This window comes from Pelecanus crispus, chromosome 21 (assembly GCF_030463565.1).
Source record: "Pelecanus crispus isolate bPelCri1 chromosome 21, bPelCri1.pri, whole genome shotgun sequence".
NCBI lineage: Eukaryota > Metazoa > Chordata > Aves > Pelecaniformes > Pelecanidae > Pelecanus > Pelecanus crispus.
Genome location: NC_134663.1, coordinates 6,233,602 through 6,300,005, shown reverse-complemented (window position 1 = coordinate 6,300,005; position 66,404 = coordinate 6,233,602). Strand labels below are relative to the sequence as shown.

Sequence of the window (66,404 nt, the reverse complement as noted above, 5' to 3'; positions counted from 1 at the left end):
GGGGCTGCTGGACCCCCCAGAGTCCCGTGGGGGCTGCTGGACCCCCCAGAGTCCCATGGAGGCTGCTGGACCCCCCCAAAGTCCCGTGGGGGCTGCTGGACCCCCCAGAGTCCCGTGGGGGCTGCTGGACCCCCCAGAGTCCCATGGAGGCTGCTGGACCCCCCAGAGTCCCGTGGGGGCTGCTGGACCCCCCAGAGTCCCATGGGGGCTGCTGGAGCCCCCGGTGTCCCATGGGGGCTGCTGGACCCCCCCCGGTGTCCCGTGGGGGCTGCTGGACCCCCCCAAAGTCCCGTGGAGGCTGCTGGACCCCCCAGAGTCCCGTGGGGGCTGCTGGACCCCCCGGTGTCCCGTGGGGGCTGCTGGACCCCCCCAAAGTCCCGTGGGGGCTGCTGGACCCCCCAGAGTCCCGTGGGGGCTGCTGGACCCCCCGGTGTCCCATGGGGGCTGCTGGACCCCCCCAGAGTCCCGTGGGGGCTGCTGGACCCCCCAGAGTCCCGTGGGGGCTGCTGGAGCCCCCGGTGTCCCTTGGGGGCTGCTGGACCCCCCGGTGTCCCGTGGGGGCTGCTGGACCCCCCCAGAGTTGTGTGGGGGCTGCTGGACCCCCCAGTGTCCCGTGGGGGCTGCTGGGGGCTACAGGACTCCCTTGGGGCTCCCCTGAGCAGCATCGCCCGGCAGGATGCAGGGATGCGTCTCCAGAGGTGTCAGCCCCCAAAATCACGGGCTTTGCGGCCGGTGGGGGCGTGCTGCGGTGACGGGACCCTCTTCACCCCAAATTTCCGCGGCAGCGTGGCTTCCAGTGACTTTTTTCCATCAGCCCCGTACTGATGGAATCTTAAACATTTTACACGTGCAAAACCCTGTTAGGACAACCTTTCCCGGCTGGGCGTCGCGAGTCGCGTCCCCCCGAGACCAAGGATGCTCGGGGGGGGCTTCGGAGCCAGCGGGATTTTTTTTTGCCAGGGCGGGGATGAGCCCTTTGCACCCGCTGGGATCCCCCCGGCGTGGATGCAGCCGCCGCCTGAAAGTGGGATGAATGGAGCCATTCAGCGTGATGGACGGGAGCTGAAAGCTGCAGACAAAAGCCTCGGGGCAGCGGGGGAAACTTGTTGCCGCCAGGTTTGGGGAGCGGGGAGGGAACTGCTGGCGGCCTGGGGTCCCGGCTTGCACCGCTCGTTTCTTTTTTGGTGGCTGGCTGCGTGCGTGAGGGATGCTCGGGGCCCCCACGGGTGAGGGGTGCTTGGGGCGTCCGTGTATGGAGGGCACTCGGGGCACCCACGGGCAAGGAACGCTCGGGGTGTCCGTGGCCGAGGGATGCGCGGGGTGTCCGTGGCCGAGGGATGCTCGGGGTGTCTGTGGCCAAGGGATGCGCGGGATGTCCGTGGCCGAGGGATGCTCGGGGTGTCCGTGGCCGAGGGATGCTCGGGGTGTCCGTGGCCGAGGGATGCTCACGACATCCACATGTGGAGGACACTCGGGGCACCCACGGGCAAGGAATGCTCGGGATATCCACAGCTGAGGGGTGCTCAGGGTGTCCGTGGCCGAGGGATGCGTGGGATGTCCGTGGCCGAGGGATGCTCAGGGTGTCCACGGCCGAGGGATGCTTGCGACGTCCACGCATGGAGGACACTCGGGGCACCCACAGGCAAGGAATGCGTGGGATGTCCGTGGCAAAGGGATGCGTGGGATGTCTGTGGCCCAGGGATGCGTGGGATGTCCGTGGCCGAGGGATGCGTGGGGTGTCCGTGGCTGAGGGATGCTCAGGGTGTCCATGGCCGAGGGATGCTCGCAACGTCCATGCATGGAGGACACTTGGGGCACCCACAGGCAAGGGATGCGTGGGATGTCTGTGGCCGAGGGATGCTCAGGGTGTCCACGGCCGAGGGATGCGTGGGATGTCCGTGGCCGAGGGATGCTCAGGGTGTCCATGGCCGAGGGATGCTTGCGACGTCCACGCGTGGAGGACACTCGGGGCACCCACAGGCAAGGAATGCGTGGGATGTCCATGGCCAAGGAATGCGTGGGATGTCCATGGCCAAGGGATGCTCGCGACGTCCGTGGCCGAGGGATGCTCAGGGTGTCCGTGGCTGAGGGATGCATGGGATGTCCGTGGCCAAGGGATGCGCGGGATGTCCGTGGCCGAGGGATGCGTGGGATGTCCGTGGCCGAGGGATGCATGGGATGTCCGTGGCCAAGGGATGCGCGGGATGTCCGTGGCCGAGGGATGCTCGGGGTGTCCGTGGCCGAGGGATGCGCGGGATGTCCGTGGCCAAGGGATGCACGGGATGTCCGTGGCCAAGGGATGCGCGGGATGTCCGTGGCCGAGGGATGCGTGGGATGTCCGTGGCCGAGGGATGCATGGGATGTCCGTGGCCAAGGGATGCGCGGGATGTCCGTGGCCGAGGGATGCTCGGGGTGTCCGTGGCCGAGGGATGCGCGGGATGTCCGTGGCCAAGGGATGCACGGGATGTCCGTGGCCGAGGGATGCGCGGGATGTCCGTGGCTGAGGGATGCTCAGGGTGTCCGTGGCTGAGGGATGCATGGGATGTCCGTGGCCGAGGGATGCTCGGGGCATCCACGCATGGAGGATGCTTGGCGCGAGGTCGCTTTGGGATGAGGCTGCGCCCCGCGGGCTGCCCGGGAGCCAGCCCGGCCGGCATCCTGGCGATGCTCCAGCCCCTGCCAGCCTCATCCCACTTCCTTCCATCCTTCCCATCCCGCCTTTCCTCTGGCCGCCTTCCTCCGCAGAGCTGCGCCCGGGGCCGCGCTGTTCAGCAGATGCCACCCGGCGCGGTGACGCGGGGATCTGCGGCTCGAGATGAGGCCAGCTTTGAGCGCCGCCTCTCCGAGCTCATCCCAAACGGGGCTTTTTGGGGGCTTATTTTTCGCCTCCCAGCCTTTTTATCTGGTTTCCCATCCCGGCGCCGTTGGCATTTCCCACCCGCTTCGCGCCGGTGTCGGCGTGCCGCCAGCCGCCGGGTTTGGGCTGCGTCGCGGGAGCGCTCGATCGCCCTTTATCGAGGGGTTGCAAACTCCCGGCGCTGCACCCCGTCCCGCCCCCAAAGCGGTGTCCCCACCTGGGACAGCCGTCGCCCGGGAAATGCCGGGAGGGGACGCCGCGAGCCGCGGGGACACCCCAAGATGCAGCGTCGCGCCCCGTATTGCCGCTCCGCAGCCCTTTAGAAACCCCAAACCCCGATGGGAAAAGACGTGACCCCACCAGCGATTTCTGGGGGTCTCCTCGGCGGGACGCGGGGACGCGGGAGACCCCCCCCAAAGGTCTCGTCCCCGCCGTCCCGGCGTTCCCGGCCAACATCTGGAGGAGATTATTTGGCTGGGAAGCGGCTCGGAGGGGAGCGAGGCGGCGAGGGCGGGGGGCGAGGATTTACGGCTTGTTTCTGGGGCTGTAAATCCCAGCTGTAATTGGGATTTCTCTCTCCCTAATTATCTGCGGGGAAGCGGAACGCGGCGGCTCCCCGCGTGGGGATGCGGGACGGGCGATGGGCCGTGCGGGGCCGGGGGGTTTTTTGGTTTTTTCCCCTTTTTTTGGGCGTTAAGGTGATTTATTCGAGCTCGAGGGACACCCAATACTGGCTTAGGGGGGCGAGACACCGGGTCCCCCCTTTCCGTGTCTCTCCGGCCCCTTCCTTGCCTTCGTTTCCAGCTCCGTGGGACCAGAAGCCCCGCGGCTGCTGAGCCGCTGCCCCTTCGCTTTGCTTCCCCCCAGGCGGGGCTCGCTTTCCCCGTCCTGCGGTTGCCTTCACGAAGGAGTTCTTCCCCCCTTTTTTTACTCCTTTTTTCCTCCCCCTTTTTTCCTCCCCCTTTTTTCCTCCCCCTTTTTTCCTCCCCCTCCCCTTTTCTCCTCCCCCTTTTTTCCTCCCCCTTTTTTCCTCCCCTTTTCCCCCTTTTTCCCTTTTCCCCCTTTTTCCCTTTTCCCCCTTTTTCCCTTTTCCCCCTTTTTCCCTTCCCCCCCTTTTTCCCTTTTCTCCCCTCCCCCTTTTTCTCCCCCTTTTTCTCCCCCTTTTTCTCCCCCTTTTTCTCCCCCTTTTTCTCCCCCTTTTTTTCTCCCCCTTTTTTTCTCCCCCTTTTTTTCTCCCCCTTTTTTCTCCCCCTTTTTTTCTCCCCTTTTCCCCCTTTTTCCCTTTTCCCCCTTTTTCCCTTCCCCCCCTTTTTCCCTTTTCTCCCCTTTCCCCCTCCCCCTTTTTCTCCCCCTTTTTCTCCCCCTTTTTCTCCCCCTTTTTTCTCCCCCTTTTTTTCTCCCCCTTTTTTTCTCCCCCTTTTTTTCTCCCCTTTTCCCCCTTTTTCCCTTTTCCCCCTTTTTCCCTTTTCCCCCTTTTTCCCTTTTCCCCCTTTTTCCCTTTTCCCCCTTTTTCCCTTCCCCCCCTTTTTCCCTTTTCTCCCCTTTCCCCCTCCCCCTTTTTCTCCCCCTTTTTCTCCCCCTTTTTTTCTCCCCCTTTTTTTCTCCCCCTTTTTTCTCCCCCTTTTTTTCTCCCCCTTTTTTTCTCCCCCTTTTTTTCTCCCCCTTTTTTCTCCCCCTTTTTTCTCCCCCTTTTTTCTCCCCCTTTTTTCTCCCCCTTTTTTCTCCCCCTTTTTTCTGCCCCTTTTTTCTCCCCCTTTTTTTCTCCCCTTCCCCCCTTTTTCCCCTTCCCCCCCTTTTTCCCCTTTCTCCCCTTTCCCCCCTCCCCTATTTTTTCCCCTTTTTTGAGGCCCGGCACCTGCAGATCCCCCCCCCCGCCTCTCGCTTTGCACCAAAACCTTCACAGCATCCCTGGGTTTGCAGCCCTGGGACCTCCTGCTGGGGAAGGTTTGGGGGTTTTCCAGCTTTTTGCTCCCAGGCACAAAGTTTTATCAAATAAGACAATGTAGAAAACCCATTTCCCTCAAAAAATCACATCTCTCTTTGACCCCCTGTGCTGTTAGGAGCCAAATTTCATCAGTTTTAACCCAAACGAGCAGGTGATGCTGCTCAGCGCCGGGATCTTGGGATGCCGCGGGACAAGAGCATCCGACACCCAGATAAAGATTTTTTGGGGGTTCCCTTAAACATCCCACAAAACCCCATTTGCCGCCCCGACGCTCGGCCTTTCCCTTCTCCCCCGGCACAGTTTTGGGACGTATTTTGGGGAAAAAGGGCCAGAGCGGAGGCGGGAGGGGGAAGGGCGAGCTGTCAGTTATCCCGCAGCTGTGTAAACAGCCTGGGAGCGAGGAGGGCTGGGGGATCGGCAGGGGCTGCGGCGCGGCTGCGTTCGGGCTTGCCGAGCCCGGAGGCTTTGCAAAGCCCCGGGAATTCGGGCTGGAAAAGGGGATGGCGTGGGGACGGGCGGTTTGGGGTCACCGTCCCCCACCACCTGCCCCAGGCTGCTCCCAGGGACGGAGGTGGCGTGGGAGGGATGGACATCGGGGATGTGCCGGCGGGATGCTTCCCCGGGTGCTTTCCAGCTCACCCGTGGGGTTTTTGGGATGGGGATGGAGTGGCCGGCTGCCGGCATCGCGGGGATCTTCTCCGCGGCGCCGGTGGTTCCTGCAGGGTCATCCCCGGGCTGGAGCACGCGCAGGCAAAGGGAAAAGCCAGCGCGGAGGCTTTCTGCCCCCGGCGCCCGCGGGTAGCGTTTTACCCGGAAAACACCAGCTCGGGTCCCAAACGGACCTTTTCTCTCCCAAAACCGGCGGCCGCCGAGCCTGAGCCGTCGAGCCCGGCAGGGAGGAGCCTGCTGTGACCCTGTGCCGCCTCACTGGGACACGCAGCATCGGCACAAGCGGCGGATGTGCGGTGCCGGGATGCGCAACGTCGGGAGGACAGGCAGCGCCGGGATATGCAGTCCTGGGACACACGATGCCGGGACACACGGCGCTGGGACATGCAATCCCGGGACATGCAACGCCAGGATATGCGGTCCTGGGACGTACGACCCGTGTGATGCCGGGACACGCAGCGCTGGGACATGCAATCCCGGGACATGCAACGCCAGGATATGCGGTCCTGGGACATACGACCCGTGTGATGCCGGGACACGCGGCGCTGGGACATGCAATCCCGGGACATGCAACGCCAGGATATGCGGTCCTGGGACATACGACCCGTGTGATGCCGGGACACGCGGCGCTGGGACATGCAATCCCGGGACATGCAACGCCAGGATATGCGGTCCTGGGACATACGACCCGTGTGATGCCGGGACACGCGGCGCTGGGACATGCAATCCCGGGACATGCAACGCCAGGATATGCGGTCCTGGGACATACGACCCGTGTGGTGCCGGGACACGCGGCGCTGGGACATGCAATCCCGGGACATGCAACGCCAGGATATGCGGTCCTGGGACGTACGACCCGTGTGATGCCGGGATACACGGCGCTGGGACATGCAATCCCGGGACATGCAACGCCAGGATATGCGGTCCTGGGACATACGACCCGTGTGATGCCGGGACACGCGGCGCTGGGACATGCAATCCCGGGACATGCAACGCCAGGATATGCGGTCCTGGGACATACGACCCGTGTGATGCCGGGACACGCGGCGCTGGGACATGCAATCCCGGGACATGCAACGCCAGGATATGCGGTCCTGGGACGTACGACCCGTGTGATGCCGGGACACGCGGCGCTGGGACATGCAATCCCGGGACATGCAACGCCAGGATATGCGGTCCTGGGACGTACGACCCGTGTGATGCCGGGACACGCGGCGCTGGGACATGCAATCCCGGGACATGCAACGCCAGGATATGCGGTCCTGGGACGTACGACCCGTGTGATGCCGGGACACGCGGCGCTGGGACATGCAATCCCGGGACATGCAACGCCAGGATATGCGGTCCTGGGACGTACGACCCGTGTGGTGCCGGGACACGCGGCGCTGGGACATGCAATCCCGGGACATGCAACGCCAGGATATGCGGTCCTGGGACGTACGACCCGTGTGATGCCGGGACACGCGGCGCTGGGACATGCAATCCCGGGACATGCAACGCCAGGATATGCGGTCCTGGGACGTACGACCCGTGTGATGCCGGGACACGCGGCGCTGGGACATGCAATCCCGGGACATGCAACGCCAGGATATGCGGTCCTGGGACGTACGACCCGTGTGATGCCGGGACACGCGGCGCTGGGACATGCAATCCCGGGACATGCAACGCCAGGATATGCGGTCCTGGGACGTACGACCCGTGTGGTGCCGGGACACGCGGCGCTGGGACATGCAATCCCGGGACATGCAACGCCAGGATATGCGGTCCTGGGACGTACGACCCGTGTGATGCCGGGACACGCGGCGCTGGGACATGCAATCCCGGGACATGCAACGCCAGGATATGCGGTCCTGGGACGTACGACCCGTGTGGTGCCGGGACACGCGGCGCTGGGACATGCAATCCCGGGACATGCAACGCCAGGATATGCGGTCCTGGGACGTACGACCCGTGTGGTGCCGGGACACGCGGCGCTGGGACATGCAATCCCGGGACATGCAACGCCAGGATATGCGGTCCTGGGACGTACGACCCGTGTGATGCCGGGACACGCGGCGCTGGGACATGCAATCCCGGGACATGCAACGCCAGGATATGCGGTCCTGGGACATACGACCCGTGTGATGCCGGGACACGCGGCGCTGGGACATGCAATCCCGGGACATGCAACGCCAGGATATGCGGTCCTGGGACATACGACCCGTGTGATGCCGGGACACACGGCGCTGGGACATGCAATCCTGGGACATGAGATGCTGGCACATGAGATGTTGGGACACACAACACCAAGACACACAGCGCCAGGACACGCAATGCCGGGCCACACAATGCTAGGATGTGCGATCCTGGGACACGCGATGCTGGGACACGCAACACCAAGATACGCGATGCTGGGACACGTGAAGCCGGGACATGGCAACACTGAGATTTGCAATCCTGGGACACGTGACGCCCAGACGTACAATGCCGGGACACACGACGCTGGGTCACGCCACACCGGGACATGCCACGCCGGGACATGCAACAGCGGGACACGGAACGCCGTGCAATGCTGGGACGCACGACACCAGCCCTGCCGCCAGCCAGGACTTTTCCAGCAGCGCTTTTCCCCCTTCCCAGGGAAAACGTCTCAGCCGGGATCGAGCCCCGCGCGCGGAAGAGGAGAGGAAATCCGCTCATTAAAGACCCTAATTGGGCATTAGGGGATCCCGCGGCGTTTGCGCCTCCTCCCAGAGCGTGGAGGCGAAATTCCGCTGCTGCCACGCGGCACGACCCCCCCGGCCCCCGGCACGCCGCCGCCGCCAGCCCTTCCTCCGGCTGCGGGGGCCACGGGGCGGCTGCCGGCGGGGGCTCGCCCCACCCCGGGGAGGGGACGGACAGATGGACAGGAGGCTTCATTGTGGTCCTACAGCTCCGGCAGGGAAGGGGTTAACCCCCCCCTTGCTTTTAATTGGGGGGTGGCTGGTAACGAGGAACCAGAACTTGCTCTAATCTCTCTGGAATGTGACCGATTTTCAACTATTTTCTTCTTTTTTTTTTTTTTTTTTTTTTTTTTAATAGCTCCAATCTGCCGCTCGCGCGCGGTTCCCGCACGTGGTGGTACAGTGGGAGCTGTGTCCGGGCTGGGGCCAAGGGGAAGGCGGGGGGGGGGGGGGGGGGGGGGGGGCTTCATTTTTCCACATTACCACTGAACCGTTTGCCAGCTCCCCCCCTCTTTGTATATTTTGAAAGGGTCCCCCCCTTCCTCTCCCCTCCCCGGCCTCCTGAAACGGCTTCAAAATGAGAAGCAGCCTTTTATACGCCCGGCCTTTCCCCCGCCGCCGTCCCCCAGCGGCTTCTCCGCTTACAGAATAGACGAGAAAGCCCCCTTTGTGACGGGGGGCGGCGGGCAGGGGACGGCGAGGCGGGGCCGAAGGCGCCCGGCGGGGACGCGGGGGGCATCTCCCGCCTCGCCCCGGCGCGGGACCCCGCGCGGCGTCGCCCCGGCGCGGTGCTAGGGACGGTGGGGCCCCGCGTGCAGCACCCGAGCGCGGCGCCGGGGATGCTCAGGGAATCTTGGGCGTCGGGATGGCTCGGGTGTTGTCCCAGCGCGGCTCCGGGGATGCTCAGGGCATCTCGTGTGACGGCCACGGGGATGCTCAGGGCATCTCGTGACGGTCACGGGCATGTCAGGACATCTCGTGTGACGGCCACGGGGATGCTCAGGGCATCTCGTGACGGTCACGGGCATGTCAGGATATCTCGTGCGTCACCCAAGCACGGCCATGGGGCATCTCGTGACGGTCACGGGCACGTCAGGACATCTCGTGTGACGGCCACGGGGATGCTCAGGGCATCTCGTGACGGTCACGGGCACGTCAGGACATCTCGTGCGTCACCCAAGCACGGCCACGGGGATGCTCAGGGCATCTCGTGACGGTCACGGGTACGTCAGGATATCTCGTGCGTCACCCAAGCATGGCCACGGGGACGCTCAGGGCATCTCGTGACGGTCACGGGCACGTCAGGACATCTCGTGTGACGGCCACGGGGATGCTCAGGGCATCTCGTGACGGTCACGGGCATGTCAGGACATCTCGTGCGTCACCCAAGCACGGCCACGGGGATGCTCAGGGCATCTCGTGACGGTCACAGACATGTCAGGACATCTCGTGCGTCACCCAAGCACGGCCACGGGGATGCTCAGGGCATCTCGTGACAATCACAGGCACGTCAGGACATCTCGTGTGACAGCCACGGGGATGCTCAGGGCATCTCGTGACGGTCACGGGCACGTCAGGACATCTCGTGCGTCACCCAAGCACGGCCACGGGGATGCTCAGGGCATCTCGTGACGGTCACAGTCACGTCAGGACATCTCGTGCGTCACCCAAGCACGGCCATGGGGCATCTCGTGACGGTCACAGACACGTCAGGACATCTAGTGTGACGGTCACGGGGATGCTCAGGGCATCTCGTGACGGTCACGGGCATGTCAGGACATCTTGTGTGATGGCCACGGGGATGCTCAGGGCATCTCGTGACGGTCACGGGCACGTCAGGACATCTCGTGCGTCACCCAAGCACGGCCACGGGGATGCTCAGGGCATCTCGTGACGATCACAGGCACGTCAGGACATCTCGTGTGACGGCCACGGGGATGCTCAGGGCATCTCGTGACGGTCACAGACATGTCAGGACATCTCCTGTGTCACCCAAGCACGGCCACGGGGACGCTCAGGGCATCTCGTGACGGTCACAGACATGTCAGGACATCTCCTGTGTCACCCAAGCACGGCCACGGAGATGCTCAGGGCATCTCGTGACGGTCACGGGCACGTCAGGACATCTCGTGTGACGGCCACGGGGATGCTCAGGGCATCTCGTGACGGTCACGGGCACGTCAGGACATCTCGTGCGTCACCCAAGCACAGCCATGGGGCATCTCGTGACGGTCACAGGCACGTCAGGACATCTCGTGTGACGGCCACAGGGATGCTCAGGCATCTCATGACGGTCACAGACATGTCAGGACATCTCCTGTGTCACCCAAGCACGGCCACGGGGATGCTCAGGGCATCTCGTGACGGTCACGGGCACGTCAGGACATCTAGTGTGACGGCCACGGGGATGCTCAGGGCATCTCGTGACGGTCACGGGCCCGTCAGGACATCTCGTGTGACGGCCACGGGGATGCTCAGGGCATCTCGTGACGGTCACAGGCACGTCAGGACATCTCGTGCGTCACCCAAGCACGGCCACGGGGATGCTCAGGGCATCTCGTGCGTTGGCTTGGCACAGCCGTGGGGACGCTGGGGCATCCCGTGCGTCACCCAAGCATGGCCATGGCGTTGCGTGTCCCGGCTTCACGTGTCCCAGCGTTGCGTATCTTGGTGTCACGTGTCCCAGCATTGCGTGTTCCAGGATCGTGTATCCTGGCGTTGCGTGCCCAGCATGGCGTGTCCTGGCGTTGTGTGTCTTGGTGTTGCGTGTCCCAGCATCGCGTGTTCCAGGATCACGTATCCTGGCATTTCGTGCCCGGCGTTGCGTGTCCTGGCGTTGAGTGTCTTGGCGTTGTGTGTCCCGACATCTCATGCGTTGGACCGGCACGGCCACGGGGATGTTGGGGTATCCCAGGCGTCACCCTGGCGTGGCCGCGGGGATGCTCCGGGCACCTCGTGCATCGCCCTGGGCATGGACATAGGGATGCCAGGACATCTCGTGCATCACGCACGTGCATCTCGTTGCCCTGCGCGCCATCGGGGTGACGTCGGGATATCTCGTGCGTCGCCCCGGTGCAGCCGCGGGGATGTTGGGGCACCTTGTGCCTGACCCCAGCCGTGGGTGCCCCGGGAGCATCTCTTGCCAAAACGCTCTCCCCATCCACGCAACGCTGCGGCTTCGGCGCCGCTCGGCTGTTTGGAACCAGCCCGGCGTTGTACGGCAGCCAGACCCCGGGGCTTCCCCGCCGCAGCCCGTCGCCTTTGATCGCCCAGATTTGGAGGAGGCATCAAAGCCAGCGCTTCAGGAAGCGGCTCCAACCGTACTGGGGAGCGCAGGGCGTGCGGCAGGTCACGGCGCGAGCCCGCGCAGGTCACGGGGCCGCCCGCTCGCATACCAAGCGTGCTCCGGGCGCGCACGGCGCCCTGGCTCCTGCCGCCTCCGCAACCGGCCGTCGGAGGAGCGGCCGAGGGCCGGATCTGGTTACGGCACCGATGACTCCGTCTTGCCGCCGTTATCCCGGCGGTGCCAAAAATCTGCCCGGAGAGAGCGCGCGGAGGCGTCGGGACCGGGATGCTGGAGCATCCCCGTGCGCGGGATGGGGATGGGCCGGGGATGCCTGCTTTAGGCGGTGAAGCAGGTTTTTTGGGGATCCCCCATGCCGGTGGCTGCAGGAACGGTTGGGTCGCGGGAAATCCTCACAGCGGGTTCGCCGGGACCGCGCCGCGGCCGGTGGGGTTTGCTGCGGCGCCTTGACGGCAGTGCCGTCGGCATGGGTGGCCTCAGTTTGCCAGCGGGATCGTCCCCATGAGCCGTGCCGTGTCTCCTCCCGGCTTTGCCGGGATGCTGGGACGTGGTGCGGGGCCGCAGCTTGCCCAGAGGTGCGGGCGCCCGGCGGAGCGGGGCGAGTGCCGGCAGGAACGGGGGGCGGGGGCGGGGGGATGCTGGAGACCACGGGGGGTAGTGGAGATGCAGGAGGGGGACACTGGGGATGCGCGAGAGGGATACTGGGGGTGGCGGGGGGATACTGGGAATGCGTGAGAGGGATACTGGGGATGCGTGAGAGGGATACTGGGGGTGGCGGGGGGACACTGGGGATGCGCGAGAGGGATACTGGAGGTAGCCGGGGGATACTGGGGATGCGTGAGAGGGATACTGGGGATGCGTGAGAGGGATACTGGAGGTGGCGGGGGGGACACTGGGGATGCGTGAGAGGGATACTGGGGGTGGTGGGGGGATACTGGGGATGCGTGAGAGGGATACTGGGGGTGGCGGGGGGACACTGGGGATGCGCGAGAGGGATACTGGAGGTAGCCGGGGGATACTGGGGATGCGTGAGAGGGATACTGGGGATGCGTGAGAGGGATACTGGAGGTGGCGGGGGGACACTGGGGATGCGTGAGAGGGATACTGGGGGTGGTGGGGGGATACTGGGGATGCGTGAGAGGGATACTGGGGGTGGCGGGGGGACACTGGGGATGCGCGAGAGGGATACTGGAGGTAGCCGGGGGATACTGGGGATGCGTGAGAGGGATACTGGGGATGCGTGAGAGGGATACTGGAGGTGGCGGGGGGACACTGGGGATGCATGAGAGGGATACTGGGGGTGGTGGGGGGATACTGGGGATGCGTGAGAGGGATACTGGGGATGCGTGAGAGGGATACTGGAGGTGGCGGGGGGATACTGGGGATGCATGAGAGGGATACTGGGGGTGGCGGGGGGATACTGGGGATGCGTGAGAGGGATACTGGAGGTGGCGGGGGGATACTGGGGATGCGTGAGAGGGATACTGGGGGTGGCAGGGGGATACTGGGGATGCGTGAGAGGGATACTGGAGGTAGCCGGGGGATACTGGGGATGCGTGAGAGGGATACTGGGGATGCGTGAGAGGGATACTGGAGGTGGCGGGGGGGACACTGGGGATGCGTGAGAGGGATACTGGGGGTGGTGGGGGGATACTGGGGATGCGTGAGAGGGATACTGGGGATGCGTGAGAGGGATACTGGAGGTGGCGGGGGGATACTGGGGATGCATGAGAGGGATACTGGGGGTGGCGGGGGGATACTGGGGATGCGTGAGAGGGATACTGGAGGTGGCGGGGGGATACTGGGGATGCATGAGAGGGATACTGGGGGTGGCAGGGGGATACTGGGGATGCGTGAGAGGGATACTGGAGGTGGCGGGGGGATACTGGGGATGCGCAAGAGGGATACTGGGGGTGGCAGGGGGATACTGGAGATGCAGGAAGGGAATACTGGAGATGGTGGGGAGATACTGGAGATGGGGGGATACTGGAAGTGTGCGAGGGGGATACTGGAGATGGCAAGGGGATACTGGATTTGGCAGGGGGATACTGGACATGGAAGGGGGGATACTGGAGATGCAGGAGGGGGATACTGGAGATGGGTGGGATACTGGAAATGCAGGAAGGGGATACTGGATTTGGCAGGGGGATACTGGAGTTGGGGAAGATACTGGAGACAGCAGGGAGATACTGGAGGTGTGCGAAGGGGATACTGGGGATGTGGGAGGGGGATACTGGAGGAGCAGGGGGGACACTGGAGGGGCAGGAGGGGACACTGGAAATGCAGGAGGGGACACTGGAGATGTGAGGGGGGATACTGGAGGGGCAGGGGGGATACTGGAGGGGCAGGGGGGATGCTGCAGATGCAGGAGGCGATGCTGGGGGGATACAGGACACTTTGGGGGGCTGCCGGAGGCAATGCCGGCGCAGATGCATCTGTCCAGCCATGGAAGAGTTAACGCTCCCCGCAGCTCCTTGCTGGGTTTTCCTTCCAGCTGCTTCGGATCAGGAAGGTTTGTACGGCGGGGAAATTCCTGCGCGCAGCTGCGGCCCGTCCAGGCCACATTCCCCAGCCCCGGCATCTCGCGGGACGCGCCTCCCTCCCGCCGTCTGCCGGGAAATGCCTCCGGCCCCCCTCTGCCGAAAAACACAACACAAAGCACCTTTCTTTCGGGGGCCGCTTACGTCCAGCGCCAGGGAGACAAACCCTTGTGTCGCGGCAAGGTTTAACCCAGAGAGGGGGAAAAGCCCCCCAAAAGCCCCATATTTGCCTCCCCCCGCCCCTCACTGCAATACGGGGCTGGTTTCTCGCAGTCTGGCGATTTGGGGTTGGTGCTGCTGCCCCGGGGACAGAGAGGGCACCCCCGGCGTGGGGACCACCCCGGGCTGAGCCCCACGGGCGATCGCGGGTTGTGCTGTGCTGCGCCGGGCATCGCCGTGTCCCAGAAAGTCCGGTTTTGGGGTCGGGAAAGGCGGCGTTGGTGCAGGTGGGGGGGGAATTGGGGGGGTCCGGGTGGGCTCGTGGCTCCCCAGCAAGACAGTGCCGAGCAGGGGTTGGGATTTGCGCCATTTGGGATGGGGATTTGGGATTTGGGGCTTTGCATCATTCGGGGCTTTGCACCACTTACGGGGTCTGTAGGGGCTTATAGGGCTGAAGGCAGCCCCGCGTGCCCCCAAAGCCCCTTTGCCACCAGCCCACGGCGTCCTCCGCGGGTTGGGGTCTCCCCGGCCGAGCGTGCAGCCGGGGCTGGGGGATGCTTTGGGGCCAGGGGGTGTTTGGGGGCTGGCGGAGGGCGTCAGCCCGGCTCTCCTGCAGTACCTGCAGATGAAGTGGCCACTGCTGGATGTGCCCGCCGGCGCCACGCTGAAGGACAGCCGCTCGCCCTCGCCCGCGCACTTGGTAAGAGCAGCCGAATCCCATGGGGGTGATGGGTTTCCCGGGGGAAAACCCCGCTCCAGCCGCCCGTGATGCTGATACGATGCCCACGGGAGGGGAGGTTGGGGGGGGGCGACCGCCGTTTCGCCCTCCCACGTGCTCTCCCTCGCCGCCCCGCAGTCGAACAAGGTCCCGGTGGTGCAGCACGCCCATCACATGCACCCGCTGACGCCGCTCATCACCTACAGCAACGACCACTTCTCGCCGGGCTCGCCGCCCGGCCACCTCTCACCGGAGATCGACCCAAAGACGGGTGAGCGCGGGAGGGGGAGCAAAGGGACGGTGACGGTATCCGTGCCGTGCTGGGAATGGGGTGCTCTCCGTTGGACGGTCCCTCTGCTTCCCAGATGGTTCTCACAGCCTGGTCCCTGGGTGGTGGGACGGGGACGCGGGTGGTGGCCGCGGATGGGTCCTCGCCTGGTCGCAGGTTTGGTTGGGGTGCGTGGGGATCCCTCCAGGTCTCCGTTATGGTTATCTCGGCATCTCGGCGTCGTCTCCCTGTGCTCCAGGCAGGGGGAGATGGGGTGCTCGCAGACGGGTGCTTGGGGGGAGATGGGGTGCATGGCAGCAGGCTGGATGCTCAGAAAGAGACGGGGTCCTGGGAGGGAAATGGGGTGCTTGGAGAGAGATGGGGTGCTCAGAGGCAGGCAGGGTGCTTGGAGAAAGATGGGGTGCTTGGAGGGAGACAGGGTGCTTGGAGGGAGGTGGGATGCTCAGAGGCAGACGGGGTGCTTGGAGAAAGATGGGGTGCTCGGAGGAGGATGGGGTGCTCAAAGGGAGGGTGCTCGGAGGAGGATGGGGTGCTCAAAGGGAGGGTGCTCGGAGGAGGATGGGGTGCCCGGAGGCTGCCACGTCCATGTTTTAACACCACTTCCCCTTCGTCCCTCCCTCCCGCCGCAGGAATCCCGCGGCCGCCGCACCCGTCCGAGCTGCCCCCCTATTACCCGCTGTCGCCAGGAGCCGTGGGCCAGATCCCGCACCCGCTGGGCTGGCTTGTGCCGCAGTAAGGATGGGCTCAACCCTGGGCTGGGGGCTCGCTCCCACCTCCACGTCCCTGTCCCCGGGCAGGTCCTGTGAGCCCCGTGTCCCCCCGAACCCCACGTCCCCCTGAGAGCCTCCTCGTCCCGCTTTATCCGCTTTTTCCACGGTGAGCTTGGTGGGATGCCAAGAGCTCCAGGGGTTGGGAAGGGAGAGACTCCCCACCACTGGAAATTTTGGGAATCGGTGGGGTGGAGATCGGCCGGGGAGCAGTCCGAGGGCCCCCACGAATTGGGGAGGGATATTTTTTCCACTAAAGCTTGTGCGTTTGCAGGCAAGGACAGCCCGTGTACTCCATCCCTCCCGGTGGCTTTCGGCACCCCTACCCTGCCCTCGCCATGAACGCCTCCATGTCCAGGTGGGTCTTGGCAGGGACGAGGGACCCTCCTTGGGCATCCCGCAGCTGGCAGCAGGTTTTTGGCCGCTTCCCTGAGGACGATGCGGGACGCGTCCCCGCAGCAGCACCGGCAGGGGCTGCTCCTGGGGACAGCCCGCTCTGCACGGGCACAGACCAGCCCCAGGAGGTTGCGGTGGCCGCCTCGGCCGAAAATGCCCCTGGGAGGGTGCAGATGACCCCCAGATGCGATTCTGTGGGGGAAAAGCAACGCCCCATGGGCTCAGGGCATCGCTTAGGTTGGGTCCGTGTTACCATCCTGCAAGCTGGGGCAGGATCCAGCGTAAAACCAGACCCCATCTGGGTTGGGGCTGGTGGTCTCTTAACCCAGGAGGTTCTCAGGAGGGTTTGGGGTGGAAACCAGGGGCTGTCGGTGCCTGTGGGGAGCTGACGAGCCCTCCCCGCTGCTCTCGCCGCTGCAGTTTGATGTCCAGCCGGTTCTCCCCGCACATGGTCCCACCGCCCACCCACGGGCTGCACCCCTCGGGCATCCCACACCCAACCATCGTCTCGCCCATCGTGAAGCAGGAGCCCAGCCAGCCCAGCGTCAGCCCGGGAGGCAACTCGTGAGTCGGGGACGGGGTGGGACGGCCCCAGGGACGGGAGCTCATCCCCAGGGCGTCAGCAGGTCCTGACTCACCGTCCTTCTCGTTGCAGGAAATCCCCCGTCACTGTGAAGAAGGAGGAGGAGAAGAAACCCCACATCAAGAAGCCGCTCAACGCCTTCATGTTGTACATGAAGGAGATGAGGGCCAAGGTGGTGGCTGAGTGCACGCTGAAGGAGAGTGCAGCCATCAACCAGATCCTGGGCAGACGGGTACGGGCATCTTCCTCGGCACCAGCTTTGCGCCCACACGCTGCCCGTTTGCGACCTTAAAACAGCTTTCAGCCCCCTTTACTCCACGTCTCCCCATGGCTCGATCCCTTGTCCTGGGGTATCACCAGCCCAGGAGGTCCCAGGGAACTGGTGGGGACCTGAGTGACAACGGGATGGCAGCGTGCTGGGGCTGGCTGGGAGGCCTGCAGCCCCAGGGCAGCGTGGCGTCGGGGTTCGCAGCGGTGTGGCGTCGGGGTTCGCAGCGGCGTGGCGTCGGGGTTTGCAGCGGCGTGGCGCTGGCGTTCGCAGCGGCGTGGCGTTGCGGTTTGCAGCAGCGTGGCGCTGGGGTTTGCACTAGCGTGGCGCTGGCGTTCACAACAGCGTGGCGTTGGGGTTCGCAGCAGCGTGGCGCTGGCGTTCGCAGCAGCGTGGCGTTTGCAGCGTGGCGTTGGGGTTGCAGCAGCGTGGCGTTGGGGTTCGCTGCAGCGTGGCGTTGGGGTTGCAGCAGCGTGGCGTTGGGGTTTGCGGCAGTGTGGCGTTGGGGTTCGCTGCAGCGTGGCGTTGGGGCCAGCAGCAGCGGCGTGGCGTTGAGGTTTGCAGCGTGGCGTCGGGGTTCGCAGCGGCGTGGCGTCAGGGTTCGCAGCGGCGTGGCGTTGGGGTTCGCAGCGGCGTGGCGTCGGCGTTCGCAGCGGCGTGGCGTCGGCGTTCGCAGCGGCGTGGCGTCGGCGTTCGCAGCGGCGTGGCGTCGGCGTTCGCAGCGGCGTGGCGTCGGGGTTCGCAGCGGCGTGGCGCTGAGGTTCGCAGCAGCGTGGCGCTGGCGTTCGCAGCAGCGTGGCGTTTGCAGCGTGGCGTTGGGGTTGCGGCAGCGTGGCGTTGGGGTTTGCGGCAGCGTGGCGTTGGGGTTTGCGGCAGCGTGGCGTTGGGGTTCGCTGCAGCGTGGCGTTGGGGCCAGCAGCAGCGGCGTGGCGTTGGGGCCAGCAGCAGCGGCGTGGTGTTGAGGTTTGCAGCGTGGCGTCGGGGTTCGCAGCGGCGTGGCGTCGGGGTTCGCAGCGGCGTGGCGTCGGGGCCAGCAGCAGCGTGGCGTTGGGGCCAGCAGCAGCGTGTTGTTGGGGTTCGCAGCAGCGTGGCGTTGGGGCCAGCAGCAGCGTGGCGTTGGGGCCAGCAGCAGCGTGGCGTTGGGGTTCGCAGCGGCGTGGCGTCGGGGTTCGCAGCGGCGTGGCGTCGGGGTTTGCAGCAGCGTGGCGTTGGGGTTCGCAGCGTGTTCTCTTCTCCCCCCTGCAGTGGCACTCGCTGTCGCGGGAGGAGCAGGCGAAGTACTACGAGCTCGCACGGAAAGAGCGGCAGCTGCACTCGCAGCTCTACCCGACGTGGTCGGCACGGGACAACTACGTAAGCGTGGCCCCCCAAGCCCCATGGCCACGGGGACGGTCCGGGAGGAGGTCTCTGCTCCGGTCCCCTTGCCGGGTTCCCGGATGACTCCCCTCCCAGGGAGTTTGGCTGCTGGGAGGTTGCTTGCTGTGCTCGGGGAGGTCGGTGTTTGGGGTGCTGGGGGTGGTGGGTGATGGCGCTGAGTCCCTGGGGGATGCTCTGCCACCCTCAGCAGCTTCTGCATCCCTGTGAGCTGCTCTGGGCCACCAGCAGCCCCGTTTCTCCCCGAGGTCTCGTCTGTCGAGCAGCCCCCAAGGGCTCTCTGGTGGCAGAAAGCCACGTAAGGACTTTATAATATTTTCCAGGGCAAGAAAAAGAAGAGAAAGCGAGAGAAGCTGGCCCAGCAGCAAAGCCACGAGACGGAGAGTGAGTATCCCCCTGCCAGCCTCCTCTGTCCTCCGGCTTTCGGCCGCTGACAGCGTCCTCCATCGTTTGCAGGCTCCCTGGCATCCAAGAGCAAGAAGCCGTGCGTGCAGTACCTGCCGGCCGAGAAGCCGTGCGACAGCCCCGCGTCCTCCCACGGCAGCATGCTGGATTCGCCTGCCACGCCGTCGGCCGCCCTGGCATCCCCGGCCGCGCCGGCTGCCACCCACTCGGAACAGGCTCAGCCCCTCTCGCTCACCACCAAGCCGGAGGCCAGGGCTCAGCTCACCGTGCATTCGGCCGCCTTCCTCTCGGGCAAAGCCGCCTCTTCCTCCTCCTCCTCTTCCTCCTCTTCCTCCTCCTCGAGCCTCGGCAGCCCGCCCTCGCTCCTCTCCAGACCCATCCCCTTCACCTCGGTGCCCTCCACGGCTCTCCTGTCCTCGCCTCCGTCCTTCGCGGCCGCCGTCCCGTCCCCGCAGGCTGCCCTGGCCGTGCTGCAAACGCAGCCCCTTTCCCTGGTCACCAAACCTGCTGACTAAGGGAAAAACTCGTCCCCTCTCGTCCCGTCCCGTCCGTCCCCTCCCTGCTGTACATTGCAGAAGCCACAATCAAGATTCAAATGCAGCCAAAACCATTATTGGTCAATATTTGACCCTTTCTGAACTCTTTTGTAAGCAGACTCTGGAGGAGGGGGCTTTCTGCTCAGAGCTGCTGCCAGCAGTCAACCTAAAGACCGTTTTTATTAAAAAAAAGGAAAAAAAGAAAAAAAAAAAAAAAAAAAAGAAGAAAAGAAACCCTCCACAAGCTGCCGACAATGGAAATCTGCTGCGCGCTGACTGTGGGCGCGAGCCGAGTGCCTGTCGCTGCTGCGGGGCACGGTGATGCCGATGGCCTGGTGCTCCCGTGCACGGGCGCGCCGGCACCGAACGCAGCGGGCGCTGAGCTGGGGCTGGCGCTCCATGCCGGAGGCAAGAGCAGAAACGCCGGCTACTGACCTGGTGCCTCCGGGTGCTCCCAAGTCCTCCTGTCCTGCGGCTCTGCTCCCAGCCACGGTGATTGCCTTGGCTCCGTCCCGGTGAGGAGCCAGATCCTGCCCTGAGGATGCTGCGCCGTCGGCCCTGCTCCTTCCCGTGGTTGTGCTGGGGTGGGCAGGATCCGGGGCTGAGCCCTGGGTGGGGGGGTTTTCCCCTTGAAACCCTGTTATTTTTCACAAAAGGAAATAAAACTACAGCTGCAACTTGCTGCGTGAGCGTGGTCAGTGGGGGAAGCGCTCGCTCCTTGCCCGTCGCCGCCTTCTCCCCGCCAGCGCTCGAGCGTCACCGTGCCCTGGGAAGCGCCTTGGGATGGGGCTGCGGTCCAGCTCCAGCGCGGGGCACGGGGCCAGGCATGGCCCCAGCCGGAGAGCATCACCCAGACACCTCCGTCGGTGGGCACAGGGCGATTTTGGGGTGTCCGTCACAAACCTGTGATGGAGTGAGCGGGCAGCGTATGTTTGCTGGAGAGATGCGGGCAGCAGGATGCGGGGGATGAGGTAAAGCAGCTCAGGGGGTGGCTGCGAAGCCGAGGAGCTGAGTTACTGGTGTGTATCTCATGGCCAGGAACTGCAGCATGCCCTCTGCCTGCTTCTTCCAAGCCAGGAATGAAAAGACAGATTAGGATGAAAAAGGACCTGCACAAAAGCAGCCCAGGGCGACCCAGTGGATTTTCAACCAATCTTACGTTCTCCATCCAACACTTGAGCTAATCAAGACTCTTCCGTCTCACTATATTTTGAACAGGAAAAGAATCTATCTCCAAGTTTTCCTGTTGAAAGCCGCAATTTTGTTTTCTGTTGCAGATTTAGTTCCGAGCTGCGCCTGCCCAAAGGTGATTCATTGCGTTTATAGTCCCGTTTCGTTCCCCTTTCCAAATTTCTCGGACAATTTCCATTTCCCCGGACCCAGCCTGGTTCCTCCTTACCACGGTGCCCTCGGGCTCTCAGCCCGTGGGGGTGGGCAACATCCAAACCATGGCTAGCGGTGATGGGCTGAGCCCTTCCCACAGCTGCTGGCCCTCCAGCTCTCAGCTTGGTGGGTGGTTTTGCTCATTTGGTGGAATAAATGATGCCTTCCCCTCCTGTTGTGACATTTTTCTTTTCCTTTCCAGTGCCGAGCTGGTGCGAGAAGCCACTGGGGAAGTATTTCTAGCAAGCTGGAGCAGCAGCAGATGCCCGTCTGCAGGTAGAGGGGAACAGGGACCGTCTTGGTGTCTTGTCCTTAAGGAAGACGGCATCCGCATTTACCAGATGATGTGCGAGATGAGCGTGTGCCACGGGATGACGCTGGCATCTGTAACCCCAGCGGACGACACCTGGATTCGAGGATTCCTGTTTCCATATTGGAGCTGGGCAGAACTCCCAAAACAGCAGAGCCGAGCGATGCCCCCAGCTGTGGGTGCAGACAAGAGCACAGTCTCAAGCCCTTGCGTGAGCACCAGGGACATATTGGGGGCAAATACTGGCCCCCGTAACCTTGTGAAGGCTCCAGATGACTTCTGCAAACAGGGACGGTACCGCCAGCAGGAGCACAGTTCTCCCATCCAGCTGAGGATCATCATCTGGACTGGAAGCGCCAGCTTGAATTCACAGCTCAGAGCATCCCAGCTGGGTGGTAGCTCCCAAAATCATTGCTCTAAGGGGTCCTGGCTCGCTGAGAGCCTCGAGCAGCCTGCAGCAGACCCAGCTGCTTGGTGGCTTCTCGGTGGCCACCGCTAAAGCCTCTGAGCATGAGAAAGTGCCTGGAGCATCTTTATTCACTGTCACACCCAAGACAGCCCCAAACCCAGTAGGCATTTCCGTTCCACACACAAAATTGTTTAAAGTTCTTGCTTTCAAAGAACGAATTTGTAAATGCTGGGCTAGGGCATGATTCCTCCAGAACAGCACCCAAGAGGATCAGGCACGATGCTTTAATTAATGGCATCCTGATAGCGTGTCACGCGGCTGTGTGAGATCCAGGACTGAGAGGATTAGAGTGTCACCGAAAACGTGCGTGGCCATCATTTGAAAAGAGGCAAAACATAGCTTTTTTTAGAAAGGCTGTTCCAAGAAACTGGTTTTCTGCGAGGAACGTCTGGATCGCATGCAGCCTCACTCTCCCCAACACCGGGAGCAGGCTGCAGACAAACAACTTCTTGAATTAGATTTCATGGGAAATTAAAGGCATGAAGAGACCTGTCACAAGAATTAAAGTCTGAACCGGAGCCAGACAGCTTCAAACAGATGTTGGACTTCAGCAGGAGAATATTTCTTTGTTTTACTCGGCATTTTCCCATACAGAAAAGGAACATCTGTTCCGATGCTTTCGCAGCGCTCCTAAACTGAGATAGGCTTGGATTATCCCCTGCTAGAAGAGAAGCAACTGGCCACCAAAGCCCTCTTGGCTTCACTCCTCCTGGAGAAGAGGGCAAGACCCGGTACGTGTTGCTCGGGTCCGAAATGAACACGCTGAAGCTGTCTTCGTTGGACCAGGCTGATCGTGGTATCTACGTATCCTTCATGCTTGCAGCCATTCGGCTAGATGAAAATGTTGCATTCAGAGTGGTCATCAATAGAAAGCTGATTCCTTAGCAGGGTTTGCTTTGTCCTCTGGGAGGTGCTTCAATAAGAGGAAAATTCCGGGGTTTGTCTTTGTTGCAGAAAAACCTGAATATCCTGTGTGTTTCAGTTTGGGCTGTTGTGGCAAGGAGGTGGGGTAGCCCCTCTCCTCTGTTTTGGCCAAGTTTTAGACTACATTTCTCACGACGCTTAACTTCTCCTCAGACCTGGGAGCTGAAATTGAGCCAGGCAGCCCAGGATGCAGAGGAGAGCCATGCGCGGAGGTCCTGAGGAGCTCTCTAGCAGTATTTCCCAGTTACAAGAATTCACTTTTCAAACTTGCAACAAAACAAAAAACAACAATTTTGCGGCCAAAGATTCCTGATTTTTCCTTTGGTCCCCTGGGAAAATGAGGTGTCTGCCACTGCACACTCCCTGGTCCTGCTTTGCAGACGGCTTTTTTTTCGTAGGGTGCATCCCAACCGCATCCACTGATGGGGAAAAGGTCAGGGCGGGAATGAAATGGTGTCCCACTGAGAGCCGGCAGCAGAAGGAAGGGATAGCATGGTGTAAAGAGCAGGGAGAGGTGGGGCAGCTGGATTCTGCCTTAGCTGAGGCACGGAACAGCCGGGAGGGGGGACGTCGTGCCAATGACGGGGTCCCTGTTGCTCTCCCAGCTGCGGCAGATGTCGTTTGCACGCGCGGGTCAAGAGGGTGTGAACGCCGTGTGGGGCTGAACTGCGGCCGCGAGGACGCGGGGTGAGGTGAGCCTGCTTGCCTGGAGTTCGCCGTCACCTCCGGCAGTGGAAGTCCACACAGCAAGTGCCGAGAAGTGGCAGGAGGGACGGCCGGGCGGGAGCGCTGGGAGCAACCGGGTGCATGACGGAGCTGAAATTGGGAACGGGCGGCCGCGTCCTCGGGAAATGCGCGTTCGCCGTCATTGCCGCCCACTACCAGAGTGAAACAAAAGCCTGATGTGCCCTGGCTGGGAACGCTCCAGGTGGGCGATTACTGCAGAGCTGCGCTCAGGGCGGCCGCCGAGCCGGGCTGCGTCGCGGCAGATAGCACCGGGAGCGGGGAGGATGCGCCTGCGCGTCCGTCCCTGCCCAGAAACGTGACGTACAGTACGGAAAGGTTTAAAACCTCGATTAAAGGGTGCCAGAGTTGTGCCGAGCCCAGCCCTAAACTCACTGCAGCTATCGTGGGGTTTTTATTGCCAGGAGCGGGCAAACATCTCGTTAAGAGCTCGTCAAGAGCAAACTTCTGGGAGAGCTCGCTCTGGTGCACGGGCGGCATCTGGGAGCCAGCTCGGTGCTTTCCCCACTTTTTTTTTTTTTTTTTTTTTTGGAAGCGGGGTTACTTCTGTCACCTCCACCCGCTTGCTTAATTGCAGCCATCTTGATCAAATGGCCCCCAGCCCCCTCTCCCTCCGCAGCGCTGGCTATTCACTAATTGAAATGCCTAATGAGGTCCCAGGGGTCTCCTGCAGAGATGGAGCTAATTAGGGGCTCCGCCACGAACCCAGCGAGCGGCAGCAAATGCAACTACGGTTTCCTCGAACCTGCTTTTTCGCGCAGGGCCGGGGGGAGGGCGCGCCAGATGTCCTGCTTCCCCGCTCCGCACCGGGGCAAGGCTGGCGCTCCGCGGGCTCCAGGCTCCTGCCAAGGCAGCTGGTGCAGAGGCAGTGGCTGCACTTAATACATTTTAATTAGCATCATTAAATTCTTCCATTTGCTAATTGTTTCTCCTTTTGATCCTCCGTCCTGACCAGATTAGCCCTCGGGGGGGGGAAAGGGACGGGATGGGGGATGCAACGCTTCTGGCGAGGTGAGGACTTCATTATCCCCAGGCGCGGGGCTGTCGCCAGGGCTGTTCTCCGAGAGTCGTCCCCAAAAAGCGACATCCCACGAGGATTTATGAGAAGAGGCAGCACCAGCCTAGGAAACCAACCAAAACATCGCTCAAGTTTGAACGCAAAGGAGTTGTTTTTCAGGCGATGAAGAGCAGCAGCTGCCATCACCTTGGGAAGCGGCTGGGTGGGACCGAAAGCGAATTTCCTCCTCCTGCTTTGCAGCAGACAGAGATAATAATCCTCGATCCTCCCTTTCCGCCTACCAGCCTGCATCCGTGTAATCACGCTGAAGCCAGAAGCAGCGTCCTTGTTGCCCACGTTGCCGGCAGCTCCCCGTTCCTCGGGCTGCGCGGAGCGGGTACGGCCGGGCGGAGGTTAGGCGAGGTCGCTGGTCCTGTTTATCGCGTTTTAGCCAAGAAAACTGCGGAAGGAAAGCGAGCCTGGTGCGAGCCACCAGGCCCTGAGCTGATGTCAGCCTCGCGCTCGGTATTTCGGGCAGAATTCTGTTCCCAGATGCATTGTTGTAAATCCAGAGGAACTTGGCCTCCGTTCAGTCACTCTTGACTTCCAGGGGTGTGAGTGAAAGCCGAACTGGCTGGGCATGAGAAATAGCCTCCCTTGTCTGTTTTAAATCTGAACAAAAGCATTGGGCCAACTGTTCTTCTGTCTCCTTAGAAAGGCAGGCATGGGCAGAACCGAGCTGCTAGGATTATTGGAATGTATTGAATTGAATAGAGGATTGGAGAAAAAAAAGAAGAAAAATCAACCACATAATCCATCATGCTCGGGGGCCAAGTCAGGATTATTCCCCAAAGCATTATCGCTGTGCGGGACTCATTTGGTTTGCATGTTGAATGAAGTTGTGATGTTTTTTCTGCGTTTTAGCGTTAAACGGACTGACTGGCGCAGCTAACGAATTCATGATGTTACTGCGATTCCTTCTGGAGACTCATGAGACTTTGCTGCTTGCCTTTCAGCACTCAGCGCTGCAGGATGCTGCGTTACGGGCGAGACAGCTCTGGTGGGAAGCGTGTATGGTCTGGAGTGCTTAAGCACCAAGGAAGTTCATCCTGGGCAGAGATGAAGGCAACTCCATTGATCTGAAAGGAAAGAAGGGAGATGACAGGGAGGACAGATTGGGATTGTTACTAATAAGCCGAATTACACAGACTTGATGGCGTAACTCATGCGTCTGGAAAACTGGTATCAGAGGTCTAGCTGGTTTGGGAAGGACAAGCAGGGGAAAAGCTGGAGATGAAACTTGATGAAGAATGACGTACCCCCATGCTGACGTCCCTAAACAGAAGGAGACAGACCTGTGCAAGGCCACTGGTAGCAGTAACGAACACGAGGAAGACCCAGGAAGAACATCTGGAGCTCTTTGTTTTACCAGGATCCCCCAAAGCCACGGCTCAGCAGACATCTGCTGGAAAAGGAATACAGCAGGAGGCGAACCCTCTAAGACAGTCTTGGACAGCGAGCGGGGAGAACTTTTGGACACAGGAGGTGACGTACGGCTAGAAGACGGCTGCAGGTGACCTCAATGGCAGCTCAAGGACACCCAGCACCGCGGCCACCTTGACTCACTGCTGTAGGGTCACGGTTCACGGGCCTGAGGACGTCAACTCCATCTGAGGAGCTCAACTACGGGCTTCAGATCCCATAGCTGCCCCAACCATGGTAGAAGGGTGACAGCTGGGCTTGAGGATCTGTCTACATTTTGATTTTATCTGCATCAAGTACAGGCCATTTTCTGTTCCAGGCAGCAGAGCAGGAGGTTGGAGATGGGTAGGATTGTCACTAAGACACAATGAAATCCTTGTGTTTGTTCTGCTGACCAAGCTGGAGGATCATCCCCAATTTTGGACAGTATCCTTCAAGGCGTGGGATGCCTGGAGAAAGCCCAGAAGAGAGCAGGAACACAACCTACAGGAAAAGATGGACATTCAGTCCGGAGAAGGGAGACATAACACTCTTCAGGAGGTAAATTATCTACCGAGGAAAGGCATACGTATTCCTCGGTGGCCACGGAGAGCCAAAAGCTGATTTTCTGCTGCTGGGGGGAGCAGCTGCAGTTGAACAGGACGTGTCTAGCCTGGCCCGAAACAAAACCAAAAGGTTATCAGAGCTGTTGGGCCGGCCACGCTCCCGCGACGTGGCCGTTGTCCTCGGGAGCGCTTCTGGAAAGCAGTCCTAAACCAAAGGAAGGGAAATTAGCCCCGATTTCTCAGCACCTGCCCCCCGCCGGGGCCCGATTCCTCCGCCGTGAGACGGAGGCAGCCGCAGGGTCAGGGCACGGCCCAGACGGGGCCGGCTCCACAGAGCCGTGGAATCGGCCCGGTTGGAAAAGCCCTGTAAGATCGTCCAGGCCAGCCATTAACTGGGGGGGGAGGAGGCCCGGCCCTCAACGCGTGTCTCCGCGACCCCATTTTGGGCTGCTGAGTCCCAGCTCTGCTTGCTCAAGGCCTGGAAACAGACCCAAAAATGGGAGGTTTTACCCCAAAGATGGAGCAGTTTTGCTGAGGCAGCCCCAGCACACCCCGTGGACTGCGAAGCCCCGCCCCCAACCTGCGTAAGCCCCTCCCAATTTGAGCGGCGGCCCGTGCTCCCGAAGCCCCGCCCCCCGTGCGCCACAAGCCCCGCCCCGATTTCCATAAACCCCGCCCTCTACTCTCCCAAACCCCGCCCCCTATTCGCCACGAGCCCTGCCCCTATTCGCTTAAACCCCGCCCCAAGCCCCTCAGCCCCGCCCACTTCCCTTAAACCCCGCCCCACCCCCTCAAGCCCCGCCCCTTCCCTCGCCCACACCCTCGCGGCCGTTCCCGCCCGCCGTCTCCCCGCTCTCGCGAGAGCTCCTACCGGAAGTAGCTCCTGCCTGACCGGAAGCGGAAGCGGGCGGACCGGTCGGTGGCGGTGAGGGCCGTTACCTCGGGCCGCCATGTCGCTGCGGCTGCTCCTGCTGCTCTTAGCGCTCTGCGCTGCCGCCCGGGTCGACGGTGAGAGCCTGGCGCAGGGCGGCGGGGGCGGCGCTGAGGTGCCCGGGGCGGGGGAAGGCGGTAAGAGGGGCCCTGCGGCCGGGGCAGCCCGGGGCGGGGGTGCTGGGGGCGACCGGCGGGGAGGGCAGCGGTCGGGGGGGCCCCGGGTGGGAACGATGAGGGGGAGCGGTCGGGGTGGGCGCTCGGCAGTGCCGGGGAGGAGGAGTAGCGACGCCGGGGCAGCGCTTGCCCTCGGGCCGGGGTTCTTCTGCCGTTGGGCCCCTCCTGTGTGTGGTGGGAGGCCCGCGGAGGGGCCGGGGGGCTGCCCCGGGGGCACCCTGCCGCCGGGTTTGTCACCCCTTTGTTTCCCATCGCCCTTCCGGGGGGGTTTCCTTCCCTTTTTGGCAGCGGTGGGGCTGCGTTGGCTGGGGAGCTATCTCAGACAGCCAGGCACGCTGCTTACACCCACCACAGGGGCAGGCGGTGACTGTGACCTCTGTGTGTTTGCTGACAGCTGAGTCGCAGAAGGAAGAGCAACAGGAGTCTAGCAAAACTTCAGCAGGCGCTGGGGGATCCTCCCCGACAGAAGAACATAACAGCCAGGAAAACCAAGGGAATGAGTACCTGGATAAGTCCAAAAAGGACAAAGAGCAGCACTCTGGCTCAGATCTGCCCAACCAGACAGACACCAAACTGAACACGAGTAACGCAGGGATGACGGGAAGGGACCAGAAGGACACGGCTGGGCCTGGCCGTGGCAGCAGCACGGAGGAGCAGACCAGTGGCCAAGGCAACAATCAGAGTGGCAATGGCCAGGATGGCCAAGGTGGCAGCAGTGCCGGTAACCCGGCCAGCAGCCAGAGCAGCAGCCCCAGTAAGCAGGACAGCAATGACCAGAACCAGGGCAACAACCAGGCGAGCAGCAACACGAACACGGGCAGCAACCAGGATGCCAAAAACCAGGACCAGGACAAAAACCAAGGCGGCAGTGACAGGAACCATGGCAACAACCAGGATGGCAACAAGGACCAGGAAAATAAGAAGAAACAGGGTGACAACCAGGACAACAGCAGCAACAACGACAACCAGGACAACAGCAGCAACAACAACCACCAGGACAACAGCAACAATGACAACCGCAACAACAACCACCAGGACAACCACACGCAGCAGGACAACAGCAGCAACGACAACCACAACAACCAGGACAACAGCAGCAACGACAACCACAACAACCAGGACAACAGCAGCAACGACAACCACAACAACCAGGACAACAGCAGCAACGACAACCACAACAACCAGGACAACAGCAGCAACGACAACCACAACAACCAGGACAGCAGCAACAAGGACAACGGCAACAAAGACAACCACAACAACCAGGACAGCAGCAACAAGGACAACCACAACAACCAGGACAGCGGCAACAAGGACAACCACAACAACCAGGACAGCGGCAACAACGACAACCACAACAACCAGGACAGCGGCAACAAGGACAACCACAACAACCAGGACAGCGGCAACAAGGACAACCACAACAACCAGGACAGCGGCAACAAGGACAACCACAACAACCAGGACAGCGGCAACAACGACAACCACAACAACCAGGACAGCGGCAACAACGACAACCACAAGCAGCAGGACAGCAGCAACAACGACAACCACAACAACCAGAACAACGGCAACAACAATGACAACCCCAACAACCAGGACGGCAACAACAATGACAACCCCAACAACCAGGACGGCAACAACAGGAACCAGGGCAACAACCAGGACGGCAACAACAGGAACCAGGGCAACAACCAGGGTAGCAACACCGAGAACCAGAGCAAGAACACGGGCAGTAATGGCAATAACCAGCCCAACAACCAGGGTAATCAAATGGGCTCATTGACAGATAAAAATGTACCACCACAATTAACCTCCTCCGCTGATGGGGGCAACAGCTTTTCAGGCAATGGAAAAAGCCCCAAAAAGGAAGAGGATGGGGCTGAAGAAGGCAGCAATGGTTCTTCCTTTAGCAAAGAGAGAGAGAAGAGCATTCCTTCTCCCCCCAGGGACCAGTCAGAGAGCAGCCACTTCTTCGCCTATCTGGTGACCACGGCTATTATCGTTGCTGCCTTATACGTAGCGTATCACAACAAGCGCAAGGTGAGTGGCTGTGCTTCTTACCCAGGCCCTCGACACCTCCCCTGCGGTTTAGGAGCTTCCTTTCCTCTTGCTGGTCACCGCTACAGATCGGTTGAAGACCTTTCCCCTCGCCCTGACTTTTGCTTCTTGCCAATACCACCCGCTTGCTGCACAGCGTGGGTTTGGTTAATGTTGATTTGAGCCTTGGTCCCAACAGCTTTAGGAGGAGCAGAGGGGGTGGTATAACTAGGAAAGGGGTTGAGTCTCCATGGAAGTAGGGGGACCTCAGCTCTAGTGGTTATTTTCAGCTGAAAGAGGTGAAAAGGAAAAGATGTATGAAGTTACCCTGTGTTTTCTCACTGCCAATGAGTTTTCCATAACAGGTTGCAGAAGGCTTGTCCTTAAATAGTCTTGCACGGGGGATGCAGCTCAAATGACGTAACTGTCTTGCGCTGGTTTTTTTTTTTTTTCCTCCTGTAAAGCTATTTTTGAGGTAGAAGAAAGAAAACATTCTTCCTGTTTTCTGCATGTTAGGCAAACCTCATTATCACCTGCTTTCAATCTTAGCTGGGTTTATATATTGGCATTTATTTGTTTCAAGTGCTTTTTCAAATGAAATACGGTCACTAGAAGGAGGTAAGTGAAGCTGGTCTTCGGCCCATTAGAAAGTGCCTGCGTTTGAACCGAGAAAAAGCGTATTTGGTCGCTACCATCCCACTCACCTTGTCCCCGCTTCTCTCTCCAAAGATCATTGCTTTTGCTCTGGAAGGGAAAAGATCGAAAAGTGGTCGACGGCCCAAATCTGGCGATTATCAGAGACTGGATCAAAAGGTAAGATCTACCCGAAACGGGTGCTCCTTCGCTCTGGGAGCCGGGCAGGCTGGGAGAAGGTTGCAGTGCCTGGTGTATATTGTAAATGCGATTTATTGGCCTTTCGCATTAGAAACGGTCGCAAAGCCCCTACGCGGTTGGTACCGGAAAGCAGATTTTTTAGCAAAAACCCCGCTCTTGGTCTGGAAACAAGGTTTTGCCAGAAAGTGGAAGTAATAGTGCTGAGAAATGCTGGCAGAGGGGGCTAACACAGAGCAGAAGTTTGTGAGTCTCGAGCTCAGGTGTGGTTAAGAATAGCTTGTCACTGACTCAAATAACTTTCCAAGAAGTTCTTAGCAGGGGAAGGATAGGATCTGGGGAGAATTCCCTTTCTTCTTCCCCTTGAAACTTTTTTCACCTGTTGTCCTTGAAGTCAGATGTGTCTGTAGTTATTTGCTGCAATGGGAAGAGGAGGAGACAAGGAAAGAAAATTTTTAAAAGTTGCAAAAGTTAAGCTGAAACTTAGTCTTTCAGAAGGCTGTCAGCATTTGGGGGACCATGACGATGGCCATTTTCAAACACCGTTAGAGATTTTGCGTATAAAACTCAAGGCAGTGTCGTCCTCAGCTTGTTGTCAGCTCTGCGGCAGTGCAGGGCACCGCTGGGAGTGGAAGCTGAGTTCTCTCCCTTCCTGAATTGCAGCCGTGCCTGGCTGGGGAAGCTGTCTGACGATTTACCTGCTTGAGCCTCCTCATTTAGTCTCACTGATATTTTGGGCATTTGTTTCCCTTACCAGGAATTCCCTGACTTGTCCCTGAGGCACAGTAGATCAGGCAGGCGGTTAGAAAGAGCTTGGTTTTTATTTGAAAGTTCATCGGAGACACTCGACCCGCTCAAACCCTGATGCTTTGTCAGAGTAGAAAAGCAGTGCTGAGCTTTCAAATTGTTTAAACCTTTCTTTTTGCCTTTCCAGATCTAGATTCCTCCTCAGATGCTCAGTGGAATAATGATGGCCAGCGATGAAGATGTAGGAACACTGGGACACCCACTGACTCCCCTGCTGTAGTGCTCCGAGTTGTAGCTGTGCTGCTGTGTTCAGATTTCAGACAACAGGAAGAAGGGGAAATGCTTTTCGGTTTGCACCTGCACCTTGGTAACGTTGAACCTCTCACTGCCTCGAAACGCATTTCTCCTTTCCCAGCTGCCTGAAGGTGAACGCGTTTTCCGCTTGGGCGTCTGGCTTCTAGCCTGTGACCCAGGAAAAGCCAGTCCTCAGCACTTGACAGAACTTTTGTGTCCAAATGAAATGGAATTCGCCGTCTACTGTACTGACATCTCCTCTTGGGGCGGGGGGGGAAAAATCTGCCTGCGAAATGAGCCATCTGACTCTTCCCCTTCCAGAGTCATAGAGCTGCCTTTGTAACCAGCACAGTCTTGCTTGAGACACAGATGTTCTCCTCTTCTGTCCATTGTATTTGGATGCTAAAGTTCGGAGCGTGACTGATTGCACTAGTTTGGAAATGATCCGCCAAGGACTCTGATTTGATTTGATTATTTTCTCTCTCTCTGATGAAGACAATGTTAGAGTTTATCATCTAGAGTCTCTCTTTCGTGCACATCTTTGGAAATGCCGGAGCAGTCTTTGGCCCTTGGGTTGTAGCTTAAACTTCCTCACCTGGATCTTATACTCCAGGCGGGTCTTTTCCCTCGCAGCCCCCAGAGTTCAGATGTTTGCACTGAAGGCGACAGTTGCGGTTTGATGCTGTGAAGGAGGGCGGGTTAGGCTTAGAAAGCTTCGTGCCAAATTGCCGCGGCGTAGTTAGTTGTGGCAGACTTTGCCTTGGAAGATCACTTTCCTGCCCCTTGTAAAACGTAGTTATGTAGTAACGTAAAATGTACAGTAATCCTGAGGCGTTTGGGATGAATGAAGCTTGGCGGTTGTTCAGACCTCTTCCTCAAAAATGCCGTACTGAGGCCCTGGAGTGTTCAACTCCGCTGAATGAGCCTCCGTCGGCTGTAGGGCTCGCTGAGCGCTCGGCGCTGGCTCTGGCTGGGTTGGTGCCGCTTTCTTGCCCGGCTGAGGCGAGGCGGCTGCTCGTCCCCGGGGTTGCACAAGCCTTGGCAGCGCCGCGCCTGCCGAGCGCCTTGGGAAACCGTTGTAGCCCGCGGCGTGGGCGCCGTCTTTTCTGCCTGTGAGTTGGCACGGGGCGTCTTCTCCCCGAGGTCACCTCCTACGCCGGTGACCGATGTGTGAAAGGGCTTTTGTCGCACCGCCGGTGCAACCTCTTCCCGCTCTTCCACGGCTCTGCCAGCCCCGGCTTTGAGGAGTTTTGTGTGGTTGAATGTACACATAACAAGCTGCTTGTCACTGAGCTGGTCACTTCGGTATTACTGTGGAGCACTTAACCATTATGTCCCAGGCCCTAGTTTATATTTAAGGCTGCAAAACACATTGAGTCACGAGTTAGAGCTGTGAGGTTGTGGTTTGTTTTTTTTTTTTTTTTGTAGTTCTACTCCAAAGATGTTTGTTTGAGACGGGATATTTCTGAAGAGGGCATGAAGTGCCTGCCTGGCTCATGCTTTTGTTTTTTCCAATGTGGGCAGAAAAAAAATTGGTATGAGGCATTTAGAGCTCCTCACACGGGTACCCGCCTACGCCGAAAGCTCGCACCAGCCATACGTGAGTCACGCTCTCCGTGCACTTGCCGACTGACTGCACAGGAAGAAGCCCGGTCGGGTTAACTTCCCTCCAGCTGGCTGCGAAAGTGACTTGTGGGATGAGGCCGGCCTTTTTCCGGCCTTCCCGAGGTTGTGAACAATTGGTAATCTGCCCTGTGGCTGCTAAAGATAGTCACGTTTGACAAGGGCAAAGATGTTTCCTTGTCTGGACATGAAAGCTACAGCTGTATATTTTTTTTTCCTAGTTGTTCCCCATGTAAGAGGGGAGAAGGGGCTTGACCCTCTCTTAAAAGAAAAATTTTTTTTTTTTTTTTGGCTGGCTGTTAGCAAGCACAAAGAGCAGAGAAAGTCCCTCTTGGCTTTAAAATAGCTTTCAAGGTTTCCGTAGTAAACTTTTCTGATGCTGAAAGTACTTGCAGAAGCTATTTTGGAGAACGGGAGTGTGAGGTGGAGGGAAGAGAAAGGAAAACAAGGCTGGGAACATTGCGGGAAATGTGCCTTCTGAAAAGGGTGGGAACTCCTGCAACAAGACTCCACTGTTTCAGAGATCCCGTAGGATAAGTCTGAGGCTCGCTGTTGCGCGGCTGATTTATGGACAGGATGTGGGGTGGGAGGTGGTGGCTTTTGTCTAATGACAGCAGGGGAAAAAAACATATTCCAACATGTGAAATACCATGTGCTTCTGAGCTGCTCATTCCTGAATTTTTAGAGTGTGTGCCCTGCTTTGTCTTTTTTTTTTTTTTTTTTTTAAATTGAAAAATAATTTACAAAGGGGTTTTTTTCCACCGTCTGCTTGCTTTTCTGTCCCGCGAGCTTTTTCAAAAGCCTTTCAGTCCTCTGTCGTTCCAAGTGGCGTTGGAAATCCCACCCCCGTTACCAGCAGCCAGCCGAAGCGAGGAGGGAGCTCTTTGGAGAGCAGTACCCTCTACCTCAAACATCTGGATCGTCAGGTTGGGCCGAGCGCGAGCTCGTTCGTCAGGTTAACGAGGAGGTGTCTCATCTCGGCAAGAGCCGTTGGCAGAACAGAAATGCCCGGTGCCTGGGAAGGGCAGGGTTTGGGGAGAGGCAGAGCTGACGCCAGGCTAAATCGGGGGGTCCCCCCCAAATCTCCTCGTGCCCAGCAGCTCCCGAGGGCGGCGTGTTTCTGGCAACAATCGCTGTAATTGTCCGAGCCGCGTGAAACTTGCGGGAATGACTCCGGGTTTGTTGATTTTTATGGTATTTAAATTTATGCAATGTGTTTCAAACGGGTCAAGGTGCGCGTAACCGTTTCCCTTTGGACACAACACGTTTCTGAATGGATGGTATCTGTCAGTACGTAGGGTTTTTGCCAAATGTTACTACTTTTAGGCCAGCTGCCTTGCCGGTTTGAATCAGCAAATGGTTTGTTTTCTGCTGCAGTGAAATGCAACTTGCTTTGAAGGATCAGAATTTTTATATTTCTTTGTACTTTTTTTTTTTTTTTCTTCTGTGTGGTGAAGTCAATAAACGGATTTAAGAAAAAGAAATAAGGAGTTTTCACCTCTTTTTTTGGTGTGTGTTCTTTTCATGGTCTCCTTTGAAATCTGGCAGCATCGGTGCAGGAGAGTTCCTCTTTGTGCAAAAGAAAAAAAAAAAAAAAAGGTTTTCACAAGAACAGCACTCTTTGAGCCGAATGGTTTGTCTTCAAAGCTTTGTGTGCTTGATTTGCACAGGCAAACTTGGCCCTCGCATGGCCAACTCGCCCTGCGGCCGGAAGGAGCCCAGACAGGTTTCAGCCGAGAGCAGATGTGAGAAGTTTCCAGTCTGCTTCACGATCACCCTGTACTGGCACCCCCTTTCCTCTTGACCATCTCGGTCCCTCGTGGGCGCGGTAGTGAGCGGGGTTATTTAGGACCTGACCTTAAGACAGAGTTTAAAACTGCCTTTAACAGAGCTCACGTGTGCATCTCTCCTGTTGTATTTCTTCTTTCACCCACAGGGAGGCTCTGAGGAGGATGCAGCCCGGATCCCAGCGCAGCCCGTCTCCTCTGAGCAGCAGAGACTGGGAGAGACTGGAAAAGAGAGAGCCCGGCGGTGCCGCTTCTGTTCCCCCACGGCGAGAGCAGCCTGCGTGGGGTGCTGCTGCCTGACCGGCCGTGGAAAGGGGAAGAGGAGGTGCCGTGATCAGCAGCAGGTGATGAGGACACTTCTGGGCAGCGTTTGCTGCTGCTTCCTGCAGTAAATGGAAGAAACTTTCTCCTTTCCCCCACTTTTTCCCTAAAAGGAGAAAATCCACCCTCGTGCACTCTCCGCCAACTTGGCTGGACACCAGCTGCCTGGCAGCGAGTGCAGGGGACGGGCTAGGAAAAAGGGAGGACCACTTGTCTCCCTGTTGATGGCATTGCTGAGAGCTTGAGGGAGGAAAAAAGGGTGGAAGTGGGGGATTAAAATGAAAATTCTCAGTTTGTCTGCATGTGGAGTTGTTGGATTCAAGTCTTCCTACGAGATCAGAGCACCGCTCTGCTGCATGTCTTTAGAGCAATTTGCCAAAGAAATAACGATTACTGAATTGTGCTCCAAGAGCTCTTTGAACCCCTTGCCTAGCTCCACCCTGATTTGAGAGTGCTGTGAAGGTCTCAAAACTGTTTTATTCCCACAGGTAGAGCCAATGTAGCGGGGAAGGAGCAGCCCTGCAGGTCCTCAAGGGAGAGAGGCAGCAGCATGAGCATCCCATCGCGCGTGCCAGGACACGGTGAGTGCCGAGCGCGGGTTGTGTTGGTGTAGCTGCACCGCACGCCTCCCCGTGAGTCAAGGTCCAGGAGTGGAAAAAACGCTCAATGAAACCAAAATCACCTACCAGCTGGGTTGGGCTCCTGCTTATCGGAGCTGAATTGCTCAGGGCTACGCTGAGAAATACCGATACGGCCAGAGTTTATCCGGGAGGGCCTTTGGGGTGGAGGCGGCACAGGTTTAATGAAGAGCTTAATGCGTGAGCGCAGGGTGAAACTCTGCCTGCTTCGGTGGGGGGCTTTGCCCCCTTCAGCCCCTCCCGGCTCCTGCGGCTGCCTGAGGACCGGTCCCCTGTCTCGCAGGCCAGGGATGTCCCTGCATTCTGCGCAGGAGCCGTTCAGGCTTTTTTATTGACGTGGCTTCTGTGCTTATCGGTACCAAAGAGACAAAGGGAGTAGAGGACCTTGAGTAAATACATCAGACCTACGAGGTGTCCCAGCCCATCCATCCCCTCCGCTCACATCCCAGCTGGACGTTTCCCTCTCTCCCCTTGCTCATGTAAGAAGGAAGCTCGCAAAGACCCAGTTGTCCGTCGTGAGCTCTGAGAGCTGCCTTGAGCAAATGCTCCCAAATCCACTCCCTGACCTCTGCTCCAGGTCCCAGCTTAACCCACCAACCTGCAAATGCTGCCAACCACACTTTTTTCTTTTTTAAAAGCCTTAACTTTTTTAAACAGCCTCATGAGCAAACAACTTGAACATGAGGTGATCTTTACAGCAGGGCAGCAGTATTTTCATTATGGGTAGGGCACCAGCCAGGTAAACATAGCAGCTTTGCTTCTGTAAGACAAAAGTCCATGGCCTGTGTAGGTTTGTTTAGATATTAAAAAAAAAAAAAAAACCAAAACCAACCCAAAACAGGTGAGACTGCATTTGCAAGGTTGGAGCTCTTTCGTGTAAGAAAATCAGGGGGAGAGGCAGGTTTACGTCCCTGCCCGGAGCTGTGGGTAGCCGTGGCGTGGGGCTGCTGCTGGAGGGCGTTTGGGTGTCGCTGCGCCGTCATGTGCTTAAATCGGACATTTCTGCTCTGCAGAAGGTCCCGTGGTAAGATTTGCCCCAGCTGCACTTGGCTTGTTAAAACCTCCCCCGGGCTATCTCCAGCGCATCCCAGGTTGAGCTGGGCACCTTTCCAGAGGGGTTTTCTGCTGGTTTTCTCATAACTTGTTTTTTCTCCACGCATGACAGGGGACTTCTTGCAGCCACGCTGTTGCTCTTCGCCCCTGGGGCTTTTCTGCAGAGCTGGCCACTCTCAAACACCGTCTGCCTCCTCCGTGATGGGTGCCGAGAAGGGGAAGACCTCCTGCAGCAGGTTGGTGACGAAGCAGGGCATCTCCTTGCATCCCTCGTAGGTGCCCCTGGCCTGGCAGCGAAACGCCACCTCCCAGCTAATGCGGGTCAGGAGCCGGTTGAGGGGCAGGTGACGTTCCTCTCCCTCCAGGACCTTGAGCAGAGCCTGGAGGAACATGGATCCAAGGACGTTGAGGAAGGCCGCGTAGCCTGCAGAGTGTGAAGGGAGGAGAGCGACGTTGGCTGTGCTGTGGCCCTGTGATGGCAACGTTTCCAAAAGGAAACGCTTTCAGCCGGCGTCGGTGTGTCAGGGGCTCTCCCTTACCTGGGCTGCAGGCGAACATCACGGCGGTTTGGGGAGGGATGGAGAGGTAGTCTGAGAAGCAGTCTGGCTCGGGCTCCGCGCTGTCACACTCCACAACCACCCCCTGGTCCAATTGTAGCCCCCGGCAAGCCTGCGGGCAGAACGGCTATCGTGAGCTCCCCCCTGCTCTGCTCTCTCCCTTCTGCCCATCTCTGGGGCAAACCTAAAGCTCCTGGGGGCTCCGGGGGCTCCCCGTGGACCTGTAGCCCCCTCCAAGCCAAGCCTACAACCCTTCCCGTGGTGCAGAGCCCCTCCCAGCTCCTGTTCCCTGAGTCCTACAGCCCCACACGGTTCCTCTCCCACCTCCATCCCCTTCCCCTCTCACTCATCGAGCATCCTCTTCCCTTCTCATCCGTTGCAGCTCAGCTTTGCCAAGCCGCTCTTCCCAACGAGCCTGGAGATGGGGCTCCCTCCTCTCTTCCCTACGCATTTCTCCCGAGGCTGGTTCCCCTTCTCTTTGCATTTACCCCTCCCCGCCACGGTAAATGTCGTGCTGCACGTGTGAACCCAGAAATACACCTGGAAACGCAGAAGTCCACTGGGAAAGTGCTGGCAGAGATTCCCCTTGGAGTGCTGCCCGTAGGACCCCAGTTTGTGCACGGCCCTTCGTTCTGCGTGATGGTTTGGTCTCTCTTGCAGGGACAGAGTACTGGGCTGGTGTTGGGAAGGTGCTGGAGAGGAACTAGCGCTGCGGAGGCTGCTCTGAGGGCACGTTTCACCCCTACCCGGAGCCACCTCTGCTGGGATGTGTTGGCTGGGACCAGACCAAACGGCAGCGGTGGACATCTCCCAGCATTAGGGGAGAGGGGAGCATCCCCTCGCCTCTCCCTGTGCAAACTCCCCGCCAAATGCCAGCGGCAAATCCTCGCAGGACGTGGCCCGCAGAGATGCCTGCAAGCTGGCTGCGACACCTCAGCACTGAACAGCCCAGAGAGGTGGGTGGAGGCCGCCGGGAGCCATGGTGATGCCGAGGGGAAGCGACACTTCTCTTCCAGCCCGGGCTCCAGGCACCCTCAGCCCTGCGGCGTTTGCTCTACGAGGACAGCGTTTGTCAGCACGAGCATGAGCTTTGCCTGCTGATCGAGGTGCCCAGACCAGTCTCCAGGTTTATTGGCCTGTCTGGGGGATGTCCCTGACTGTCGCTGCTCCCTGAACCGTGGCCAAGCCCTTCACCAGAAGGAAACAAATGCCGTGAGTTATTTAGACTTGCTTTCAGGTGAAAACATTTCTGTCTATTTGCATAATATTTGCAGAGCTCATGGTATCTGCTGGTATCCATCCAGTTGCTGAATTGTTTGTTTGTTCAGTGAGCTAATCCTCCCTGTCAGATGAGCGTTCAGGTGTATTTCCAGGGCTCCTTTCCTGCAAGGGCTTGTTCACGCTCCCTCCTGCTCCACTGCTTGGGAACCAGCTGTGGGCTTTATTTTATTCCTTACTGCATCACCAGTTCACAGCTGGGCTTCTCCCAGCCCTGCCCCGGGAGTTTGCTGTGCCCAAACGTCACGGTGCTGGGATTTGAAGGCAGCTTTTACTGATTCATCTACACCCTGGTGGTGTCCAGGAGGAATATTTGATCCCAGCAGTGTCATGTATCATGGCGAACAATTTGGGTTCAGCCCAGGTAGTCCAGAGAGTGCAAACCACTGGGAGAAATGCTCCTGTCTGGAGACACTGGGAAAAGACTGAGGCTGTTTCCCGAAGAAGGGACACATGTATGGGTGATGAGAGGCTGGGAGAGGAGTGCTTGCAGCGAGCAAGGAGACTTCAAAAATCAGTGAAAGCATGAAAGAAAGAGGGATGGAAGGCTGTGGTGGGAAGCTGGGGAGCAAAGAAGGGACCAAGCTCTCAGATGGATGTACCAAAATCCACAGTTAAAACAGATTTAAACTGGCAGCAGCCTTAAGCCTTATGCTCATGCCAGTCTAATTCTGTACGAACTTAGCAAAAAGGGGGTCAAATTATCATCCAGCAGCCATGTTACCTGGATAAAGAAGATTTTGGGTATTTTGGTGAGCAGCGGGCACTTCTCTGACGATAAAATCTGGAAAATCCGGGTCAGCTTAACTGGCTCCGAGTCGCAACCGAATATGATCCCCTGCTTTCCGTGGCTGGAGATGATGCTCACAAAGTACTCCCCGTGCTCGCAGCAGCACTCTGCAAAGACGCGGCCAAACCGATGCCTTCGAGCATCGGCTCAGGGTGTGGCGGAGGGTACTTAGACCGAGAGGTGGGGAACGGGGGAGAGCTGGGCTTGGGGGAAGATGAGGAGGGGGTTTAGGGGCTGGCAGGGGGCCGCGTACCTTGCTGGTAAAGGTCTTCTATCTCCTTGGCTGTCTTGTTATGCATCAGCTTCACCTTGTAGTTGAGCCGTGAGAGTATGTTGGAAAGCTTCTCCGCTTCTCTCTTGGCTCCTCTCCGGGTCCCAAATGCCACATCACCGCCGCTGCTGCAGAAATTGGTGTTGACGATGACAAGGGCCCGGCTTTGCCTTGGCTGGGACATGCCGGGATGTCCCCTCGGGTGGGTAGGTGGTCTCCAAAGCCCCGCTGTGCTGGCAACGGAGGTCAGGCTTGTCCAGCGGTGAGCCCCGAGTGCTCCTTCGGGAAGTCCAGGGGAGCGTATCCTGCTCCGCTGGCTGACTCAGCACCGGCGTGGCTGACTTTCAGGCGCTGCGCCCTGTCACCCGCCGAGGGAGCAGAGGGCGCCTGGGCATGAGTCACAGGGCTAGGAGTGGCCCATGGCTCGTCCCTGGCTTCAGCGGGCATCGCCGGCTGCGAGACGGCCGAGCCAGCACCGTCCAGCCTGGGGCATGTGGGGAGGAAAAGAAAAAAAGCAAAAAGAGGATTTTTTTTTTTTTCTCCAAGGGGATGGTGGGGGCGTCGGGGAGGGCTGGGGGATGGAAATGCCCGCATTGCGGGAAGCACCAGGAGCAGCCAGGCGATTCCTCCCTGCCTTTCTCACCCTGTCCGAGTCTTTGTTTCCCCCAAAAGCCAGGCAATTCCTGCTTCCCATCGCTGACCGTGGGGAAAACGGCCCCTTCCAGCTTCCCCTGCGAGCTCCTAGCAGGGCGTTTTGGCCAGCGTTGCTGATTGCCTAACCCTGCCCGCTCCCGGGGAGGCCGTAGGCACACTGGCTTTACCTACTTGGGATGCCCATTTATGACGCTTCTGCAATTATTCCTCCCCAAAACAGTCTGTGCTGGTGCAGGATGAGCCCCCAGCGACGTGCTCACAAGGACAGGTCTCGGCTGCATCCCCTCTCCCCTTCCCAAAGTTGCCGACCTGGAGTGTCAAAAAGCAGCCCTCCCGCGCCACCCTAACCCCGGCCCTGCTGATCCCGCATCACAAGGTGCAAATCACAAGATGATGGTTTTATTTATTTCTGGTCTCATGTGCTTCCCTTCCCATTTGGAGAGGGCTTTGATCATGTTCCCAAGCTTTTCCCAGCAGACAGAAAGGCTAGACTTTATTGCTAAAGGAGTGGGTGTTCGCACCGCCGCGTGTCTCGGGGCGATGGAGGGTAGAGCAGCACCGAAATACCGCAGCATCGCGGGGCTGCGGGGCTGCAGAGCACGCTGGTCCTGCTGCTCTGCTGCAACAAGGCACTGTAAGCTGGTCAAGCACTGTTGCTCTTAAATAGCTTTGAACCTGGCTTAAATCGCTCCAGCCTTCACGCCTGGCCTTGGCACGCCAGAAGAACCAGGGAGCCAGGAGCCGGCTCCTTCCTAAAGGACCGTGTCCGTGAGCCTCTCCTGGGTGTCTTCGTTAAAACACAGCGACGGGGCTTAGGTTGGCGTGATTTCCCCTTGCTTAAATGCAGCTGGTGCCTGTCCAGCGGCTGGCAGGGGTTTACCAAACCTGCCTGATGCTGCCTGGACAAGCCCGTGCGCAGCCCCGGATCGGGGAGGTGCTGCTTCCTCTGCCTCCGCAGCCCCCGGGGCTGCTGAGTCCCGTGCCGAGCTTTAGGAGCCCAGCGAAGCTTTAGGAGCCCAACTCGGTGCCAAAGCTGCCGTCTGAAAAGGGGAAAGTGTCCCTGGGGGGGCTCGCTCCCCTTGACCCAGCGGGTCCGGGGGATGTAGGTGAAGGTTGATGCTCTTCCGATGGTCCAGGCGGCTGTCAGACACTGGGGGGGGTCAAGCGACTGTGGGGGTTGCTGGTAGAAGATGTTGGGTTTTGCCTTCTGGTGCAGCCTGGGTTTTGGGGTTGCCTTGACTTCTCTCCTGGCCGCTGCTGCACATGGCAGCTCTTGGAGCCCCTCTTCCCTACGCCGGGAGAAGGGGTTTGCCCTCAAAAGGGCGGCCAGGGATCAGCGCTGGCTTTTACTTGCTAGCGGTGGACGCTGTGGTGGAAGGAGGTGAGCTCTAGGTGGGTAAGGTCCAAGGCAGGCTGGCTGGAAACGGGTACGGCATCTTCCTGGGCTGTAATCCTTTGGCTTTGCGTTAGAGAAGGATGTGCTATGGGTGACTGACAGCTGGAAATAAGGCGCTGGGGGGAAAGGGAGGTCCCGGCCAGTGGGACGACAGACGTTTAGTCCCTCTTCTTGGCGTTGGTGGTTTGCGTGCGCTTTTTCAGCCGCACCACGTCGGCATAGAGGTTGCGCTTGAGGACAGCGCTGGCGCAGATGAAGGCTCCTTGCAGGGCTCCCACGAAGCCCGCTATGCACAAATCCTGCCCTGGAAGAGAGCGGGAGGCGGCGATGGCAGCGGCGGCGGTGGGGACCCACGAGCAGCCCGTGCTCTGTCCCCAGCTGACCATCGGTGCTGCTGGGCATCCCCATCCCCAACCACCACCCGCCTTCGCCACCTTCCCCCACGCCAGCCCTTGGGTTTGAACCCACAAAACCCCTCCCTGTTTGACCCCTTCCTTCTCCCCAGCAGGGAGAGGGCCTCATCCTGCCCAGCTAAATTAAATCAGCACTGGGCAGGGAGACAACGTCCAAGGAGCCGGAGGCGGCACAGCCCTTTCCTCCTCCCACTGGGACCGTGCAGCTCCACTTAGACGTGCTCCAGCAGCTCTTGCATCACCCCACGGCCGCAGCTTGTCCCCTTATTTCGTTGAAGGATTGAAGGTTTTTCTCCCCCCGTATCCTGCTTCCCCAGAGATGTCCTCATCTGAGAACGCAGTGTCTGGGTGGTGGCCGTGGTACCTGTCAGGTAGAGGTTGGGGACGGCCGTCTGCGCCCTGAAGGTGGCAATGGCTTCAGCTTGCAGGCGGGCGATGTCGTGGTCGACGCCGTAGATCTCCCCCCTGGGGCTGGCAATGTAGTGCTGGTTGGTGAGGGGCGTCCCTCCAGAGAGGTACTCGATCTGGGGGGGGACAAGGGGACAACGGGGGGTAGGCGCGATGGTGTGGGGTGTTACGTGACCTAGAAAGCTGTTTTCATGGGGTACGGGCCAGGACAGGTTTCCTTGCAGACCCTTGGGTGGTGGTTCTGGCCAAGTTTGGTCCCAGGACAGTCCCGGAGGACCATCATCCCTGCCTTGCACCATGCATGGTCAGGAGGCAATGGGTTGGTGCTGTGCTGCCCAGCTGGACCTCATGTCCAGCAGACCCAGACCCACTTCCTATGTTTGCAGGATGGGGCTGGGTAGACAGGAGCCAGGAGAGGAGCTGGAGGACCCACGAACCCCAGGTTTCCTCACCCTGTCCTCGATGCGAGGGTAGAGCTTGAAGACAGCCTGCATGACAGCGTCCACAAAGGTGGTCTTCAACTCCTCGTAATCATCTCCCCGCTTATTGACCTGCTTGTCCTTCCACTCCTCAAACCACTCGTACTTGCTGAAGGTCACGATGGCCAGTGTGGATTTACCTGCAGCAGGACGGGGTTGGGGCGGTTGTCCTTCTGCCCACCCTCATGCCACCATTTGGCTGCCACAAACCCAACCCTCCCCATGCAAAAACCTGGGATGTCCCCAGGTCTTTGTGGTCCCATATCCTGGTCCAGTTGTCTTGAAGACCACTTTCCATGAGCAACCTGCTCAGCAGCTTTGACCATGGCTATTTTAGGAGAAATTCCTCATTTGCAGTCAACAAGAGTTTTCAAGTCACTCCCAAGTGTGTGTGGTTGGCTTCAGCCTTTACCTGGGTGCCTCGCTTCCCAGGTGGGGTCCTTGGCCGATGGGCAGGTGACAAACAGGAGAGGGATGTTCTTGGCAGCTTCTTCTCTGGAAGAAGCTAGGTAGCGATTCATTCTGCAGAGAGATACGAGGGTTTGAGGTGGGTTTTGATGCAAACCTTTCTATGCGTACTTGCTACGTCTGAATCCCCAGGCAGCGAGGGTCTGCCAAGAGCGTTTTCTGAGTCACCACCCAGGAATTCATCTCCTTATGCTTAATGAAGCCTGTCTAAGGTGAAGCCAAACCTACACTTCATCCAGGTCGTTTCCTGGGTACATGAAGTAGTTGGTGGGCTCCAGCCCCAGCTCTTCCCTTGAGCCATTAAGACCTACGAAGACGGTGAAAGCCCCTTCGCCGTGTGTCACCATGCGAAGCTGAGACTGGATCTCTGCGATATGGAGGGAAGAAGGGGAAAATTAGTATTTTCTGGGATCCTCAGCTACGGAGAAGTAGTTTCTCCTAGAAGAAGCCCCACTCGTATCTACGTTGCTCCCATGTTGGCTTGTAAAACTGATTTCTCTTGAACCATCCCATGTGTGCTCAAGGGGTGGGATGGCGACTCCTGCAAACTGTAAGGAAGGCAGCAGCACTGCGGTTTCCTATAGGGGATGTTTCAGGGTACCCTTGACTTGAGCTTTTGCTGGTTTTAATGACCTTGGATTCAAATGTGCTCCTGCTCCGCAAACGCTAAATGGTTGTAGACCAGGACCACGTAGTTGCCCAGAAAGCTCTTAGCCAACGGTGCCCCGTTCCACCCAACCATGACCCTTGCAAAGCAGCCAGAAGATTCTGTGGCAGCACTAAACCCAACTTTAAGTAGACGTTTCACCAACTTTTACAAGTTTTTGGGCACTACGCTGTGTTTTTTAGGGGAAACTGAGCAGCAAGCCAGGGCTTTGCCAACTGTATGGCCAGTTTTAGCAAATTAATTTAGGCTTGATTAAAAACCCTGCAAAGAAACGTATGGCCAGGGACGGTGTTTTGAATGCTGCAACTGAACGATGGGGTTTTGCTGATGTCTAAGAAATAAAGAAGCTGCTTTTCGATGTGGCTCGGAGGAGGATTGATGCCATAACCCCAACGAAACCCAGCGCGGCCGTGTTTTACCAGGCAGTGCCTGTGCCTCCGCTGGCAGGAGCCGTTCGTAGGTGTTGAAGATCCCAGCGTCCGAAATAATAACAGGAGCGAAGATGTTCACCAAATCTTGGCCTTTCTTGACACTCACGCCTGGAAGGGAAAGGCGAGGCGGGAGGACCAGCTGCGGTTAAAAGCAACGCCATGGCAGGGAGAAGCCACGTGTGCCCCATCCCGTGCCAGCACTCACCGCAGGCTTTGCCCTGGGAGTCCAGCAGGATCTTCTGCACCGGCGCCTTTCCCAACACGTTGCCTCCGGCTTTCCGGATAACGGGAATGATGTGGAAGGCGATTTCCCCGGCCCCTCCTTTGGGGTACCACGCACCATGGAGGAAGTGGTTCACCAGGATGCTGTGCATGGAGAAGCTGGTCTTGGAGGGGACCGTACCTGAAAAAAGGCGCAGCGTAAGGTGAGCTTGTGCTGATCGTGGTTTTGTGGCTCATCCTAAAGTTTTTAGGATGAGGAATGCCCTGTCCTCGGCTGGATGCAATGCTGTAAGGAAGGAGGGATGCGGGTGAGAAATGATGGGTCGTCGGTACCTGGAAGAGCAGGGAGGGCGTCAGATGCGGGTGGCCCCGTGGCAAAAGCCCGTGGCTCTTTTGCAACTTGGGCTGCGCCCACTGAACCGGCTGAGTCACCGGGGGCCACAAGCAAAGCCCCGGGGTGGACGGGAGGGAGGGAAGGGGAAGGCTCAGGGCGGAAGGGTTACGGCGAGGCCGGAGCGGCGGGCGCCAGCACGAGGTTAAGGGTGGGTGGATGTTCCCTTGCGTAAGAGGAGTGATGCTGCCACACCGTGAAGCCGAAGGACGCGGAAGGAAAGAGATGAAGGTGAGCAACGGGGCCATGGGGACAACCAGCTGCTGGCTTGGGGACAAGGATGCTGGCAGAGCATCCACGCCCGCGGCATCCCTTGCCCCCAAACCGCGACAGCCACCTCCCTTACAAAAGCAAAGAAAAAAAGGGGTTTCCTGGGGTTTTTTGGGTTTCTAAAGGGTTTAACTTCACCTCCGCGGCGCCCCGGAGCCTCCTGGCTACCTACCGTAGGTGGGGAAGATGTAGCAGAAGACGGCCCTGAGCTCGCGGTTGGCGGTGAGACCGTCCACCACCTCCTTCAGGCTGCGCGACGCCAGCCGACAGAAGGGGCTGAGCCGCGGCAGCAGCCCCGAGCGGCACAGCAGCGTGGCCAGCGCCCGGGGGATCATTTTCAAGACGCCCAGCAGCACGGTGCCTCTGTTGACGCTCTGCGGGAGGGGAGGCTGTTGCTGAGCATCCGCCGCCGGGAGGGCTGCAGGCAACCCCGGCGGGGGCTCGGAAGATGCTCAAAAGCATCAAAAGAGGCTCAAAAGCATCTTTTTTTCCCCTTAAATTTACTGCTTGGCTGGCAGAGAGGCTTCAGCATCTCTTAAGCGCCGCATCCCGGGGAGCTGCGGCCAAGGGGAGCACCTGCCCCCTCCCCCGCGGCGGAGGCTCTCAGCCTTTGCAGTGGTTTCAAAGCATAAATTAATTAATGCTAATTTTTTGGATAATGATTGCAATCGCTCCCCCAGCTGGGAGGACCCGGAGCATCATCCCGCAGCGCTTTTTGCGGGGGTGGGGGGGGGTGTTGGAGCTTGCAGGGGTCCCAGCACATCCCGTGGGACCACGAGCATCCGTGGGGAGCGGGGTTAAAACTCTGGGAGCGACACCGGGTTTTGGAGGCAGAAAAGGGAGACTTTTGACGTGTTTCCCAACGCTTTTGGGGGCGGGTTGTGCAGCACCGTTATTCTCTGCCGTTGCCCAATATCTGGGTATCGGGAGGGGGGGGGGAATTTCCCCTCCTTGCATGACCCCCCAGAGCCAAGAAAATCCCCCCATCCCATTCCCGCAGCAAAGCCGAAGCCCCCTTTACCTTCACCAGCCGCTCGAACTCGTCGATAGCGGCCCCCTCCCCGGGAAACTGCTCCTTCAAGCCTCGGAAATATTCTTGCTTCCCCGAATAGATGCGGTACGTCCTGCCGCGGCCGGGCTCCCCCAAAACCACGGCGTCGTAGACGGCCGGCAGCGGAGCCCACTCCAGCTGCCCCTCCGTCAGCTGGTCCACCATGAAGCGGATGATGGAGCCCTCCTGCATCTGCCCCACGTAGTGGATACCTGGAAGATGTATTTTTGGTTTATTTGGGGTTTTTTCCCGTTTTTTTTACACCCCATCGCGTACCCCTGGGATGCACAGGATCCTCCTTTTATTCCTCCGCCCGCCCCCAGCAGCTCCGTATGGAGGGGAAAGGGAAAAGCCGGGAGAAATCCGCCTCCCGTTCTAGGTGAAGGGAAAACCAAGTGCTCGCCGCCCGGTTTTTAGGCAGCATTTAGGAATTTTATTACACGCTGATATTTTTTCCCCCCCCTCTATATTGCTGTAAATAATTAATCCCGTGCAACTCGGGGGACGTACAGAGCTGGACTTTGTCGTGCTGGAAGGAGTTTGCCCTGAGATAACGTCCCCCCCAGATAAGGAATTCTATAGGGTCTGAGCGGGATGTGGGGAATTCTGCCGGGGTTTGGCGTTAACGGCGCCGGGGCGCGGCCAGCAGCACCTTGTCCCTTGGCGGGAGGATTTTGGGGCGAGGGAAGGTACGCGATAGCACGTTGCTCATGCAGAAAAAGCGCTTGTGTAACCCGGGGCGGGTGCCGGGGACGCCCGCTCCGGCTCCCCACGGGTGTTACGGGTGCAGTTCCCACCAGGGGCACCCCCCCGCGCCCCCACCCTGCGGCTGAGCCCCCCCCCCCAATGAACCAGGGGTGAATTTGGGACCCCAAAAGCGGGTGGGGGCCGTACCGGTGTCGAACTCGAAGCCCTTCTCGCTGAAGGTGTGGCAGCAGCCCCCCAGCTTCCCGTGCTGCTCCAGCACCAGCACCCGCTTGCCCGCCTTGGCCAGCAGCGCGGCGGCCGCCAGGCCCCCGATGCCGCTGCCCACCACGATGGCATCGAGCCCCTCGGGGACTTTATCTGCCGAGAAAACTGGGGGGGGGGGGACACACACACGCGGCATCCTCAGCAGTGGGATGTGGCACCCCCCGAGTGGGCACGTGGTGCCTGGCAGGTGACCCCGAAACCTGGCTGGGGGGGTGGCATTTGGGGGGCTGTGCCACCCTGGGGGGATGTGCCACTGGGGGGGTCACGCTGTCCTGGGGCAACATGCCACTCGGGGGGGTCACGGTGTCCCGGGGGGGGATGCCACCCTGGGGGGACGTGCCACTTGGGGGGGGTGGGTCATACTGTCCCGGGGCAAGGTGCCACCCTGGGGGGAGATGCCACTTGGGGGGGGGTCACGCTGTCTCGGGGGGCAATGCCGCCCTGGGGGGAGGTGCCACCCTGGGGGTATGTGCCACTCGGGGGGGGGGTCATGCTGTCCCGGGGGGCAATGCCGCCCTGGCAGAGTTGTCACCCTGGGGGAGGGCAATGCCACCCTGGGGGGCCATGCCACTCGGGGGGGTCATGGCACCCTGGGGAGAAATGCCACCCTGGGGGGACACATGGCTCGGGAGGGGTGATGCCACCCTGGGGGGCAATGCCACCCCGGGGGGCACACGGCTCGGGGGGGTCACGGTGTCCCGGGGGGTGATGCCACCCTGGGGGGGACACAGCACTCGGGGGGTCACGGTGTTCCGGGGGGCGATGCCACCCTGGGGGGAGGTGCCACTCGGGGGGGGTCACGCTGTCCCGGGGGGCGATGCCACCCCGGGGGGACACAGGGCTTGGGGGGTCACGGTGTCCCGGGGGGCGATGCCACCTTGGGGGGCGATGCCACCCGTGGGGACACAGGGCTCGGGGGGTCACGGTGTCCCGGGGGGCGATGCCACCTTGGGGGGCGATGCCACCCCGGGGGGACACAGGGCTCGGGGGGTCACGGTGTCCCGGGGGGCGATGCCACCCTGGGGGGACACAGGGCTCGGGGGGTCACGGTGTCCCGGGGGGCGATGCCACCCTGGGGGGCAATGCCACCCCGGGGGGCACACGGCTCGGGGGGGTCACGGTGTCCCGGGGGGTGATGCCACCCTGGGGGGGACACAGCACTCGGGGGGTCACGGTGTTCCGGGGGGCGATGCCACCCTGGGGGGAGGTGCCACTCGGGGGGGGTCACGCTGTCCCGGGGGGCGATGCCACCCCGGGGGGACACAGGGCTTGGGGGGGTCACGGTGTCCCGGGGGGCGATGCCACCTTGGGGGGCGATGCCACCCGTGGGGACACAGGGCTCGGGGGGTCACGGTGTCCCGGGGGGCGATGCCACCTTGGGGGGCGATGCCACCCCGGGGGGACACAGGGCTCGGGGGGTCACGGTGTCCCGGGGGGCGATGCCACCCTGGGGGGACACAGGGCTTGGGGGGTCACGGTGTCCCGGGGGGCGGGGGACACAGGGCTTGGGGGGTCACGGTGTCCTGGGGGGCGATGCCACCTTGGGGGGACACAGGGCTCGGGGGGTCACGGTGTCCCGGGGGGCGATGCCACCTTGGGGGGACACAGGGCTTGGGGGGTCATGGTGTCCCGGGGGGCGATGCCACCCCGGGGGGACACAGGGCTCGGGGGGTCGCGGTGTCCCGGGGGGCGATGCCGCCCCGGGGGGACAGAGGGCTCAGGAGGGGCGATGCCCCCCGCAAGGCGCAGGGGTGGGGGTCCCGCCGGGGGGGGCAGCGCCCCGTACCTGCCTTGAGCAGCGTCCTGCGGGCGGCCTTGTCGGTGACGAGCGGCGCGGGCGGGCGCCGGGCATCGGCGGCGAAGGGGCCGGGGCCGCCCCCCGCGGCCCGCAGGAGCCGGGCGAGGAGGAGGAGGAGGAGGAGGAGGAGGACGAAGAGCAGCGCGTACGGCCACATGGCGCTGTGCCCCTCTGCCGGCGCGGCCCCGCGGGATCCCCGCTCCGCCCCGCCCCGGGAACGGGCGGCGGCACCGGCACGGCCCGGGAGGGGCGGGGGCACCGGGGCCTGGCGCTGGGAGCTGGCACCGGGAGCTGGCACCGGCAGCCGGTGTGGAGCACCGGTACCGGGCACCGGGCACCGAGAGCGGGTGCTGAGAGCTGGCACCGGGCACTGGTAGCAGGCACCGGGAGCCGGTATGGAGCACCCGGAGCCGGTTTGGAGCACCGATACCAGGCACCGGGAGCCGGTTTGGAGCACCGGTACCAGGCAGCGGGCACTGGTAGCAGGCACCGGGAGCCGGTGTGGAGCACCGGTAGCAGGCAGCGGGCACCGGGAGCGGGTGCTGAGAGCCGGTATGGAGCACCGGTACCAGGCACCGGGCACCGGGAGCCGGTGTGGAGCACCGGTAGCAGGCAGCGGGCACTGGTAGCAGGCACCGGGAGCCGGTGTGGAGCACCGGTACCAGGCACCGGGCACCGGGAGCCGGTGTGGAGCACCGGTACCAGGCAGCGGGCACTGGTAGCAGGCACCGGGAGCCGGTGTGGAGCACCGGTACCAGGCAGCGGGCACTGGTAGCAGGCACCGGGAGCCGGTATGGAGCACCGGTACCAGGCAGCGGGCACTGGTAGCAGGCACCGGGAGCCGGTATGGAGCACCGGGAGCCGGTGTGGAGCACCGGTAGCAGGCAGCGGGCACCGGTAGCAGGCAGCGGGGTCCGGCAGCGGTGCCAGCGCCCCGGGCCCGGCGGCGGGCGCGTTCCGCGCGGTTTGACCCTCCCGCGCCGCCGTCGGCCGCCCCGCGCGGCGCCTGCCGGGCGCTGCAGTCCCGTGCCCCCCAGGGGGCGGCCTACCGCTCCCGGCGTGCAGCGCGGCCGCGCCTGCGCACTGCGCGGGGCCGGCGGGCCGGGGAGGCCCCGCCGCCGCTTCCGGTGGGCGCGGGGTCAAAGGGCGGCGGGTCAAGGGGCACAGCGGCCCGGTGGGGGGGGAGGGGTGATGGTCGGCAACCGGGAAGCGGGGTGGGGGCCGCGGGAAGGGGCGCCCCGGGGCCCGCCGGGACAGGCCGCGGGAGAGGCCTGAGGCCTCCGGAGGGGCTGAGGGGTCCCGGAGGGGCCGGGGTGGCCCCGGGGTGTCCCGGGTGGTGACAGCCCCCCCCCCCGGCCCCGCCACCTGAGGCTCCGCCGCGGCTCCCGCCGAGGGGGGAGGCCGCGTTCTTCCCTGCAGGGCATGAGCGGAGGCGCCGGGGGCTCGGAGCGGCCCGAGGAGCGGCAGCGGTTCCCCCCGCCCGGCAAGTCCCTCCCCGTGCGTGTCAGGCCCGAGCCCTGCCCCTCGCTGTGCCCCCGGGGCGGTGCACCCCGCCGGGCCCCGGCCTCTGGGCAGCACCCCCGCACCTTTGCGCTTTATTTCTCTGCTTACGTCCGTATAAAATGATCTTTTGGGGTACCGAGGATGATCTTTATGTTAACCTGAGCTGGTAACGCAACGAAAACGGGGTCTGCTCGCGAGCTGAGGCGCCCTCCCACCCTTCCAGCCGGCTGGCGCTGTCCTCAACCTGCGAGCAAAGGGGGGGGCTGGTTCCCTGAGGGCAGAGCTCAGGATCTGGGGGAGCGCTTGGCTTTCTGGATCTGTTCTGATGGGTGATGGCTGCGTCTCTTTCTCTCTGTCCCCCTTTAGATCTCAGCTCTGAGACAGAATGGTCTCCTGCAGGCTCTCATCGGGGGAGCGGGGCAGCCCGCCAGCGCTGGTAAGTTTTTCCTCTGCTTCCTTTGCGTTGATCTCTGTTTCCCTGGGCTCGCAGGCAGATCTGTTTGGCTCCGGCTTGGCGAATCCTTCGCCTCGCTTGGTCCCAGCCTTGCCAAAGGAGAAACCTTGCAGCGTCTCGGGGGACTCTGGTCGGGGTTTCTTCCCAGAGAAGGGGGAAATCCTGCCCCGAGGTGTCCTGACCGGTGCTGGGGGAAGGGAGCAAACACCCTCCGGGTCTCCCAGCCGGCTCTAACCTCCGGCGTGCCTTTGTTCCGGCAGAGATCAGCGAGGAGCTGCGGCGAGCCCAGGAGGAATGGGAGGCTGTGGAAGAGATCCAGTCAGGTACAGCTGGGGATAAGGGGGGTTGTTACAGAGTTGGACAGAAAAGGTCTGGGCAGGGGAAGGGACCTGGGTCCCAGAGGGCAGGAGTGGGTGGGTGTGCAGCTGGGGGGCGGTTTTGGGGGCAGGGGAGAGAGCTGGGGAAAGGGCTGCAGGTCGGGAGGGAGAGGGAGGGGGTGGGAGGCCTGCTGCCGTCCCCCAGCTCCCCAGGTCTTCGCCCTCCGGCCGTGCCAGAAGGTGGGAGCGAGCTCCCTGTGCTGGAACGGCCGCTCTGGCCTGAGGCAGGAGCTCGTTTTGGCAGCAGGATGTGGGAGCAGAGGGCAGGGCTTGCGCCGGGGGGGAGCTAACGCCGTTCTCTGCCTCCCTGCAGGGCTGGGGGGGTCGGCGGCCGGTGCCGCGCCCCCGATCTCCTTCAACGAAGCGCTGCAGTACTTCCAGACGGCTGACCTCTCCGAGTGCAGGGTACGGGCAGGGCCCCGCGCTCTCGCCCCCTCTCTCGGGGGTTAGTTTTAGTAAGTAGGAGAGGGGAGTGCGGCGGGAGAAGCGCAGCGCTCCCCTCTTTCCCTTCCGCCTTCCCTCGGCTTGGCTCTTTGCGTGATCGCGTCCTTCCCGGCTCGCCCACGGGTTCCTCTCCTGCCCAATTCCCTGAGGGACTGGCCCCAATCATTTCTTTGCGTGTTTTCTCCTCTGCAGAAGAAGGTCCAGGCGACGGTGCGCAGGCAGGGCCTGGCTGCTCTGGTTCATTTCCTCTTCGGCCCTCCCCGGCTCCAGCCGCAGCTGCAGGGAGAGCGGGAGCTGGCTCTGGCCATGGCACAGTGTGAGTGTCCCCTCCGCCCCAACGCGAGCCGCTGGCCCGGCCGGCGTCGCCTTTATCGCGAGGCCTTCGTGGGAAACGACTCGAGGGGTGCTGGGGGTGCGGTGGGGTCCCTGCCTGCTTATCCCGTGGCAGCTGCTTGTCCTAAAGGACGTCTTCTCCGTCGCCTTTGCTCCTGTGCTGAGCGCATGTTCGCTTTTGGCAGGGGCACGATAGATCTCTTGATCCCTTTCCGTCGTGCCACAGTAGCCGTTCCACGCGTACGCCTTGATGTGGCACCGGGCGGGTGCTCCACGGCTCTATGGCCCTTCCCGCTCCTCGTTTTGTGACCAAAACAAGCAAGACATGAATCCTCCCGGTACCTTGGCATGATGTATGTCGTCTCTCACCATCCTGTGGTGGATTATACGCGCTGAGCATGCGGAAACTCCTCGCCTTTGGTTTGCGGTTGGTCGCAGTTCCCAGGGCAGCACTGCTTCAGCCAGCAGAACTTCACGTGATGCCCGAGTTATTCGTTACCCCCACGCTCGTACAACGCACAGTCGTATTATTGGTGTTTCTGCGCTTCTAAGGCTTCTTTTTACCTTCCCTTCTCCCCTCCAGCAGCATAAACACGACCGGGATGTTCTTCTTGTTGCCGTAAGCCATTCTTGGCTGCGGGATTTAATTTCTAGCTGGACTCTGGCTTTACCCTGCAGCCGGTGGCGGTTTCTTTCCTCACCGTATCCCTGCGCTGGCGCTCGAGGGCAGCGGGGCAGGAATGCCAAGGGGTGGGTTTTTTTAGATGCTGAGGGGTGGGGTTTTTTCTCTCTGCCAGGTGGTTTGGATGATAACGAGAGAGTGCACATGAGAATCCTGCAGACCATTTACAAGAAGCTCACGCGCTCCAGGTTGGGCTGCCCGCGCTACGGGGCGCACTGGGAAGAGCTCGGCTTTCAAGGTAGGGCAGGGGGAGAGGCCTCTGGAGCAAGGCTTTGCCGAGAGTGAGGGCGCTGGTCCCGTTCCCTCCGCCGGAGGTGGGATCCAGAGGCAGCCCAAAGGCTTTGCTGCTCGTTCCCTCTCCCTTCAGGCAGCCGCCGTCCCTGCTGCCGTTTCGTAGAGTTGTTGAGGTTGGAAAAGACCCTTAGGATCATCAAGTCCAACCATTAACCGAGCGCTGCCAAGCCCACCACTGAACCATGTCCCGAAGCACCACATCTACATGGCTTTTAAATCCCTCCGGGGATGGGGACTCAACCCCTTCCTTGGGCAGCCTGTCCCGGTGCTTGACAAACCTTTTGGTGAATAAATTTTTCCTAATATCCAATCTAAACTTCCCCGGGTGCAACTTGAGGCAGTTTCCTCTCATCCTGTCCCAGCTCCCTCAGCCGCTCCTCACAGGACTTGTGCTCCAGACCCTTCCCCAGCTCTGTTGCCCTTCTCTGGGCACACCCCAGCACCCCAACGTCCTTCTTGTACCGAGGGGCCCAAAACTGAGCGCAGCATTCGAGGCGTGGCCTCAGATCAACGCTCCCGCCCAACTTGGTGTCATCTGCGGATTTACTGCAGGTGCGCTCAGTCCCCTCGTCCGGATCTTTGCTTGAGATGCTGAGCAGAGCTGGCCCCGATGCTGAGCCCTGCGTTCGTAGCAGATCTGTCGCTGCCCCGGCCAGCTGTCACAACCGGTGCAACATCTGGACTGGCTGGCCGGATAACGCCAATACCCGCTGGCACGGCTGCCCGCGTCCAGCTGGCACGGGCATAACAAGAAGTAGCTGGCGTAACCGCTTTGCCCGGGCCATTAATGCTCTTCATTAGCAAGCGATCTCTGCAGCTAATGAGCCGTCTCCGGAGGGCTGGTTTATTAGCGAAGCGCAGGTCAGGGCTCTGTCACTAAGGTTGCGCCCGCAGGTTGCTTTCAGCCTTGGCTGTGTAAGAAAAACAGCGTGATTAAAGCTGTCACGTGCGGCCTCGCAGGAGTTTTCGGGCTGGTTGACTCACAAGTTAAATAGGCCGGGTTTTAATGAAGCCTGAAACCCTCAACGGGAGGGGAACGGCTCCCACTCCTCCGTCCTGTCGAGTACACAACTGGTTTTAAGCGTTAGTTTACCAGCCAAATGTGCCCTGGGGTGGGTAGAGCTCGGAGCTACTAATTCCCAGAGAAGGTACGGGGATGGGCATGTGGGTAGGAGAGCGAGGGCCTGTTAACGCCCTCGTGAAAGACCCTACGGCACCCGTTCGGCTCTGGTTAGGGAGATTTCCCCAAAAGCTTTCCCTCGGGATGTGGTTCCTGAAGGCAATCACTGGGACTCCTCTGCTCTTGGAACACCGGGACAGGGCGTAAGCAGCCCATGGAAGCGGGGAGGTGACCAGAGAGCGACTCCGTGCTGTCCCTCGCTTCACCGGGCTGTCCTGCCCTTCCAGGTGCGGATCCCGGCACTGACCTGCGAGGGACGGGGATGCTGGGCCTGATGCAGATGCTGTACTTCGTCATGGACTCGCAGACGCTGCCTCTGGCTCGAGAGATCTTCAAGCTGTCCCATCACGAAACCCAGGCACGTCCTTCCGCCCTCCTCGCTTGCTCCCCGCAGTGGTATCTACCTGTTTATTTCTAACGCTCGGGGAAAGGGAAGCACGGAAACCTTCTCTTTGGAGTAAGGGCTTGACTTTTTTTGCGGCCTAATCCCCCTCGCGCTGGTGAGGGGAGGAAGGTGGTGGTGAGGGGAGGAAGGTGGTCCCCAAAGAGCTGAGGAGCTCCCATCAGAGGCTGGAGCCGAGCTCCAGGTCTTGGCTTTATTCTGCGAATGAGATTTTGGCGTCCTGGTGGAGATCAGAGATTTGCTCCCGAGATCCTGGCTTGGAGCTGAGCTTGGGCAGGTTAAAAGGGCTGGGGAAGTGGGCGAAGAGCAGCACGGTGTGAAAATGGGAGCGAGCGGAGCCTGTCTCCTTAAACTTGGCATTTTGGTCTCGGATATGGTTGGGTTTAAGCCTGGTTATAAGCTCAGCTTGACCCGCACCATCCATCTGAGCCTGTATCCGCAGTGTTATCCCGCTACACGGGCCTGTTGCCTGCAGCCGCCATCCCACGGGGCTGCGGCTGCGCGGGTGCAGCATAGAAGGGCTGGAGGTGTTGTCTGGTCACCGCGTGCCGCGAGAGAAGCCGCTTTTTCCAGCCGAGCTGCCGTTAACGCTCATTCTCTTGCAGAATTTCCCCTTCTGCATCATGTCCGTGAACATCACCCGCATCGTCATCCAGGCCCTGAGGGAGGAACGTCTCTCCAGGTGAGGTCTGGAGCGGCCGATGGCTCCGTAGCCGGGCTGGCTGGTGGTTTTGGGGCCTCAGAGGGCGTTTGTCGCGCGTTCCCGTTGAGCGGGGTCCCTCCCTCGGCTGCCGGGACGGCGGCTGTGGCGCCTGAGCCCCTCTCCGTCCGTTTCAGGGAGTGCAACCGCAGGCAGCAAGTCATCGCCGTGCTCAACGACTTGTACGCGGCGGCCTTTCTGCAGCTCTACCGCGTCTGGAAATGGCAGCACAAGACCGTCGCCGACTCCGGCTTCCTCCTAAAGGGTGCGTTGCCCTGCGCTTTCCCCTCCTTTCCCAGCCGAGGAAAATAACCCGAGGCCCGGAGGACAAACCCGGTGCATTCTCTGCACGGTCGTGTCCTGCTGAGCCCGACCCCAAGGGCTGTGGCGCCCAGAAAGCCCCAACCATTCATCGTTTAATCTTCACACCGAGCTTTTCAATCATCTTTAACTCTCCAAGCGCCCTGTGGGGTGGTTTTCTTGCCATTTCGCATCTCAAATCTTAAAAATGAACACCCGTGGAAGCGCCCGCCCTGTTCAGAGGGGTGCTGTGCCGCGGTGGCTCGAGGTGGGTGACAAACGGGGACGTTTCTTGCTGCCCCGGGCTCGCTGACATCGCGTGGTGCGGTTGCGTAAGCCCTGTTTGTAGCGCGGGGCGTAAGCGGAGGCGCCGATGGCGTGCTTTTCGCCCCGAGCGCTAAATTAACCAGCGGGGTTATTTACTCCGGAGGAGACTGATGTCAGCAGAGCCGCTGGGATGCGCCGCGCTAATGGCTCCCTCTTAAAACGGGGTCCAGCTGTCACGGTCTGGCTCCGCTTCCATCCGCGCTCCCTGGGCTTTCCTTCCCAGCGGGATCTCGGGGGAGCTCAGGCTGACGCTGAGCTCGGCGGCGGGTTTTGGCGAGGAGCTTTTCGTGCTCTCTCATCCCAAGCAAAACATAATCGTGCCCTTTCCCCAGGGGATACGTGAGGACACCAGAAATAATACACGGGTCAAAACCTTACCCCAGGAGCGCGCTGCGTCCCCCACACCGTCCAGATCTCGCTCTCTGTCCTCACGCCTTTCCCTCTGACCCCCCCAGAGCTGGAGTTCTCCACCAAAAAGAAACCCAAGCAGCTCCTGAAATCCCTGGAAGCCTACGTGAACGGGAGCCCCGCGGCAGGCGGCCTCCAGCAGCCGTCCCCTCCCTCCGCCTCGCTCGGCGGCAGCCGGGCCGGTGAGGAGATCGACTTCACGGGCGTTTGCGACCTGCAGCTCGAGCTGGAAGGGGAAGCCCGGCTGATCTGAAAGGGCGGGCGACGTGCTGCGGGCAGCTCTGCTCGCCGCCCCGCGCTCAGGAGGCCCGGCCGCCGTCAGCCCCGGTCCGGGGGCCCGGGAAGAGCCGTGCGGGCGGAGGGGGCAGCCGCCCTGGGAAGGGTCTGGGACCGAGCTGAGGGCGGGCGGGAGCCCGGGACGCCGTCGAGGGTGGATTTTTGCCCTAAACCCCCAGAAAGGGGGGCCCGGTCCTTCCCCCTCTCAGTGTCGGCGTTTCTCAGCGCGGCGAGAGCGAGCCGCAGGATTTGGCCCTGTCCAGGCAGAAATCTCCAGGAGCAAAGGAGGAAAACGTGGCAGAGCGGGTGGATTTGAGGAGCTGCCAGCCTCAGGTTGGGATAGTCAGTCCGTCCATCTGTCTCAAATCCGTGCTCCCGTCTGTCTACCCCTCCCAGGAGAGTTTAGCGATGCTCCGGGCGGAGCTGGAGCACGGTGACGGGGCTCCTGAATCCCACCACGGCTCCGGCGGCCCCCGGGAAGGTTTAAAACCCCCGGCTTCGGGCTGCGGCGCCTTCGTTTCGCGTTGACGGTGGGGTGAGAGCACGGGCAGCGGGGGCAGCTCGACCCCCAGCTTTGGGGAGCCCCCTGAGCTCCCCTGGGGCGTTACTGTCCGTGTCGGCGCCTAAATGAGTTATTAAAAGGAGGAAAAAAAATAAGGGAGACTTTTGGACTTGGGATTTGCCTCTGGTTTCTGCGGCGGGGTTTGGGGAGAGGGTTTCTGCTGGCGGAGGCTGCTCCGCAGAGCAGGGAAGGGCGAAGCGGGGTCCGTCTGGCGCCTGGGAGCCAATTTCGGGGCTCAGCGGTGGAAAAGCCGCTCCGGAGGAGCGGAGCCGGTGTCGGAGTCGGCCCTGCATGAGACAGCACCCAGGGCGGGGGGAAGAAAAATCCATCCAAGCCCCCGGCTCTGCACGGGCAGCTGCTTGGGGTCGGGAAGAATTTTGCTTGAGAGGAGACGAGAGTTTCGCTGGCAGGGCCCCGAGGCCGAGCTGCGGCTTCCCAACGCGCTCCCTCCTTTCCCAGCCCTCCCGGCCTCGGTCTCCCTGCCCGTTGCCAAACCCAAATCGCAGCCCCGGCCCCGGCGGAAGCGCGGGGACGAGGTGGGAGCGGGCAGGGCTCCTCCGTGCCTGAGGCGAGCCGTCAGCAGGTGCCTGGAAATGCTTCAAAAGCGCCTTCAGCCCTCAAAAAAGGGGGGAAAAAAAAGAAGCCCAAAATGTCCAAATGTGGAGCTCAAAGGGGTGCTTGAACAAGCGGAGCGAGCTGGGGGGGAGATGGAGCGGAGCGTCGCCCAGCAGCGCGCCGGTAGCTCTTTGAAAAGGCCATCAAAAAAACCCAAACCAACCAAAAAAAAACCCCAATAAACGGGCAAAAAGGAGCCCGGTGCCGGGATTTTTCTCTCCTCATCCTGAATTCTTGTGGAAAGCAGTCGGAGGTGTGGGGGGAGGAGGGTGGGACGGGGGAAAAGCAAATGGGGGCAGGTTTGGGGGGATGTGGGTGCTGGGGGGGTCCGGTACCGGGGGGGGGATGTGGGTGATGGGGGGGTGCAGGTGCCAGGGGGGGGATGTGGGTGATGGGGGGGGGTTCAGGTGCCGGGGGGGGGATGTGGGTGATGGGGGGGTGCAGGTGCCGGGGGGGGGATGTGGGTGCTGGGGGGGGGTCCGGTACCGGGGGGGGGATGTGGGTGATGGGGGGGTGCAGGTGCCGGGGGGGGGGATGTGGGTGCTGGGGGGGTGCAGGTGCCGGGGGGGGGATGTGGGTGCTGGGGGGGATGTGGGTGCCGGGGGGGATGTGGGTGCCGGGGGGGGGATGTGGGTGCCGGGGCAGGGCCGGGGGGTGCCGGGGGGGGGGGGGGCGCGGATGCCCGGGGGCCGCGGGGGGAGCAGCCGGAGCCCCGAGCGGAGCCCGGCCCCGCGTCCCCCCGGTGCCGCCCGGTTCCGCCCCGGGGGCGGTGGCTCAGCCCCCCCCGCGCCCGCTTAAAAACCCGCGGAGGCGGCGCCGGCAGCGCAGAGCCCGGCGGCACCGGCACCGGCACCGGGAGGTAGGGTGCGGGCAGGGTGCGGGCAGGGTGCGGGCAGCACCGGGCAGGGCTACAGGGGTGCACAGGGAAAAGCAGGGTGCAGGCAGGGTGCAGGCAGGGGTGCAGGGTGCAGGCAGGGGTGCAGGCAGGGGTGCAGGCGGGGGTGCAGGCGGGGTGCAGGGTGCAGGCAGGGGTGCAGGCAGGGGTGCAGGCGGGGTGCAGGCAGGGGTGCAGGGTGCAGGCGGGGTGCAGGCAGGGTGCAGGCAGGGCTGCAGGCAGGCAGGGCTGCAGGCAGGGTGCAGGGTGCAGGCGGGGTGCAGGCAGGGTGCAGGCAGGGCTGCAGGCAGGCAGGGCTGCAGGCAGGGTGCAGGGTGCAGGCAGGGTGCAGGCAGGGGTGCAGGCGGGGTGCAGGCAGGGGTGCAGGCGGGGTGCAGGGTGCAGGCAGCACAAGGGGCTGCAGGCAGGGTGCAGGGTGCAGGCAGGGTGCAGGGTGCAGGCAGCACAAGGGGCTGCAGGCAGGGCAGGCGCCAGAGGGTAGGGTTTGCAGGCAGGGGTACAGGCAGCGCGGCGTTAGGCGTGCCGGGCAGCAGGTAGGGACCGCAGGCAGCACAGGGCAGGGGTGCGGGCAGCAGGGGGGGACGGGCGGGCAGGGCACGGGCAGCATGGCACAGGACACCGGCGTCCCCCAGCACCCCGCGGCCTCGTCCTCCCGCACCCCGGGGCACCGCTGAGCGCCGGCGGCCGGACCCCGCGGCCGGCGGGACCATGGAGGGCCCCGAGGGCGGGTACTCGGTGCAAGCCACCGCCGCCATCGCCGCCGCCATCACCTTCCTGGTGCTCTTCACCATCGCCGGCAACGTGCTGGTGATCATGGCCGTGCTGAGCAGCCGCTCGCTGCGGGCGCCCCAAAACCTCTTCTTGGTGTCGCTGGCGGCCGCCGACATCTTGGTGGCCACCCTCATCATCCCCTTCTCCTTGGCCAACGAGCTCCTGGGCTACTGGTACTTCGAGAAGACGTGGTGCGAGATCTACCTGGCTTTGGACGTGCTCTTCTGCACCTCGTCCATCGTCCACCTCTGCGCCATCAGCCTGGACCGTTACTGGTCGGTCAGCCGCGCCATCGAGTACAACGCCAAGCGGACGCCGCGGCGCATCAAGTGCAGCATCCTCATCGTCTGGACCATCGCCGCCGTCATCTCCCTCCCGCCCTTGGTCTACAAGGGGGAGAAGAAGGCGGCGGCGGGGGGGCGGCCGCAGTGCAAGCTCAACGAGGAGGCCTGGTACGTCCTCTCCTCCAGCGTCGGCTCCTTCTTCGCCCCGTGTCTCATCATGATCCTCGTCTACCTGCGCATCTACCTGATCGCCAAACGCCGGCACCGCTCCCGCCCCGCCGGCACCAAACCGCCGGGATCGGTGCCGCCAAGCGTCACCCCCCCCGGCCAGCGCGGACCCCCCGGGGAGCTGCCCGCCGGCGGACAGGACCTCGCTGCTGAGCCCCGAGGAGCCCCCGACGTCCCCCAACCCCGGGGCGGGGGCGTCCCCGCAGCCCGGGGGCCGCCCCAGGGACACCTTGGCCACCGGGACGGGGCGGGTGGTGTTGGCGCGCCGGCCGCCGGCGTTGAACCCTTGGAGGAGGAAGACTCAGGTCAACCGGGAGAAACGCTTCACCTTCGTCTTGGCCGTGGTCATCGGCGTCTTCGTCCTCTGCTGGTTCCCCTTCTTCTTCCTCTACAGCCTGGGCGCGCTCTGTCCCCAGCGCTGCAAGGTCCCCGACGGCGTCTTCCAGTTCTTCTTCTGGATCGGGTACTGCAACAGCTCCCTCAACCCCGTCATCTACACCGTCTTCAACCAGGACTTCCGCAAGGCTTTCCGACGCCTCCTCTGCCGCCGCCGAGCCCCGACGCCCTGGTGAGGGGCTCTGGCCGCCCCCTTCCTCCTCCTCCTCCTCCTCCTCCTCTTCCTCCTGGCTGCTCTCGCCGCCTGGAGCATCCCTGGGGGCTGGGGGGGCTTTGAAGCCCCCCAAAGCGATGATGGGTTCCCCCCCCGCCCGCCGGCTGCCTTCTCACGCTGCCAGATTTCCCTGGGGGCCCGGGGCGGGGGGCACGTGCCACCGCGCCACGACCGCCGTCACCAAGCCTGGTGGCATCTGGCAGAACCGCCCCCCCTCCAAGGCGGCACCGTGGCCTTTTAACAATAAAAGGTATTTTGTAATGAGAAAAAATGTCACTTTTTGTCAAGGGGGGGGGGGGGCGTGGGGGGGTCCCCGGGGGGTGTCCATCCCCTCCCGTCCCTGGGGACCGCTGGGGACAAGAGCCGGGGCCCGTGACGGCTGTCAGCGCGGCTGGGAGGAATGTGTGCCGGCGGAGCGGGAACACGATGTCTGGGAGGGGGCGGTTATTTATGGCAGCGCCCGGGAAGGAATAAATAATAATAATTAAAAAAAAAAAAAAAAAAACCACCAAACCACAAACCCCAAACAACCCCAAGGAATAAATCTCGGCAGCTGCCGGCCCCGAGGACGTTCAACCCGGCGGGGGACGGGGACAGAGCCCGGCATCGGGGGACCCTGGCGGGGGGGATTCGCGGGGGTCTCGTGCAGGGTTGTGCTGCCCACCCAGGGCGAGGGTGACGCCGGTCAGGGCTGGGGGTTGTGACCCACACTGCGGTACCGTGACCCACACGGGTGTAACCATGGGGCGCGGTGGAGCATCGTGACCCACACCAGCGTATTGCGGTTCGCGACGGCGCATCGCGACCCACGGCAGGGTATTGCGACCCACACTGGTGCGTCGTGACTCATGGCGCCGTGTTGTGACCCACACCGCTGTGTCGTGACTCAGACTGCTGTACCGTGACTCACGATGGCACACGGTGGCCACACCGGCGTGTGGTGACCCTCGCCAGGGTATCATGACCCACACCGGGGTATCATGACTGATACCGGGGTATCGTGACCCACACTGGTCCATCACGACCCACACTGGTGCATCGCGACTCACGCTGGTGCATGACGACCCTCACCGGTGCACGGTGACCCACACCAGTACGTCACGCCTCACGCTGGGGTACCGTCACCCACGCCGGTGCCCCCCGAAGCCCTTTCCCAGCCCGGCCGCTCCCCTCCTCCCCCACGAGCCCATCCCGGCCGGTGGGCCGCTGGTCCGTCCCGGCGCGCTGGGAGGATGCTCGGGGTGGGAGAGGTCGTGCGAACGGGGCCGGGGCCGCGGGGCTGCGCACGCCGAGCCGCTGGACCCCCGCCAGCCCGGCCCCGGGGGCAGCTGGACCCGCTCCCGGCCTCCGGCGCCACGTCCCACTGCGGCCCCTCTGCCCCACGGCTGCGCCCGCGCAGGCCGCTTCTCACCCCCACGTCGTGGTGGCGGGGGGGGGGGAGAAGTGGGGCCGGGTGTGTGGTCTTGTTGGGGTGGGGGGTCCTGTGGGGCTGGACACGGTCATGTGGGGCTGGGCGTGGGGCTGGGGGGGGTCTCAGCACGGTCCTGTGGGGCTGGGCATGGTCCTGTGGGGCTGGACATGGTTCTGTGGGGCTGGGCACGGTCCTGTGGGGCTGGGGCATGGTTCTGTGGGGCTGGGCACGGTCCTGTGGGGCTGGGCACGGTTCTGTGGGGCTGGACACGGTCCTGTGGGGCTGGGCATGGTTCTGTGGGGCTGGGCACGGTCCCTGTGGGGCTGGGCATGGTTCTGTGGGGCTGGGGCACGGTCCTGTGGGGGCTGGGCACGGTCCTGTGGGGCTGGGCATGGTTCTGTGGGGCTGGACACAGTCCTGTGGGGCTGGGCATGGTCCTGTGGGGGCTGGGCATGGCTCTGTGGGGCTGGGCATGGGTCTGTGGGGCTGGACATGGTTCTGTGGGGCTGGGCATGGTCCTGTGGGGCTGGGCACGGTCCTGTGGTGCTGGGCATGGTCCTGTGGGGCTGGGCATGGTTCTGTGGGGCTGGGCACGGTCCTGTGGGGCTGGACATGGTTCTGTGGGGCTGGGCATAGTTCTGTGGGGCTGGGCATGGCCCCGTGGGGCTGGGCACGGTCCTGTGGTGCTGGGCACGGTCCTGTGGGGCTGGGCACAGTCCTGTGGGGCTGGGCATGGCTCTGTGGGGCTGGGCACGGTCCTGTGGGGCTGGACACGGTTCTGTGGGGCTGGGCACGGTCCTGTGGGGCTGGGCATGGGTCTGTGGGGCTGGGCACGGTCCTGTGGGGCTGGGCACGGTTCTGTGGGGCTGGACACGGTCCTGTGGGGCTGGGCACGGTTCTGTGGGGCTGGACATGGTTCTGTGGGGCTGGGCACGGTCCTGTGGTGCTGGGCATGGTCCTGTGGGGCTGGGCATGGTTCTGTGGGGCTGGGCACGGTCCTGTGGGGCTGGACATGGTTCTGTGGGGCTGGGCATAGTTCTGTGGGGCTGGGCACGGTCCTGTGGGGCTGGGCACAGTCCTGTGGGGCTGGGCATGGCTCTGTGGGGCTGGGCATGGTCCTGTGGGGCTGGGCATGGTCCTGTGGGGCTGGACATGGTTCTGTGGGGCTGGGCACGGTCCTGTGGGGCTGGGCATGGGTCTGTGGGGCTGGGCACGGTCCTGTGGGGCTGGGCACGGTTCTGTGGGGCTGGGCACGGTCCTGTGGGGCTGGGCACGGTTCTGTGGGGCTGGGCACGGTCCTGTGGGGCTGGGCATGGTTCTGTGGGGCTGGGCATGGGTCCGTGGGGCTGGGCATGGCCCCATGGGACCAGCCTGTCCCTGGCGGGACCCGATCCCCCCTGCCCACCCCGTACCCCCAGTGCTGCTCCCCCCCAACCTTCTCCCCCCTTCCACTCCCCACCAAGTCCCCCCAAAACAGCCCACGCGTTGCCATGGCAATTCCTTAATTCCCCCACCTCCCCCCCCCAATTCAGCGGAACCAGGTTTGCTGCAAAAAAAAAAACAGACTGAAATTCAAGCAGGGGGAGCGTTTTTGCTGAAAAAGAGGGTAAAATGGGTTAAAATGGGTAAAAGCGGGTTGCCGGGGGCGTTTGCTCCCCCTCCCGCGGCGCTCGGGGCAGCGGGTGACCCCCGCGGGGACGCCCCCGTGCCGCTGCCCCCGCCGACCCCCGGCGTTACGGCCGCCGGAATAATTGACATCCCCTCGTTAGCGGCGGGGCGGTTAATTAAGCAGCGATATTAATTGCCGACATTGCCGCCCCTCGGCGCTGCTCGGGTTATGAGCTGGGGCGGGGGTGCTCAGCACCCAAACTGGGCCCAGTACGGAGGCGCTGGCTTGGACTGGTGCGGGCGACCCTGGGCCGAAGGTGTGATGAGTTCTTGCCAGGGCTCAGCCTCCTCCCGCCAGCTCTGCGCCGGGGCTGGCGCGCGGGGCCGGGCTTTTAATTAGCGCCGGTTAATTATACGACGAAATACGTAACGCTACGGCGGGCGCCCCAAACCCCTCGGCACCGGCGCCCGCGACGAGCCCTCCGCCGTCGCTTGTCGTATTTTTATATTTTGACGAAATTTGGCCGCTTTGCCGGCGGAGGAAGGTCAGGCGCGAAGCTGGCGGCGGCGGGGGCGGGGGAAATTATTTCTTCGCGGGGGAAAAAATTGCGCGTTCCCGTTCAAATATTTAAAAATAAGGAGCTGGGAACGGCTGCGAGAGCTTTTTATTTGTATTTATTTTATTTTGTATTTGATGGCAGAGCGGCGAAAGGGGAAGGGAAGATACGGTAACCACGGCCACCGCGGCGGGGGGGGAGCCGCCGCAGCCGATCGACGCCTAAAGCGCTTAAAAATGTGAAATAAAAATGGGTTGCGTCGCCTAGTTTTGCGGGCGCCGCGGCGTGAAGACGCTTCGCTGTTGTTGGGGCCCCCCAAAAAGGCAGGAAAAGCCGGGAAAAAAGGAAGAAAGAGCTGGGAAAAAAGGAAGAAAGAGCTGGGAAAAAAGGAAGAAAGAGCTGGGAAAAAAGGAAGAAAAAACCAGGAAAAAAGTAAGAAAAAGCCGGGAAAAAAGGAAGAAGAAGCCAGGAAAAAAGTAAGAAAAAGCCAGGAAAAAAGGAAGAAAAAGCTGGGAAAAAAGGAAGAAAAAGCCGGGAAAAAAGGAAGAAAAAACCAGGAAAAAAGGAAGAAAAAACCAGGAAAAAAGGAAGAAGAAGCCGGGAAAAAAGGAAGAAGAAGCCAGGAAAAAAGGAAGAAGAAGCCAGGAAAAAAGGAAGAAGAAGCCAGGAAAAAAGGAAGAAAAAACCATGAAAAAAGTAAGAAAAAGCCGGGAAAAAAGGAAGAAGAAGCCAGGAAAAAAGGAAGAAGAAGCCAGGAAAAAAGTAAGAAAAAGCCAGGAAAAAAGTAAGAAAAAGCCGGGAAAAAAGGAAGAAGAAGCCAGGAAAAAAGGAAGAAGAAGCCAGGAAAAAAGTAAGAAAAAGCCAGGAAAAAAGGAAGAAAAAGCCGGGAAAAAAGGAAGAAGAAGCCGGGAAAAAAGGAAGAAGAAGCCGGGAAAAAAGGAAGAAGAAGCCAGGAAAAAAGGAAGAAAAAACCAGGAAAAAAAGTAAGAAAAAGCCAGGAAAAAAGGAAGAAAAAGCCGGGAAAAAAGGAAGAAAAAGCCGGGAAAAAAGGAAGAAAAAGCCAGGAAAAAAGGAAGAAAAAACCAGGAAAAAAGGAAGAAAAAAACCAGGAAAAAAAGTAAGAAAACGCCAGGAAAAAAGGAAGAAGAAGCCAGGAAAAAAGGAAGAAAAAACCAGGAAAAAAAGTAAGAAAAGGCCAGGAAAAAAGGAAGAAAAAGCCGGGAAAAAAAGTAAGAAAAAGCCAGGAAAAAAGGAAGAAAAAGCCGGGAAAAAAGGAAGAAAAAACCAGGAAAAAAGTAAGAAAAAGCCAGGAAAAAAGGAAGAAAAAGCCGGGAAAAAAGGAAGAAAAAACCAGGAAAAAAAGTAAGAAAAGGCCAGGAAAAAAGGAAGAAAAAGCCAGGAAAAAAAGTAAGAAAAGGCCAGGAAAAAAGGAAGAAAAAACCAGGAAAAAAGTAAGAAAAGGCCAGGAAAAAAGGAAGAAAAAGCCGGGAAAAAAGGAAGAAAAAACCAGGAAAAAAGGAAGAAAAAGCCGGGAAAAAAGGCAGAAAAAACCAGGAAAAAAGGCAGGAAAAGCCGGGCAAAGGTGCGAAGGGGCCGGGGGCGGGGCCGGGCCGGGGGCGGGGCCGGGGCCGGGGCGGGGGCGGGGCCGGGGGCGGGGCGGGGGCGGGGCAGGACCCGGCCCCTGCCGCCCCGGTGTGCCCTGCCCCCCCCAGCCCCCCCAGCCCACGGGGCCGCAGCCCCTCCCCCTGCTCCGCTGCCCGGTGAACAGCGCCCGCCTCTACATGGCCCCTCCCTCCCGCCTCTACATGGCCCCTCCCTCCCGCCTCTACATGGCCCCTCCCTCCCGCCTCTACATGGCC

The 66,404-nt window shown here is 61.1% G+C and overlaps 6 protein-coding genes across 7 annotated transcripts in view; 4 read left to right on the top strand and 2 right to left on the bottom strand.

Annotated features, from left to right (window-relative positions):
* TCF7L1 (transcription factor 7 like 1) overlaps positions 1-19,491 on the top strand; it is a 26,673-nt gene extending 7,182 nt beyond the window's left edge. Inside the window, 9 exon segments of the mRNA XM_075724089.1 lie at positions 14,793-14,876; positions 15,033-15,165; positions 15,813-15,915; positions 16,225-16,312; positions 16,690-16,910; positions 17,002-17,161; positions 18,443-18,550; positions 18,895-18,955; positions 19,028-19,491. Of these exon segments, the coding sequence (XP_075580204.1) occupies positions 14,793-14,876; positions 15,033-15,165; positions 15,813-15,915; positions 16,225-16,312; positions 16,690-16,910; positions 17,002-17,161; positions 18,443-18,550; positions 18,895-18,955; positions 19,028-19,491 (1,422 nt within the window).
* Positions 19,492-27,304: 7,813 nt separating this feature from the next.
* TGOLN2 (trans-golgi network protein 2) lies at positions 27,305-32,381 on the top strand. The gene is made up of 4 exons (XM_075724216.1): positions 27,305-27,374; positions 27,868-29,516; positions 30,243-30,326; positions 31,279-32,381. The coding sequence occupies exons 1-4, from the start codon at positions 27,317-27,319 to the stop codon at positions 31,282-31,284; spliced, it is 1,797 nt and encodes a 598-aa protein (XP_075580331.1). The 5' UTR covers positions 27,305-27,316; the 3' UTR covers positions 31,285-32,381.
* Positions 32,382-36,950: 4,569 nt separating this feature from the next.
* LOC104029010 (caspase-3-like) lies at positions 36,951-39,887 on the bottom strand. The gene is made up of 4 exons (XM_009480191.2): positions 39,686-39,887; positions 39,367-39,539; positions 37,347-37,476; positions 36,951-37,231 (listed from the first exon to the last, which is right to left on the bottom strand). The coding sequence occupies exons 1-4, from the start codon at positions 39,885-39,887 to the stop codon at positions 36,984-36,986; spliced, it is 753 nt and encodes a 250-aa protein (XP_009478466.2). The 3' UTR covers positions 36,951-36,983.
* Positions 39,888-41,911: 2,024 nt separating this feature from the next.
* On the bottom strand, positions 41,912-49,480 carry RETSAT (retinol saturase). Its single transcript, XM_075724002.1, has 11 exons — positions 49,312-49,480; positions 47,448-47,630; positions 46,524-46,765; positions 45,675-45,876; positions 44,825-45,022; positions 44,608-44,727; positions 43,750-43,888; positions 43,466-43,575; positions 43,027-43,193; positions 42,531-42,690; positions 41,912-42,057 (listed from the first exon to the last, which is right to left on the bottom strand). The coding sequence occupies exons 1-11, from the start codon at positions 49,478-49,480 to the stop codon at positions 41,912-41,914; spliced, it is 1,836 nt and encodes a 611-aa protein (XP_075580117.1).
* Positions 49,481-50,745: 1,265 nt separating this feature from the next.
* Positions 50,746-56,981, top strand: ELMOD3 (ELMO domain containing 3). 2 transcript variants are annotated; one of them, XM_075724108.1, is made up of 10 exons: positions 50,746-50,820; positions 51,193-51,262; positions 51,541-51,603; positions 51,971-52,062; positions 52,294-52,417; positions 53,232-53,357; positions 54,803-54,948; positions 55,599-55,675; positions 55,831-55,958; positions 56,776-56,981. In XM_075724108.1, the coding sequence occupies exons 1-10, from the start codon at positions 50,746-50,748 to the stop codon at positions 56,979-56,981; spliced, it is 1,107 nt and encodes a 368-aa protein (XP_075580223.1). The 2 variants fall into 2 exon arrangements, with proteins under 2 accessions (XP_075580223.1, XP_009481403.2); XM_009483128.2 differs by lacking the exons at positions 50,746-50,820; positions 51,193-51,262; positions 51,541-51,603; positions 51,971-52,062; positions 52,294-52,417 and having other exon boundaries at positions 52,541-53,354; positions 54,818-54,948; positions 55,831-56,818.
* Positions 56,982-59,784: 2,803 nt separating this feature from the next.
* On the top strand, positions 59,785-60,934 carry LOC142595535 (alpha-2B adrenergic receptor-like). Its single transcript, XM_075724039.1, is given in 2 exon segments — positions 59,785-60,450; positions 60,452-60,934. Coding segments are annotated over 2 exon segments (1,146 nt in total). The 3' UTR covers positions 60,932-60,934.
* Positions 60,935-66,404: the final 5,470 nt, after the last annotated feature.

Coding starts and splice junctions, on each gene's coding strand:
- TGOLN2 (XM_075724216.1), top strand. CDS start 27,317: ATGTCGCTGCGGCTGCTCCTGCTGCTCTTAGCGCTCTGCGCTGCCGCC. Junction 27,375..27,867: donor CGCTGCCGCCCGGGTCGACG/GTGAGAGCCTGG, acceptor GTTTGCTGACAG/CTGAGTCGCAGAAGGAAGAG. Junction 29,517..30,242: donor CGTATCACAACAAGCGCAAG/GTGAGTGGCTGT, acceptor CTCTCTCCAAAG/ATCATTGCTTTTGCTCTGGA.
- LOC104029010 (XM_009480191.2), bottom strand. CDS start 39,887: ATGTCCCAGCCAAGGCAAAGCCGGGCCCTTGTCATCGTCAACACCAAT. Junction 39,540..39,685: donor AGAAGACCTTTACCAGCAAG/GTACGCGGCCCC, acceptor GCGTCTTTGCAG/AGTGCTGCTGCGAGCACGGG. Junction 37,477..39,366: donor CCAAAATCTTCTTTATCCAG/GTAACATGGCTG, acceptor TTCTGCCCGCAG/GCTTGCCGGGGGCTACAATT.
- RETSAT (XM_075724002.1), bottom strand. CDS start 49,480: ATGTGGCCGTACGCGCTGCTCTTCGTCCTCCTCCTCCTCCTCCTCCTC. Junction 45,877..46,523: donor AGTTCGAGCGGCTGGTGAAG/GTAAAGGGGGCT, acceptor CCCCTCCCGCAG/AGCGTCAACAGAGGCACCGT. Junction 43,889..44,607: donor GGAGGCACAGGCACTGCCTG/GTAAAACACGGC, acceptor TCCATATCGCAG/AGATCCAGTCTCAGCTTCGC.
- ELMOD3 (XM_075724108.1), top strand. CDS start 50,746: ATGAGCGGAGGCGCCGGGGGCTCGGAGCGGCCCGAGGAGCGGCAGCGG. Junction 52,063..52,293: donor CTGACCTCTCCGAGTGCAGG/GTACGGGCAGGG, acceptor TCTCCTCTGCAG/AAGAAGGTCCAGGCGACGGT. Junction 55,959..56,775: donor CTCCGGCTTCCTCCTAAAGG/GTGCGTTGCCCT, acceptor TGACCCCCCCAG/AGCTGGAGTTCTCCACCAAA.